Source organism: Melanerpes formicivorus, unplaced genomic scaffold, assembly GCF_026170545.1.
Source record: "Melanerpes formicivorus ecotype bairdi unplaced genomic scaffold, bMelFor1.0.p_v2 SCAF_14, whole genome shotgun sequence".
Taxonomy (NCBI): Eukaryota; Metazoa; Chordata; class Aves; order Piciformes; family Picidae; genus Melanerpes; species Melanerpes formicivorus.
In genome coordinates, this window is record NW_027142366.1 from 14,388,589 (window position 1) to 14,460,677 (window position 72,089).

Below are 72,089 nucleotides of genomic sequence, written 5' to 3' on the forward strand. Positions count from 1 at the left end.
AAAAAAGAGGGAATAAGTGTTTTATTCCCTACATTCCACCTCTAACAATATCACACAGCCTCAAATCCTTCAGCTGCCCATCCACCCCGTAGCTGTGGGCTCTGTGCACTCAGCCCCCCAGGCTGCAGAGGGTTTCAGAAGTTAGCAGGCAGTAGATGCACATCCTAACCCCCACCAAAGCTGAAAATGGTCTGTAGCAAAGCTCAGGTAAGTCCTTCCCAGGCATAATTTCCAGCCGAGACTTGTGCTCAGCCACAGTCTGGAGGATTTGTCGGTCTCAGTCCTCCTCCTGCTGGGGAAAGAAGTAGTGGTTCAGGGAAAAGAGGAAGGAGAGGGTGAATTGAGAATGGGATGAGTCTAGTGAATGAGCCACCCCTACCCTCCCGCACAGAAAGCCTCTCCAGATCGACAGCCAAAACAGTCATGGAGCCAAAGAGGAGCACTCCCCTACTGCAGTGATACCAGCATGTGAGCAGCACAGACGGGCATCACTTCCCTACCCAAAACCTGCTCCGTAGCAAAGGGGGGGGGAGAAAAATCAGGCCAAATAACTGCTTGTCTTCTTCCACCACCAGGTTTGACCAGCTCTGAACTCCATGATATACAGCCAGCATCAAGTATCAGCAAGCAGCATCCTTGCAAGGAAGGGCTGAGGAGTCAGAGGATGGAAGTAAAGGGTGTACTGGCTCCACAAAGGAGCAAGCCAACACCGGGGCAAAGCCAACACCCCAGGTGTTGCAAAGGAGCCCAGAACAGAGATATGGCTTCCATCTGCCTGTGTGTTTTCTCTCTATGTATTGTGCACCTCATAGCTGAGCTGAAATCAAGACCTAGGGCTAGGACTTGCACTGGCCACCCTTCCCCATAGGCTGATGTGACACCGTGGAGCTACACAGATCACAGAAATGAGGGGGGAAATTGGGAGTGAACAAGAGGTCAATACAATAGACAGGGATTAAGAGAGTTTCCTGTGCTGTTTCCCTTGGACAACATCGAGGGCTCAGCCCTGGTCTCAACATATCACTGCAACTTGTGGTAGGCTTTTAACAGAAAAAAAAAAAACCACAAGGATATTTTATCCAGTTTTCTTCCCTGCTTTTTCTCCTTCCCCACACTGTCTTGGGAACAAGCAGCTGAAAGAGATTCAGCAATTGCCAACTATTATATTAAAAGAATATAATTATGGGTAGTCCCAAAGCATTATTTGTATCCAAAACAAGCCCAGTTTGTAACCAAGGTTTTCGTGTCAGTAGATCACAGGCAAGAAGCTGAAAAATCAATAGTGTACTTAAGACATGCACCCCACCTAAACATCAAATGTTAATTTCAAGTGTTAAATGCCCACAGCCCACACACTGCATCCCCCAAACTCCCGAGGGAGGAACATCTGAGGTGGGCTGAATAACAGCCCAGACGTGCAACTCGCTTAGTGTCACAGTATCAGTCAGGGTTGGAAGGGACCACAAGGATCACCTAGTTCCAGCCCCCCTGCCATGGGCAGGGACACCCCACACTAGATCAGGCTGGCCAGAGCCTCATCCAGCCTGCTCTTAAACACCTCCAGGGACGGCACCCCAACCACCTCCCTGGACAACCCATTCCAGGGCTTCACCACTCTCATGGGGAAGAACTTCCTCTTCACAGCCTGAATCTCCCCACCTCCAGCTTCATTCCATTAAAGCTTCCTACTTCTGGTTCTACACATTGGCCACAACAACCCCATGAAGTGCTATAGGCTGGGGTCAGAGTGGCTGGAGAGCAGCCAGGCAGAAAGGGAACTGGGGATACTGGTTGACAGTCAGCTGAACATGAGCCAGCAGTGTGCCCAGGTGGCCAAGGCAGCAAATGGCATCTTGGCCAGTATCAGGAATAGTGTGGCCAGCAGGATAATGGAAGTCATTCTGCCCCTGTACTCAGCACTGCTTAGGCCACACCTAGAGTCCTGTGTCCAGTTCTGGGCCCCTCAGTTTAGGAAAGATGTTGAGTTGCTGGAACATGTCCAGAGAAGGGAAACAAAGCTGGGGAGGGGTTTGGAGAACAGCCCTGTGAGGAGATGCTGAGGGAGCTGGAGGTTGTTTATCCTAGAGCAGAGGAGGCTCAGAGGAGACCTTAATCCTGTCTACAACTACCTGAATAGACACAAGCTGCACCAAGGGAGGTTTAGGCTGGATGTTAGGAAGAAGCAGTCTGACACACCTCAGCACATTGCTCTTCTCTACCTAAAACAAATGGTGTGGGGCAAGGAAACCAGCAAACTTTTTTTCTACTTGAACTTTAACTCCACAGAAGTCCTTCTCCCCCTGACCTTTACATACTGCTCCTATGTATAAAGCGCAGGCTAAGACACTAACCCCAAAACAGCCCCCTGTAACTGCAGTGCAGCAGCAGCAGCAAAGCACACAGCAGCCCTTGTGACTCGTTGTACATTAACACACCATTACACAGCAATCAACAGGTCAGAAGATTTCACTGTTCACTGCTTTTGTGGAAACATTAACATAGGAACATATGGACTTCAGTCCCAAATAGCTGCAGCATGTGGCTCTGCTTTAGTGTGAGGTGGTGTCACCGGCTCCAGGAAACTCTGCAGCACCCCCCAAAGCCCTGCAGCAGTGCACACTCCATATATCAGTGCTGGAGCAGTGTTGAGTATTCAGCCTGAGAACCTCTGCTTAGGGATGGCTGCAACATGTTTTAGTCTGCTGTGAAAGCAGCAGAGATTTAAGTTAGACTGGAGATGGAGGATGGGGGAAAGCAGCATGAACCTTCATTCCCTTGCATGCCTTCTGTGCTGGTGGAAAAGCAGCACCATTCTCCTCTGAATGTAGAGGTTTAGGAGCCTTTCAGTGGTAACAGGTAATGACAAAACCAGGATAAGGCTCTTCAGCAGCCACCAATGAGCTGTGTGGGCTGTACTGCCATTAATCCCATGGGCTTGGCAGGGAGCCTGGGAGGGGAGCAGACAGCACATGGCTGTGTGCAGGTGGGTGACAGCACACAGGCCAGCACAGCACCACATGACAGCTCCAGCATGACCAAGCTGCAGCTCACCTGCCCAGCACCTGCACAACTGGTTTTACCATCTGAGACAGCTGAGGTGGCTGTGCAGCATGCTGTGACACAGACGTGCCCCAACAGTATCTGTGTCACTCCTGCTCCTGTTGCCAGCCTCTAGGATTCATCCTAGCATCAGCATGTCTGCCAAGCCAGGAAGGGTTTTTCCTCTTAATTCATCTGCCTAAAAAATAATGAAAAGCAGCAGAGTTTTCCCTTGGGATTGAGCTGCAGCCTCACACAAGCCCTGCAGAGCATGCAGCACCTGGCACTGCTGCCACACAGCATCACTGCAAATTTGATACAACCAGCAAAAGGGGCAAGATTCACTCAGGAAGGCTGGGGGACCATGATGTGCACTGCCCCTCCTCCCCCCACCACCCCCCCCCCACCCCATTGCCTTCCCCTGAGCAGCTGTTGTGTGCCAGCAGATCCCATACAGGGCTTTTAGTTTAGCCAGGGTGAAGCACAAGCCACTGAGCGTGAAGAGATTGGCATCCGCCCAGCGGGGCTGCTGCTTAATGGAGAGATGTTGGATACATGGATTTGGACAAGGAGCAATCAATACTGCACAGAACAGCACAGCACACACAATGTCTGCAGCCAATTATGCTGCACTCTCCACTACACAATATTCATTTTCATGTTACCCTGACAGGAGGAAGCTTGGCAGGTCAGCCAAGTAAAGTGACAGCCGCTGCTATACAAGCCTCGAGCCCTCATTTCTTTGGGCACCCATGTCAACAGAGGGCAAATCCTTACAAACCATAGTTCTAGGAAATCCATTAAACCTTCACTTGGTCCATCACCATTACTGTTTTCTCCCAACAGTGCCACGTGTGCCATTCAGGCTCTGCCCCTAGTCCCACTGCATGCACGCCCAGCACCACTCTTTTCACCAGAAAGAGCACATCCCAGCTCCCTGGAAAGAAGCAGGACAGAGCCCCAGGGACACACCTCCTCTTCCTCTTTCTGACCAAGCAGACATAACCTAGAACAACACAGATTTCCAAACCAAGGCTGGATACCTGGGGTCCTTACCCTGTGCCTGGGTATGTGGTATAGATTCACCCAGCACAGGGCAGTGCTGTATGGAAAGCTGGTGCCAAGGGTGTTGCTCTGAGCCAAAGTGCCTGTCCTCAACACAGCGCTGCAGTCTGCAGGGTCATAGCATCCTTCACCTCTTTGCACACAAAGTTATAATCTGTAAAATACTCCCATCACCCTTTTCTCCCAACCTTCATCTGCCTCTCTTCTAAGGCTGAAGCTTCCCCAGTTGCATTTTCAGCTCTTGTAAGTCAGTCTCATACTCTCTGGCATCTATTCTAAAAATCTCAGGATGGCAAAGGGAAAAACCAAACCACAAAAAAAAAATGCCAAACACACACACACACCCCCCAAAAGCTATTTTAATGACTCACTCTGGATGCAGAAAGACCCTCAATTGTTTGAAGCTCATGATTCAAAGGTATGGCTTTGGCAGACAGCTGGCCAACACAACACGCACTGCTGCAATGCTCTGTGTGGTACCTGGAGATGCTGCTCCATCCCAAATAATAGGAAATTAACATTTGCCAAAGGCTTTCAAGTGTTTCCATGTAGGAAGCAGTTCAGGAGGCAGCAGAACCAGTATTATTTATATAGATCTCATTATTACAAACTAGAACTCCACATGGCTGCTGTAATAAAACGTTACCCAGGAGACTACTGAAAAAAAACCCACCCTGATAGAAATCCTGTAATAAGCTGGGAAGAAATAAGAACACAAAAGAAGAGAGCTTTTCAGATCCTTTCCTGTTATCCCTCTAAACAGAGCTGCCTCAACATATGCTGTGCATCACAGGGGACTGGCAAGACAGCAGAGTGCTCTACAGCAGCTGCAGGACTCTAAAACCCACCTTTGCTGTCTCACCTGTGTTTCTTGCTTTAAGTCTTCCTTTTTTTATGTACAAATTCTGATGTGATTATACCTCTTCCACTGGGGAATTTGGCAGTAAGAAATACCAGGGGACAGCCCTGGCAGGCACTGCCCTGTTTGAAGGCAATCCTGAACAATCCTCACGCAGAAGTGTGCCTACCAGGGACAGGCTGAGTCAAATTCCTCCTGAAAGACCAGCACGCTGCTCTGCAGAGCCCCCCAGCTACACTCTGCTCTCTCTTTTTAAGCAACCAGTTCCTGAAATAGCAGCAGCAGGTGCTGGCAGAAATAAAGCCAAACATTGCCTGTGTTTGGAGTGTGCCCATGGGGCAAGTGGTTCCTACCTGTGCTTCAGTGCCGCTGCACAGCCAGGATGGGCGCTGCAGTGCCACCTGTGCATGCTGGCACTGCTGACCTGCCCAAGGGCACAGCCACAGCTTGGCTGGGAGGAACAGCAGGTTTGCCCTACAGCCAAGGTAGCTCTATTTTTAGTCATGGTTTGCTCAAGTGGAGTGCAGCAAGAGTCGGGGAGCTGCTCGCTCAGCTCCTGCTGAGGCTCACTGCACCACTGCAATCAAGAGTGGCATACCCCAGAGGGGACAAAACACCAAGATGATTTGTGGTCTTGCTGAGGGAGCTGCAGAGAGAAGCTTGTTAGTGTTGATAGAAAAACCCCAAATCAGGTCACCTCAATCCCTCCTATTTGTAGAAGTGATAATTCTCTGTAGGCACTGTAGTGACTGTAGAACAAACCACGTGCAAAATAGCTTCATTTCAGATGTAGATCCAGTTTGGAACAATCATGGGCAATCATCAGCTTGGTGGTTCACCAAGCTCATTAAAGACCCAAAGGAGCAGATAGGTATTCCCTGTGAAAGAAGCCAGAAGAGATTAAGCTGGGAGCCTGCAGGCACACACATGGCCCCAGCCCATCAAGCCCATGGCAGAGGCATCCCTTCCCAGGAAGGGAGGCTCAGAAGGGTCAGCCGGCACATTGCCAGCATGCTGCTCTTCCCCTAGTTAGACACGACGGAGAGGGATTGAGCTGAGGCAGGCACAAGCCAGCAGAGCCACAGAGCAGCCAAATGAAAGCCATCCAGAAGCACTCACAGAGTCAGGGCCAGTTAAAGCTGCTAGCTGTCACCAGCAAGACTGTTAGATTTTTAACTTGCAGAGTTTCACAGTACTGTTGGGACCCAGACCTCTGGCCAGAATCCCTTCACCTATGGAAATCTCTCCTTCACCAAACCTCTAAACAAACAGGTTTGTACTATTTCTTAGCCAACACATGAAGACAAGTTGCTGAAGAAGAGCCCTGAGCAGTTTGTGCCAACTGTTGCTATATATATTATTTTTTTTAGATATAGTAAGACCCACCTGTGGATAAGGAAGAAGTTTTTCCCCATGAGGGTGGTGAGACACTGGAACAGGTTGCTCAAATTGTTGGTAGAAGCCTCATCCCTGGAGGTTTTTAAGGCCAGGCTGAATGTGGCTGTGACCAACCTGATCTACTGTGAGGAGTCCTTGCTCACGGCAGGGGGGTTGGAACAAAATGATTCTTGAGGTCCCTTCCAACCCTAACTGCTCTATGATTCTATGATAAAGCTCAGTGTAAGGCCATATTTATAAAGGGGTAACAGGGAACTAAAGATCAGCTAATCTGCATAGCATCATCACTATGGAAAATAAAATGCCAAATCAAACAAGCAATTTGGTTGCCACAGTGCTTTGACAGAGACCCAAGCCTGAAGCAGACTTCCACAGGCAGCAGATTTTCAGCCTAGAAGTGCTTTGTGCAAAATGAAGGTACCCAAATGATTTGCAAACTAGTTCTCAAGCAGTTAACTAACATGGAAAACAGACCAACTACCAGAGAGTTTCTGTCCTTGATCCAGGCCTATTCAGTACATTATGCAAATAGAATAGAATAGAATAGGCCAGGCCAGGTTGGAAAAGACCTTCGAGATCATCAAGTCCCACCTATCATCCAACACCATCTAATCAACTAAACCATGGCACCAAGTGCCTCATCCAGTCTCTTCTTAAACACCTCCAGTGATGGTGACTTCACCACCTCCCTGGGCAGCCCATTCCAATGGCCAATCTCTCTTTCTGTGAGGAACTTCTTCCTAACATCCAGCCTAAACCTCCCCTGTGTTTTCTCTGGGAAGCACACAAAACCATGACTGGTACTGTTTGGGGGTGGCAGTATCTGGTGCCAGGACCAGCATTAATGATGGGAAGGGATCTGGAAAGCTGAGCACTACCAGTTTATTTCAGCAAAGTCCCCTGAATAGCTACAAATGGCATGTTGCATAAGCAGCAAGTACGTAGGTAAAGCTAATAACATGGACAACAGTATTTTGGCAGCTAAGAAAAGGAAAAGGGAAGGTTTGTACAGAACCAGCTGCACATGAACTCCTTATATGATGCTGTTACTAAGAGGGGAGAAGCTACATAAATAGGAGATTATCAAGCAAGTGTAGGGAAATGGTATTATTTCAGCATCCAGTATCCAAGATACCAGCACTAAATGCTGCAAGGAGCTATGGTGACCATATTTCAAGGACAGTCTTAAAAATACATGAAGGATTCAGACAAGACTCTGAAGTTATATTGACTCTGGAGAAGCTGCCCAACAGTAAGAGGCTTTTGTAGCTCAGGCTATGCAGTTTTCCCAAGAGCTGGTAGGAATGATTCAGTCACAGGTCCACAATTACCTCTGAGAGGACAAAGCCCCAGGAGCATGCAGCTCCTAGACCAGCTGAAGCAGTAAAGGAAGTAAATAGTTGAAAGCTGAGGGCAAGCAGTCACTGGAAGCACAGCCCTAGAGTGTGGATGCACTCTGCTCAGTGAGAAGCATAGATTATGTGCAGAGAAAATGCCAGGTTCTCAGGCTGAAGCTATGAGCCCAAAGCAGAGGGCATTTGATGTACCAAGTGGCACCCTCTGACCTGGACACCTGGGCAACATGCATGCCAAGGGTCCTACAGGCCAGAAACTCCTCCTCACCGTGCTTAAACACTGTCCCTCAGCTTCCCCATCTCTGACCCATGTGTGAGAGTGAAGTTCAGTGAGAAAACGTCCAAGTGCATGAGAGAAAAGGATGCTTCATGGTGAATACATGGTAAGACATGCTCAGACTGCCTCCTGAAACCATTTGCTGAGGACGTTTTTGGACCGTACCTTCCCACAGACTATTGCAGGATGCAGTGGATTAACAAAGTGACAGATCATATACAGGACACTGCCTTCAAATGCAAACCATCATGCAAAGGATTGAGCTCAAAGTACTGTGTCCAGTTCTGGAGCCCCTATTACAAGAAGTATATGGATATGCTGCAACGTGTGTAGAAAAGAGGCACAAGGATGATCAGAGGGCTGGAGCACCTCTCCTATAAGGACAGACTGAGGAATTGGACCTATTTAGTCTGGAGAAGGGAAGGCTCCAAGAAGACTTTTTAGGGTGTCAGGGAGTGATAGGACTAGGGGGAAAAGGGAAAAAATAAACAGAAATGGGTACATTCAGATTGGATGCTAGGAAGGAGTTCTTCCCCATGAGGGTGGTGAGACACTGGCACAGGTTGCCCAGGGAAGTGGTGGAAGCCTCATCCCTGGAGGTTTTTAAGGCCAGGCTGGATGTGGCTGTGAGCAATCTGATCTAGTGTGAGGTGTCCCTGCCTCATTTGGAACTGGATAATTCTTGAGGTCCCTTCCAGCCCTAACAATTCTATGATTCTATGACTCATCAAGCCTTTATGGCTAATTATGCATCAGCGAGGCCCCCTCTCCAGTCACATGTCTGTTGTACTTTCCAAACTACCAGGAGCACTCACATCAAAACCTCTGTGTTCATTATCTGGGGGCACTCTACACATGGTCTAATTAGTAGGACAGGGTGGGGGAAAAAAAAATGTTACAAGCCTCCAGAGCGATGAGGCAATGCTTCAGATATCAGAACAGCAGTTTTAATTCAGGTTTTGAATTTGATAGAAAGCTTTGAAAAGAAATAAAGGCTGGCACTGTGCAGCAAAATTATTAGTAACAGAGTTCTGCAGCATGAGATCTTTCCGGACTCACTAGTGGTGTCCCCCAGGGATCAGTGCTGGGCCCCATGCTCTTTAATATCTTGACCCATGATCCGGATGAGGGGATTGAGTCCCTTGTCAGTAAATTTGCAGATGACACCAAGCTGGGGGCAGGAGTTGATCTGTTAGAGGGTGGGAAAGCTCTGCAGAGGGACCTTGACAGGCTGGACAGATGGGCAGGGCCAAGGGCAGGAGATTGAACACATCCAAGTGCCAGGTTCTACACATTGGCCACAACAACCCCATGCAGAGCTACAGGCTGGGGTCAGAGTGGCTGGAGAGCAGCCAGGCAGAAAGGGAACTGGCAGTACTGGTTGATAGTAGGCTGAGCATGAGCCAGCAGTGTGCCCAGGTGACCAAGAAGGCAAAAGGCATCTTGGCCTGTATCAGGAGGAGTGTGGCCAGCAGGAGCAGGGAGGTCATTCTGCCCCTGTGCTCAGCATTGCTTAGGCTACACCTTGAGTCCTGTGTCCAGTTCTGGGCCCCTCAGTTTAGGAAAGAAGTTGACTTGCTGAAATGTGTCCAGAGAAGGGCAACAAAGCTGGGGAGGGGTTTGGAGCACAGCCCTGTGAGGAAAGGCTGAGGGAGCTGGGGTTGCTTAGCCTGAAGAAGAGGAGGCTCAGGGGAGACCTTCTTGCTCTCTACAACTACCTGAAGGGAGGTTGTAGCCAGGTGGGGGGAGCTGGTCTCTTCTCCCAGGCAACCAGCACCAGAACAAGTGGATACAGTCTCAAGCTGCACCAAGGGAAGTTTAGGCTGGAGGTGAGGAGAAACTTCTTCACAGAGAGAGTTGTTAGCCATTGGAATATGCTGCCCAGGGAGGTGATGGAATCACCATCACTGGAGGTGTTTAGGAAGAGCCTTGATGGGGTGCTTGGTGCCATGGTTTAGTTGATTAGATAGTGTTGAATGATAGGTTGGACTAGATGATCTCAAAGGTCTCTTCCAACTTGGTTAATTCTATTCTACCTGTCCCAAGACACGATCTAAGAAACTCAGTTTTCATATGACTGTGTGCATCCATAAAATAAGAGATGTAAATAGATTAGTTTTAAAGCAGCATCAGGAAATAACTAAACCACATTTTCAGACAAGTTTCCCCATATCCTGCCCTCTCAAATCACTCTGAAGAGCATCCACACTGTCTGAGGAATTCCATTATCCCCCCGATCTTGTCATAAATCCAGCAGAGTTTCTTTGATAGATTACATTCCCTTCTATCATTTTATTTTCACTAAACATTACAAACCACAGTTGTTCCTAAAGCCCACACCAGTAAATTGAATTTCTTTATGTACATATAATTGGAATCTATACATGCAAACAGTATAAATATAGGCTGTGCTGGTAGAGATGGGATCATGATGTGCCATTACTGAAACGGCACTACCATTTCAAGAGCTCTTGAAGAGCCTATTGTGATCTGTGATTCATGTGTTTGCAAGAGCTGTGCTTGTCACCCAGAGCTCTGTACCTCCTTCGTTTTTCTGGTTAAAATAGAGATTTATTTTTTTTGAAACAGTTTGTCTCTCAGTGAGTTATTCTGGAGCACTTATTCTTGTGTGGATGCCCAGTCTGAAATGAAAGCCTTTATCGTTTCATAGAATCAATAAGGTTAGAAAAGACCTCAAAGATCATCAGGTCCAATCTGTCACCCAACACCTCATGACTACTAAACCATGGCATCAAGTGCCACGTCCAATCCCCTCTTGAGCACCTCCAGGGATGGGGACTCCACAACCTCCCTGGGTAGCACATTCCAATGTCTAAAAACTCTTTCAGTGAAGAACTTTCTCCTCACCTCAAGCCTAAACTTCCCCTGGCACAGCTTGAGACTGTGTCCTCTTGATCTGGTGCTGGTTGCCTGGGAGAAGAGACCAACCCCCACCTCGCTACAACCTCCCTTAGGGTAGTTGTGGACAGCAATAAGGTCTCCCCTGAGCCTCCGCTTCTCCAGGCTAAACAACCCCAGCTTCCTCAGCCTCTCCTCGTAGGGCTGTGCTCGAGGCCTCTCCCCACCCTTTTTACCCTTCTCTGGACACCTTCAAGTGTCTCAATGTCCTTCTTAAATTGAGGGGCCCAAAACTGGACACAGGACTCAAGGGGTGGCTTAAGCAGTGCTGAGTACAGGGGCACAATGACTTCCCTGCTCCTGCTGGCCACACTATTCCTGATACTGGCCAGGATGCCATTGGCCTTCTTGTCCACCTGGACACACTGTTGGCTCATGCTTAGCTTACTATTGACCAGTACTCCCAGGTCCCTTTCTGTTTGGCAGCTCTCCAGCCACTCTGACCCCAGCCTGTAGCTCTGCATGGGGTTACTGTGGCCAAAGTGCAGCACCCAGCACTTGGATTTGTTGAATGCCATCATGTTGGACTCTGCCCATCTGTCCAGTTGGTCAAGGTCCCTCTGCAGAGCCTTTCTGCCCTCTAACAGATCAACATCTGCTCCCAATCTCCCACCCTCTCCACATCAACAAAATAAACACATATGGATCTTGTGGCATTACAATCTCCCCAAACTTCTGTCACCTTCCCAGCTGGGGAGCAATGAATTCAGGAGCCAGACTTTTGCTGCCTTGATTGAGCACATTAACCAGCAATTCTCCTGGGCCCATTGCAAAGACAGGAGACTGCAGTGTCACTTCGATTTCCTTCTGCACTTTTGAGATTGCCCACTGACCCAGCCTTATTCTCTGCATGCATCTTGTTTTACCCAGTAAGCCTTTCTTTTGCAAAACTAGTAAGAAACATATATTACACATATATATATATATATAAATATGCATGAAATATAGACAAGAACAAGAAATTAACCATAGAGAAAAAGAAGCTTTTAAACCAGCACATTTCAAGGAGCACTGTGCATCCTCAGCACATCCTTCGTGATGGGGACTGATGCAATCAGACATATGCCTCTGTTGAGACATTCAAGTAAAAAAATTGGCACTTTGGAGCTTTATGTAAGGGAAAAGACTCCCTCTCTCCCCACCTGCCAGCCCCACAAGCTCTGCTTGGCATTGCAGATATGGCTTCACAACACAGCTCTACCCCTCCAGCTTTGTTCTCGTCCCTCAGCACCACTTCTGAACTGAACTGCCCTCTAAGAAATCATCATTTTTGCATGTTTTTAAGTTAAATCAGTTTCACAGCATGGCAAATAGTGCTGATGCAGGAAGGCTGAAGGATGTTGCTTCTGGGAGCAAAACAGGTGGCAAAAGGGAGGGATGGACACGCTTTTGAGCTTCCCAATACTCAACAGCAGAGCACAGCCTAGCACAGGCCTCTCTCATCCCAGCCAGGGTTACATTCCCTGCCTGCAGCTCTAACCCCACACACTTGGCATCACTGGAAAAGCTCCTTAATAACAAAGTGCTCTCCCACATTGGCTGTACATAGCCAGCTTTCCAGAATGTGACTGGTCCAGCCAAGAGGAGAGAGGAGGAAGGAGAGAAGACAAGAACTGGGGTTGGACAAGACAACTTTGAGGGTCCCTTCCAACCCAATGGAGTCTCTGAATCTGTAAAAACCATCACAAGACACCAGCACCTTATCATTGTTCTTCATCATGTCTCTAAATCAGAAGCTGAACTTGCACCTATTTTACAGACAAAGAACTGAAGCAAATGTGGGAACACAGATAATTCCTGTATCTGAGGTATTTGGACTCTCCATTCACACAGCTTTCAGCAAAGCCCACAGTGATTTCAGTGACTTGCCTGGAGGCAGGAAAGAAACCTGTGGCAGTGCAGAGATTTACCCTGAGCAGCCCAGAGCCCATCTAAGAAACTGACCATTGCTATTCTCCTACCCTGTGCAGAAATGGCTTCTTCAGAAAACGTTTCACAGCGAGATTTATACCTTGTATGAATGTACTTAAAATGAGCTTGTGCTGTACAAGCATGTAGGAAACAAGCAAACATAGAACGACTAGCCACTCATTTGCACGGGGTTAGATTCATTTTTGCAGTAACCTGGGTGATGAGACCAAGAGCTCTCAGCCTGCAGAGCAGCCAGGCTGCAGCTCCTCTGGCTGAGCAAATCAGCAGGACAGGCACCAAGGGGTGGGCTGACATATAGACCCCCAGCACACCCTTGCCTACTGCATCCCCGTACCCACACCAGAGGCCAGGGCAAACCTCTTCACACCAAACAAGGCTGACCACAGCTGCCCTGGCCCCATGAGTTCATCTTCCCTTTATGAAGAGGAGTTTGGGCAAGCCACAGGCTGGGGCAGCAGCAGTGCAGGAAGCAAAGGAAAGCCCAGTGTCCCAAGGACAGGCTGGCACAAGTGACAGGTTTTACATGCGGTGACAAACATGCCCCAGCTCTGGAGCCTGCAGCTCCTATCCTCACCTGCTCCCCGGGGGAGGCACCTGGGTGAGTCACAGCTTAGGTAGGTCAGGCTGCAGGAACACACTGAGCAAGCCCCAAAAGCATCCCCACGGGAGACAAGCAGCCAATTCACTTCTCCCAGGCAGCAAAAAGAAAACCCAGCCAGGAGCTTTACAGCATCTTTAGTGGGGGAAAAGAAAATTAAATGGAAATAAACTTTAGAATGACGTTAACTACAACTTTCTAAAATAACACTTGCATTAAAAGGGAAGGCTGAAAGCAGATCTCTCCGGAGCTGCTGCAGCCTCCACAGTGATCACACTTGTCGCATCCTGAGCCCCCGAGGAGCTGCTGCCTCCCCTGCTCTAGCCTTGTGCTCCGTGCTCTAGTTCCTATGAAAGGGAAGGAGCATTGTCTGCACAGACAGCCCTGCCGGGAGACCAAGCGCCTAACAATCGAGTCACGCTGTCAGGTTAATTAGCACATAAATTAAGAAACGCTTTGCAAGCAGTAGTACAAGGCAAAGCCGTGGCCTTCCTTGACACGGCAGAGAAGAAAGGTTGTGGAGATAGAAATGAATAAAGCACCAGGAAAGAGCAGTGCTTTTCGCCCCATCTGCAGCCCATGGTGCACAGCCCCCAGAAACAAAGCAAATCAAAAGTGGTTTCCTCTTCCTACCCCAGCACCTATGTCTTCATTAATTTTTTAAGCTTTCTGCTTTCAAAGTCCAAGGATTTCCAAACTGGGCACCTAAATTGTGTTTCAAACATGCTATTTCTGGGGCTCAACCATACAGGAACCCACATGCAGTTTTACTATCAGGTCAACCCCTGAAGCCCAACAGCAAGTATCACCATGTCAGGAGAGCCTAGAACATCTGAAAAACCACCCTGACAGTGTTCCCCTCACATTAAGGCAGGATCTTTGGGGGACTGCAACACCATCCAAATATTTGATGAGTATTTCTATGACCAAGAAGTATGAATTAGATGCATAGAATCCTAGAATTGTCAGGGTTGGAAGGGACCTCAAGGATCATCCAGTTCCAACCCCCCTGCCATAGGCAGGGACACCCCACACTACATCAGGTTGCTCACAGCCACATCCAGCCTGGCCTTAAAAATATCCAGGGATGAGGCTTCCACCACCTCCCTGGGCAACCTTTTCCAGTGTGTCACCACCCTCATGGGGAAGAACTTCTTCCTAACATCCAATCTGAATCTACCCATTTCTAGTTTTGTTCCATTCCCCCTAGTCCTATCACTCCCTGACACCCTAAAAAGTCTCTCCCCAGCTTTCTTGTAGGCCCCCTTAAGATACTGGAAGGCCACAATAAGGTCTTCTTAGAGCCTTCTCTTCTCCAGACTGAATAGGTCCAATTCCTCAGTCTGTCCTCATAGGAGAGGTGCTCCAGCCCTCTGAACATCCTCGTAGCCCTTCTCTAGACACGTTCCAGCACCTCCACATCCTTCCTGTACTAGGGGCTCCAGAACTGGACACAGTACTCCAGGTGGGGTCTCACCAGAGTGGAGTAGAGAGGGAGAATTACTTCCCTTGACCTGCTGGCTATGATTCTCCTGATGCAGCCCAGGATGTGAGTGACTTCACTCAAGAGAAACATAGAAAGCAAGAGGTCAACAATAATAAACAGTTTCACTCACCTGCCTGCAGTTTTCTTGAGGTTCCTTCTTACCTGAAGATGCCACAACTGTAGAAAAGGCTTGAATAAACAACTTCTTGAAAAATTAGAAACATCTTACTAGAAACAGAGTCAGCTTGCCAGAAGAAAAGGTGTGGAGGTATGGGAGATAAAGAAAAACATGATTGATAATGCTTTAATATTTTAATTATTTCTACCTTCAGAATTTTTCTGGTAAATACCTCCAGATGTCTCAGCAGGAAAATCCCATGGGCATTACTCTGGCTGCTGGGCCCCAGCAGCTTCTTGGTGAGGCAGTTGGCAGTCAGGTTCTCCCTTGACTCAGCGTGGGTGTTGCTGGGACAGACAAACCTCAAAACCTATTTCTGCTGTAAAGGCAGCACAGGTTCAAAGTCTCCTCCAGCTCATAACATGGGGAACCCCATCTGAAGCTCAACCACCCCCTTACACACTGCCAGAATCCTGAAATTCCTCTTCTCTCTACGTCAGCAGCTCCTCTATGGAGCCTGAGGCTATTTCTGATGAGTGATCTTCAGGCCACCTCTTGCTCATGACTACCTGTGCTCCATGTCAGGACACAATAGGACAGCTCCTTAGATTAGTCACATCCTGTACAAGTAGGCCTGTGGTCCATCCAGTCACACCTGCCAGCCAGCATGACTAGTGACAACCCACCAGGACCATACCCATCACTCTTCCACCTTCATCCCTGTGCTGAGGCAAGTAGTCTGGGAGGAGCTGGGGTGCAGCAGCCAAAAGCAACAGATTATAAAACTGCCCAAAAAAAGGGTCAAGCAGCTCTGATAAAGAGTGGGTTCACATGAACCCACCAGGAGCTGTGCTCTTCACAGCATATATTAAATGTCAAGAGTATCAAGTGATGAAGATGAGGGTTTGAGCTGCAAGTCAAAGTGTTTCCTAAACTGAGACTCTTTGTAGAAGGCATCAGTGGACAAGGAATGGAAAGAGAGGGATGGAGAGAGAGAGACAACGAAGGTAGATAGGTAGGTTTGCTTTAGACACATCCTTGGTCAGTGGCCACCAGAAGTAGGAGGAGTTTTTACACCATTCTGTAATGTTCCTGAAATTTTCCCATTTGCATACTTGAGCATCTTCTACCTTGTCTTAGCAGTAGCAGACCTTCTGGGCAGGGAGTTGAAGGACAGGGCAAAAGCTTTGTAAAACCATTTCCCAGAGCTTCTTGTTAGCCCCAAACCGGCAACCACTGTTGGGTGAACACAGCAACAAACGAGGCACACTGGCTTTGCAAGCTAAACCACTGCAAATTAGCAAGAGTTAGCTGTGTACATGACACTGCTCTTGCTAGAGGCACAGAAGTTAAAGGAAAGGAGAACTTCAGGATATGCTTCCAGACACACAGGCAATTGTACCAGAGATGAGTAAGAGCAAAAGGAAGGGAAGCAGTGGGAGCTGGAGGAGGAGCTGGTGAGCCCTGCTCACCCTGGGCATCATGGGCACCCAGGGCAGAACAACAAGTGGTGAAAAAGGACATTGACCAACCCACTGCTGCTCTGATAGCTGCCTCCCAGCAAAGACATACTCACTGAGCACATCTAACCAATGTGTACTGGGGATTTGTACTGGCACAAGGCCATGGCCGAGTGCCCCAGCGTGGGGAAAGGTGGATCCCTGCAGCAGCTCAGCCTACTCTCCAAAAGCCATGTGAAAGTTAAATGAGTTAACAACGGTCAGAGAGGGCTCAATTAGAGCAAGCTCACAAGGAATACAGATAAATCTCCAGTAAATCTCTCCAGACACTGCTCCCAGCACTAGTGCCTTCAATTAAGGAGTCTCACTCCAAGCAGAGGCTACTGGCAGTTGCTCCAGATTTAGCAAATGTTGATTTCAATACTCAGCCACAGAGCCCCTTGCAGGCAAGGGCCACATGGATAGATAAAAACCTCCCTTCACCAACACATGCCAAGGAAAGGAGACCACCAGGAAGTTGCAACATTCATCATCTTTCATCCCACTGAGGCAAATAAATTCCACAGTTCACAGTAAGCTACACAGGGAATCACAGACAACTGTGGAATGTGCACCCTGCACATCCCTGGACAGCTGCTTGGCCAAAGGTGTAGATGCTTGTTTGGTTTTTTTCCCCCCCACCATGATCTCAGACCATCAGAAAGATGGCAGCAGTGGCATTTTAATGGAGTTTTAAAAAGCATATTGCTGTTCCCAGCTACTCCCTCACTCTTTGCACTTGCATCTCACTGTTCTCCTCCAGTCGTTTTAGCACATCCCCATATATGCCTTCCTCATGCTCCCCAAACTGTCTTTAGAGGATCATATTTATTTGGTGACCCCACACATTTCTCTTCCTGCCCAAGAACAGGCAGAAAAATAAACATACAGAAGGCAATAAACTTGCCTTTAAAGTAAGAAAATACCACCAGGAACAGTTCTGTTTTCTGCAGTATGTCAGTGTCTAAATCACAAACATCCTTGCTTATGTTTCTAGCAGCTTTGCTTACTTGCATGTCTTCCAAGGCCAGGCTGTACAACACCTAGAGACCCCAGGGGGGGCAGAAAGAACAGTCAAGCTTGAATGGGCCAAATAGCCAGCACCAGAAAGGCTCAGAAGTAGCACAATCTACAAGGACAAGAAACAGGTGGGTGAGCGGTGGAACTGCTTAAGCAGATGATCACAAGGTCTCACTTTGTTGCAGCTCCCCAAAACACACTGCATGCATTTAGAATAAGACTCATAGAATGCTAGGGGTTGGAAGAGGCCTCCAGAGACCAAGTTCAACGCACCTGCAGAGCAGGACCACTTGGGGCAGCTCACAGAGAAACATGTCCAGGCAGGTTTTGAAGAGCCCTAGAGAAGGAGGCTTCACAACCTCTCTGGGCAGCCTGTTGCAGTGTTGTCACCCTCACAGTAAAGAAGTTGAGATGAAATATCCCGTGACTGAGTTTGCCCCTCATCTCCTGAGCCCAAGATAGGTGCATTGTGCCCCCGTACTCAGCACTGGTTAGGTCACACCTTGAGTACTGTGTCCAGTTCTGGGCTACTCAATTTAAAAAGGATATTGAGAATCTTGAAGGTGTCCAGAGAAGGGCAATGAGGCTGGGGAGAGGCCTTGAGCACAAGCCGTATGAGGAGAGGCTGAGGGAGCTGGGATTGTTTAGCCTGGAGAAGAGGAGGCTCAGGGGAGACCTTATTGCTCTCTACAACTACCTGAAAGGTGGTTATAGCCAGGAGGGGGTTGGTCACTTCTCCCAGTCTCAAGCTGTGCCAGGGGAAGTTTAGGCTGGAGGTGAGGAGAAAGTTCTTCACAGAGAGAGTTGTTAGCCATTGGAATGTGCTGCCCAGGGAGGGGGTGGAATCACCATCCCTGCAGGTGTTTAAGAGGGAGCTGGACGTGGCACTTGGTGCCATGGTTTAGTAGTCATGAGATGTTGGGTGACAGGTTGGACTTGATGATCTTTGAGGTCTTTTCCAACCTTATTGATTCTATGATTCTTTTGAGTAAAACACACACAAAAAAACATTAAAAAATCAAGAGAGCAGGCAGGGGACCTGCATGGATGAGTAAAGGAGCACTGATAAAAGACTGCAATCTTCTTTCTTCCATATGAATGTGGAAAGAGGAACTAGAGGGAATTACAGGAACATAGTCAGGATACACAGGGAGTTTAGCCAGAAAGCATTAAGGGAGTGGCAATTGCTCCAAGAGAGAAGACTACTTTTTTTTTCCTAAGGCCCCAGAGGTCACAAATCCTGAAATGTTGTGAAAGACTAAATCTTGTCTCTCTTGATGCAGCTCAACAAAGATAAAATCACTTTTGCTGCTTGCCCAGACAATAGCTGATGCGTATTGGGCAGATGCCACTGGAAGATGCATAGAGAAAGGTTGCTCACCAGACTGCAGCTGCCCTGGAAATAATGAGCAGAGGTCACTGCTATTGATACACTGGAATATACATACCTAAAAAACTGTATAAAAGATCTGAGCAACTACTGGCTCAGGAGAAGGAAAACATGAGAGAAGGAAAAGACTGGGGCAATGCCACTCTGAAGGAGACCAAAGAAAATACCAGGAGAGAAAATGACAGAGACATCACCACGTAGCCTGGAAGAAGCAGAGCAAGAAGAACTCTCTCTTCGTGTCCTAAGTTCTGCCTGCTGCAACTCATGGAGCTGAAGAGGCTGCTCAGAGTAGGGCTTGGACTTGGCCTTTGGGATCTCTCTCTCCCCTCCTCTGCTGGAAGACAGCACAGCCAACAAGGATGACCTCTCCTCCACTCCAAAGCTGCAGCAGCCTTGCTCCAGAGACCCAAACTGTCTTAGGGGGTGAGGGGTGTGGTAGTATAATTCCTTTCCTCTTCTCTCTCCCTATTCCCTCTCTCACTCTCTATTTTCTCTCTCCCCTTCTGATCCTCACTCTCTATTTTCTCTCTCCCCTTCTGATCCACCCACTTTATTCTGTTAATAAATAGTCTATCTGTTGATATTTTGGCCTCACTTTTGCCTCTATTTCCTGACACAGGAATATTCAAAAGAACTGAGTCTCTTTCCCTCTCTGGACTGAGACAAGTGTTCCATCAGTGTCACTCCTTTTTCCACTCTCCCCTCCCTTTCCATTCCTGCCCATTCATGTAACCAGTGTTTGACAAAATTACAGCTCAAGACCGAGGCCCTGGGCTGTGATTGCTGACAGGTCGCTCTCCACGTTCGCTTGCAGCAGGCTTTTGCAGACTGCAGAGTGCCATCTAGATGAAGAAAGGAGAGCTTGCGGTGAGCCAGCCAGCTGGAGGTAATAAATCCTTCAGGGATGCATCCCAGAATGCCTACAAGACGCTTTGCAGAACAGCTCTTTGCAGACTGCAGATGTTTTGTGGCAATTTTATTAAAGTACTAAAATCCTCCTGTGGCTGAATGAGCAATGCTCTGAAATGGCTGGTGGGATGAGAAGAGAGCCCTTTTAGTTTAGCATTTCAGTATTTATGCATTCCCAGAAAAATATTTTAGGTGCTTTTTCCACCCCCAGTCCCCGTCCCGTCCCGTCCCCCCCCCCCCCAGGCTTTTTAAGGATCCACCTGGTTCAGACAGACTGAATCTGGGCAATTTTGAAGCTGGTTTCCAGGCAGGTCCTTATTAAAGAAGGACATTGAGACACTTGAACATGTCCAGAGAAGGGCAACGAGGCTGGGGAGAGGCCTCAAGCTCAAGCGCTATGAGGAGAGGTTGAGGGATCTGGGATTGTTTAGCCTGGAGAAAAGGAGGATCAGGGAGACCTTATTGCTGTCCACAACTACCTGAAGGGAGGTTGTAGCCAGGAATGGGTTGGTCTCTTCTCCCAGGCAACCAACACCAGAACAAGAGGACACAGTCTCAAGCTGTGCCAGGTGAAGTTTAGGCTGAAGGTGAGGAGAAAGTTCTTCACTGAGAGAGTTGTTAGCCGTTGGAATGTGCTGCCCAGGGAGGTGGTGGAGTGCCCATCCCTGGAGATGTTCAAGAGGGGATTGGACGTGGCACTTGGTGCCATGGTTTAGTCATGAGGTCTGTGGTGACAGGTTGGACTTCATGATCTTTGAGGTCTCTTCCAACCTTGGTGAGTCTGTGATTCTGTGCTGTGGACCTGAATGAGGGACTGCACATAAACAAATTAATTTTTTACCTGTGTGCAAATACTTGCCTATGAAGAGGTATTAGAAAGCATTGGCTCTACAAGATGTTTAAGGCAGGCTAAAAAAAACAAAACACCTTACCTACATCTTGAGTGGCAAAAACAATCACACAAAATATCTATAGAGATGGAGTGTGCAGCAAGGGCTGCATCAAAAGGGGACTGCTCCAACAGATGGTGCTTCCACAAACCTGCCAAGCAGCAATAAGAAACTGACCAACATGTATCTCTGTCTCCTGTTGTGTGCTGAGAAGGCAGGCATGTGCTTACAGACCAATGGCATTCATTCCTGTAAAAGGAAAAGTATAAGAAAGTCCTTCCTAAGTGGGTACATTTCCCTTACACCAACTCATGCATGAGGGCAGCCCACTCAAGATACTGATGACTCCCACAGGAAGATCAGCTGCTTCCTAGCCCTTCACAAACAACACTGATAATGTTACCTCCTAAACACACTTGTGCAAGGCAATATGCCTCCACTGCCCAGGAGGCTCCTTCTGGTTTGATGACCCTAAGGACAAGGTGATGCTGCAGAGGCCATCGAGGAGGATGAATTCCCCACTAAGCTGCTCAGGTCAGAAAGGAAACTCCTGCTGTCTTGTCACCTTTGTTAAAGTCACTGTGGAAATCAGCCCACTGCACCTCGTTGGCTCCCCTCACCCAAAGTCTCCTCCTTACCACATAATTCAGCTGAAGGCAGAGCTGGGGAGACAGCAAGCAGCATGGACCTGAATCAGCTCTCTCCTGGGCTCATATCAATATCCAACCTGACAAGTTCAGCATTTTAACTAAGCAACACTGGAACAGCCAAACAACATCTTGTGTCCAGAGCCCTTATTTAGGAGACAGGTTGCAGACGCACAGAGCAGCCCTCCAACAGCAGGAGCATTTCTTTGAAAGTTATAAAACAACACACAAGTGCAGCAGTGTAATAAATAATAGAACCTTGTGAACAATGAAAATAGAAGGGTTTGCCTTCCCATTTTTCATGTTTCTGAATACATTTCTTTCCTTTGCAGTCAGGCCCTTTCCGCTTTGCCTTTCAAACACCTTCACATGGAGCAGAGAAACTGCAAAAGGACTTGGGAGAGAAAACAAAGGGGCTGCTGCCACCCATGCTTCATCTCCCCTTCCCTCTGCCATGCTCTGACAGGACCAGGAAGCTGGGGGCTGGATTTAGATTCAGCAAGGATGCTCTCCTAGCCTGTAATTATGCCAACAGCTTCACGAGAGCTTTACTTTAGGTCTAATTAAGACTTATTACAGATGAAAACAAACAGAACTTGATTTTTTTTCCTGACACAACAGACCCTTTACATGTGTGCAAAGCAAAAAGATAGAACATGATGCAAATTAAGAGAGGTCTGTGCTCAGCATTTAGACTCAAGGCACAGAGCCCTTCAGCAGAATCACTGTCAGAGATAGAAGGAGGGTGGCTGGAGGGATAGAGCCTAACCCAGTGTTCATTACTCACTGGTTAGGGGTCATTTGCTAATTGCTCCCCAGCACACTGTTAATGCTGTGAAGCAAAACAGAAATTCAGCATTTCATAGTTTCTGATGGCTGAGGAATGGGGGTAGAGAAGAGGCAGCACTCACTGATTCCCTTAAGGGGTGAAGGGACTGAGCTTCCCTCGGACAATGAGAATCTGACTTAAGCTTGTGTATTGAATACCTAATATAGGAGGAAAAAAACAAAGGAGAGGGTTTTTTTTAAGACAAGAGCTGTGCCAGCCACCAGCAGCTTAACCTGCCTGTGTTAAACTGGAAGGGGCAGGTTCCTACCTGGTGCAAGTGCATGCACAGCAATCTAGCCCCATCCCCTTGGTTTCCCTCTCTCCAGAACAGCAGACAATAAAGGCAGTCCATTCGCTCCTTTCAGAGGCTCTCGTCTCTCATTAAGGGCGAGATGAGACGAACATGCGTTGAGCTGCAGTTAAGTCAGCCCTGCACAGCTCTGGAGTGCCAGTGCCCTCTCCTGTTCAGTGCTTCCCTGCTCGTTCCACAGCATCTTCACAGGTCTCCAGAGGCTGGTGGCAATCACTGCCAGACAGCCTGACATGCTGCCACCAACTAATAAAAATGCATTTCTGTGGTTAAGGGAACTGAAAACACTGCAGAACTTACCTGGATATGGCATCCTTTTCACTGCAGTCCAGAAAAGTTATCACTTGAATTCTGGAAGAAATAATCCTCAAACTACTTCAATTCCATTAAGTGCAGCAGGCTCAGATCCTCTGTCTTCAGTGACATTCAGTTTTACTCTCTGTGGCTATAACTTGAACTCCAGCCACCACCAAATGTATTCACAAAGTCACAGAGGACGAAACCAGAGCCAAATGGGTGTCATCAGTGGGTCTGGCACCAGGGAAGTTGTTACTCCCGTTACACCTGGACTGTTTCACATCATCTCTGAATGATGACAGCACAGACTCAGCCTCACTTTAGCACTGTATCAAAATCAGTGGTAATGTTAAGGTATTTTCCTAACATCTCATCTTACAATCTTTAGCATCGAAGACGCTTGGACCTGGAGCCACAAACCTCTCAAATAAAAGGGGAAAGAACCATACAAGCACCCTTCTGGAAGGACATCAGCAAGCAGGAAGCACTGGACTGTGCAAACTGCATACCAAGGGATATCAGTGTTCAGTTTAAAACAAAGTGTAGGCAGATGTGACTGTAAAATGCATCCTTTCATTGCTAGCAGGCCTGTGGTCACTGATGTGGGATCCAGCTGTGTTTGTGTACATCATGCACCCAGAAATCACCTCTGCATGTGCATGCAATGCAACATTAACATGGGGTTGAGACCCACAGGGCCTAAAACATGCCACCAGAACACAATTTGCAATATGTGACCATAGTGAGCAACTTGATCTTATTACAACTGCAATAAAAGGGGACTCACAGTGGACAGTACCCCCTGGCAAAGTCAGGCTCTGCTCCTGGGGATGCTTAACCTTCTGACACCTAAATTGCTCCAACTGGAGCAGTACCAGTTTGACCAGCTGAAACCAGGGATCAGCTGAGCCAGCAGATGTGGTTCACCCTGTAAAGAGGATCTCACAGTCTGGTGAGTCTCACCATCACCAGCAACAGACAACAAGCCTCTGTGCTTCCTGATGGGCACCCTGGCATGGCATGTTTTTCTTAGGTTTATGCTGTGCTGTTCTCTAAGTAAAATGAAGAGGGTCATGCTACCCAGTATGTTGGTAGCAGCATATTTATATAGTCTCCCTCACTTTTAAAGTTGTAGTAACCTGTATGTAGCCTAAATGAATTCTGCTTTGTATTTTGCCAGTTAGAAACAACAAACACAGCTGCTCTATTATCAGCTGCCAAATCTCCTGCCACTATCTTCCTATAAACCTATTTGTTGGCACCTCCTTCAGGGAGCAGAGACCTAGTGTGGGGTTCACAGGAGTCACAACAGAGACATTACTACAAAATGTGTAGCACACACAAAAGTGAGGCCACACCAGAGCAGTGGTCACAAAGGTGACACCGAGGAGCCCTGGTCCAGTCAGAGAGCAAAGGTCACAGCACAGTAGCAAAGATGCAAAGGCCTTGCATGGCAACACCCAAAAATCACCCACAGCTTTCACATGGAGATTTTGGCTTCTTTCCTGAAACTCCAATCTATGAAACAAAATTAATTTGTCCCAGTTTGGATGCTCAGGTAAAAACTCTCAATATACTATACAAATTTTGATAGAACACAACACAACACCACACCAGAGCACGTTGGAAGAGACCTTCAAGATCATCACATCCAACCCATCATCCAACACCAATTAGTTAGCACTAATTAGGACCAGCTCTGGAAACTACTGAAAGCCAGTTGGGATATAAGGACTCTTTGGGCAAGAAAACTTTTGGAGAGCTTCAAAAACAAGGGAGATGTTGCAGCAAAATAAAGATATTAAAGGTGTTTCTGTATCTTAAAGCTGGGTTGGTCGTTGCCTAAGGAGAGTCACTAACTCCAAATGCCCAGTCCTACAACAACAAATCCTGGAAAAGCTCATCCACAGCCTTCTGTATTCACCATCTATGGATGCCAGACAGATGTGCAAGCAGGAAATCATGCTCCATAGTCCTGAGAAAATCAGTCTCAAAATAGAATAAGAAAGGGAAAGCTGTACATCCAGGAGCCTATCTGTATTGAACTGCAGCTACTTTAGATCAGTCAGGTAAATCCACTCCTTTATTTCAAAACCACCAGCTTTTGGGGTCCTCTGGCCTTGAAAGAGCAGCAGCTGATCTGGCAGCTTCCTCAAGCTGGTTCATGTGCTGTTGAGTGTGGGCCCCCTCCTGGGTACCAGCCAGGGCATAACTCATGCAAGGATGGAGCTATTCATCCACAAGGTGATGTGGACCATGAAAACAGACATTGAAGGCTGGCACATTCCCCACAGTTGAGGTCTCTGCTGTAGGTCCATGTCAGTCAGCGCAAAGCAAATTCAGAGCACTGCTGCCAGGATCTGCTGTAAAACTACCCCATGAGTCTCCTCCTTTAAGCTCTGCATGGGTGCCAAGGGAGGCTGATGAAGGTTTCCTTCTCTGCAGGACACAAACATTAATTAGTCAATGACTTGAAAGCCATTTAATGGCACAAAAGGTATCTCATGACATTTCTAGTTACAGCTGATGCCTATACCTAAACAAGCTGCTTCTCCTCATGAAATCGCTGATGACACTCAGCAGCTTCCTGCAAGGAACACAGTTTCCAGCCACGTCTGAGATCCATGTGCTCAGGATGACTTTAGGCACTAAATACCCAAGCAAAACAGCATCCACACTTAACTCAGGAGAGGGACTTGCTGTGGTATGGCATCACTGCTGCAGGGAGACCTTTATGTTCCCCACTCATGGAGCCTCTGTTCAGCATTTGCTTTTTCACTTGTTTACAGCCAAAAAGCATCACTTCAAGATATAAAACAAAGATAGAATGTGTAATACTTAGTGATAACTAAAAATGCATTCATACCACAACTGCAGTCTCTGAAGTACCTTAAAATAGGAAGTGTCCAATTGCACTCTCAGTACCTGACAGATTTCAGTCCATCTGTAACACTTAAGCTTGATAGTTATCTCAGATAGCTACCTCCACATGAACAAATAAGGTCAAGTTCAAAGCACACTGAAATCAATGCACATTTACATGTACTCACCCGAGATGAATCTTCAAACCCCACTGGAAAATCCTAGGAACTGAATCACCTGCCTGCCAGCACCACAGAGCTCCAGAAAGTCTTCAGAAAATGGGGAGGAATGTTCAAGTGTAACCTCCTGTGTCCAAGTTTGTACACGTTGCCACTTGTCCTATCACCAGCCATGACTGAAAAGAGCCCAGCCCCTTCCCCCTGAACACCACCCTTTAGCTATTGATCAGCATTGATAAGATCCCCTCTCTTCTCTTTTCTAGGCTAAAGAACCTCAGGTCTCAGCATCTCCTCATAAGAGAGGTGCTCCAGTGCCCTAATCATCCTTGCAGCCTTCTGTTGGGCTTGCCAGTAGTTGCCTGTCCTTCTCAGACTGGGGAGCCCAGAACTGGACACAATACTCAAGGTGTGGCCTCACCAAGGTAGAGAAGAGGGGGAGGAAAACCTCTCTCTCATCCACCAGGTCCTTCTCTGCAGAGATGTTTTCCAGCAGGTCAGTCCCTCAACCATACTGGTGCAGGGGCTTATTCCTCTCCAGGTGCAGGACTCCACACTTGCCTTAGTTGAACTTCATGCGGTTAAGTCTGTAGCAAGTAGTCTGTAAAATGGAATTTCCATTATGCCAGAGCTGGAACTACAAGAAGTTATCATTTCTTTGAAGTCCTTGATGTGGGATGAGAGCCATTAGTGAAGATTTCAAGCTGGGGATTGATGTTGGTCCGAATTGAACATCTGTTCCCCAATGTGCCCCAGATCCCAGGCAGACACTGGCCTACAGCCAGACTTCAGCTCACACTTTTATCTAAGAGTGTGTAAAACCTTCTCGGATCTACAGAGAAGGACTGGTCCACAAAAAAAACAAAGAACCTGGTGAGCTGCCCCAAGCCCATCCCCAGAGCTGCCCCGCAGCTGCTCCAGGGTGACCCCTCAGTCTATGGCTGAAACAAGTCGCTGCCAGCCACCCCAGTCTCTCCCACAAGACCTGACAAGCTGCACAGGTACTTGAGAACAAACAAACAAGATCTGCATGCCCAGGCACCTGTACAAGGCCAGCTTGAGATGAGAGCTAACCTCAGTGGGGACAACATGCCTGCAGCCAGAGGTGGTGATGATGCTACCTACAGAACACAGCTCACAGCAGAACCAGAATGCAATTCCCCAAGCCCATGCTAATACCCAAGCCACAAAATAACACTCTTCTGCAAATCTTGACACAGCTTTTAAAATGGAATGACATCTTGTATTGACATCCTGGGTCCATGCCTGCTCTCCAAGTGCTGCTGTGCCCAGGCGCTGCAGGGAGCTCTGCTCCTGCTGTCCACACAGCCTCGGAGCAAACACTGCGAGAAGTATTTTGACGACGTGAATCCTGCGTGCAGTGAAGCCTTTGCAGACTCACACCCTAGATGGCAGCAGCATCCAAAGAATGGCCCTGGGACCCCACTGCATGTCAAAAGAAACAGGCTTTTCACTATCACCTACACCCTATTCCAAGTTCTTCATCCTAAAAAAAAAAACCCCAAAAGAAAAGGCTGGAAGCCTGACTAAACAGTGCCCAGCAGGAGCACCACAGGAGGGGCCTTGTAGCAGCATGGGGATGCTGCTCCCCTCATGCTAGTGTGGTAAGGAGCCAGCTGTGCCAGGGCAGCCTGCAAAGAGCGCAGGAGCAGCCATCACCCCGCTCTTACCGACTCCCATCCCTGGCACAACAAAGGCAATGGAGGTGCTGCTACCGCCTCGGTGTAACTGGGAGGGCTGAGCCACTGGGTAATGAGAACAACCTCACCGTGGGGCAGTGTTGTCCACTTCCTCGTGCAACCATTCCTAAGCCCTGCCCTGGTGTTTTGAAAAAGCCTGTCCTTGTTCCAGCCCTGCCACACCTCTCATCCAGCTCCCCTAATTTTTCTTGGTACCCTGAGTGTATGGAAGCTGCAGCCCAGGAGTGCACATGGGGAGATGGATGTGGGGGTACAAGCTGCAAAGACATCTCCCTGACATTTACTCAGCAGTGTAAATGCTGCAAGGGTTGTTCCAGGACCCACAGGGCAGAAGGTACTGGGTGCCATGCCCATGCTGGCACACAGGACAGGCACTGTGTGAGGTTTGTCAGGAGCTTCAAACAGCTCAAGGAAGCCAACACCTACCAGAGCCCTGTGCAAACTCCACTGTGGCATGTGAAGACAATGAAAAAAGGGGTTTCCATGGTATTTACCTGCCAAGGTGGGATTCCTGCCAGCTAGTGGCATCACCAAATGCTGTAAGCAAGGTGAGGTTCTCAAGACCAAACATGGGGCTGAACATCCTGCCCACCTGATTACAGGCAGGCAGAGATAAGGCTGGCAGGGACACTTCAGTGTCCCCATGTACGTGAAAGCTGATGTAGCAATGGAACTGCACTGTGCTATCTCCTCCACGCTCCCCATATGAGAAGGCTGTTCCAAGACAGAACAAGGACATCCCATAAAACCAGGCAGGTCACAGTCTGGGACACACTAGTCCTTCCTCCAAGCTCTGCTTGTCTCAGCTCTTTCCTCTATCAGGGAGCAAGATGATGCCTGCTAACTCATATCAGACACTTCACCTGCACACCCCGAGGGATCAGTCACAGCTGCAGTGAGGCCCTGGGAGCCAGTTTCCCCAGACCTTGGGCTACACAGATAAGCAAGCACTCTATTCCACCCCTCATTTGGATGAAGCATTACTGTTTTACCATCAATTAACATGAACTTTTTCCATCTTGCATTTCCAACTTTCCCTGTATGGAAACAAAGTTCAGGAGAGAAAGCAAATCCTGTCCTTTAACTCGCAATGCATTACCGGTTTTGTTATGTGAAATGCTAAGCCAGGATTTTACCACATGGATTAAGTGTCACTCTGGCAGATAATGGAAACAATCCATCTACAAATGTAAAACTGAGAATGAGACACAAGTTGCAGCAGCAGGAAAGCACACAGCATCACTCCATCTGCTGTCTCATGCATCCCTCTGCAGCAAACAAGGCAGCTCAGCCTCACCCAGCTGGGGTGGGCAGTGCCCCAGGTTGTACCAGATTCACCTGGTAAGGGCCATCTTGTCACTTGTTTTGTTGCTAGAGTGGTAATTTTGGGCTAGAGAGGCAAGAGTCATTCTTGCATAATGAATTGCTGATTATGGAGATGACAGCAGCTCTACTGATACAGTTGGAAGTTTAAATGTAGAAAACACCAAATTAACGAAAAGTGACAGTTTCAGCAGCAAAGACCCTGCAAAGTTGCCTTCAGCCACTGAGAAAGGAGGAAAGCAGCCTGCCAAGATAGATTTCCATCTTCACAAAGGACAGATGAGAGCACATGGCTCCTTTAAGGACACAAAAAACACAGCTAGTCAAGTCAAGAGATTTTCAGTTCCATAGCTCTGCTCATCTGATGATCTTAAGAGTTCATTAGCTACAGAAAAGCACTGATCCCTCACCAGCTGCACCAGCAGGCAAAGGCATTGTTAGGATGCAGCCCCAGCTCTGCCTTTAGCACATTTTGCTGGATGCCACATGCCAAAAGAAAAACCTGGGCTAACACAAACAGCAAAGCTCCTCTACACCTTGGGAGAGCCAGCTCTCTTTCCCCATGCTTTGGGCTGCCCACATCACCTCTTCTTTTCTGCCAGTTAACATGGGGGCTCCTGCTGATTTACTGTCTTGCTGGATCACTGTCGCATTATGGGTACACAGCAGGGTGAGGCACCCAAATCATCAGGGGCTGAGCCATCATAGGACATTTCCTAGCCCTACCATCAGATTTTCACCTCTTCTCCACTTGTACATTGTAAACAACAGTGCTGAGGTTCACCCATCACTGGGAAGTTCATCTGCTGCAAGGCTGCGGCACAGAAAGGAGCTCCTCGGATTCACACACCCAAGCAGTGGAAATGGGCACAGCTCCATAAAGCAGCTGAAGATCTGGCTCTGCTTGACAGTAGTTTTATCCAAGATCACGATGAGCTTGACTAGAGGTTGCCAGCTGGATTGCTCTGGGGGACTGTATTTATAGATAACACTTGAAAGGACAAGTTCAAGGTGATAGCCCCTGGTGGCCCTTTTCGTATTCCCGCAAGAGATCCATGTTCACACCCACCCAAGTGCTTGCCAGGCGGGTTGGAGAGACAGTGGAATTAAGGCACAAAGGTTTGGCTAAGGCTCCTCTCCACTTCTGTTCTGGTAGCCTGTTAATGAGGGCAAGCAGCTATAGCCACAGAAGCAAGACAAAAATTAGAGAGAACATTATCATAAAATGTGGGGTTTGTTTCTGACAAATTATATCCTCCTCTTCCTCCACAGCTTGATTTTGTTAGCCCATGACAGCCTCTGCAGAAGACAACTGCAGACTTCACCTGCCACTCAGGCAGCACTTGGGTACCAGAAACTGCTGCAGCTTTACACAGAACCATAGAACACACTGGATTGGAAGGGACCTCCTGAGGTCATCTATTCCAACCCCCCACAGTAAGGAGGGGCATCCTCAAGTCTCTATAAACATTAAAGCTAATAAAACATAACTGTAGACATCTGATCAAATCTACAGATTCTCCACTAGTACCAGATCAGCCTCTGATGCTCTGACAGGTACGAAAGCTACCCACCCTTCTCTGGTCTGCCCTAATTTTGGCACACTGCAGTGACACCCCTCTGATCTGCCCAGCTCACCTTCTGGAGATGGAGGAAACTCAGAAGTATTCCAGCATTGCCATAATGATATCATAACCCAGGAGCCCAAACACAGTAAGATAAACATCTACTGCAGCATGCACTTGCAAGAGGCTGTGGCCAACAGGCTGTACCTGGGTTCCTGCCAAGCCGGGATACTTGATGTACACTCTGTATTTTGCACATGTACCACCAGTTTGTTGGGAGTTTGACATACCCTTGAAAGGGAAGATGCTTAGCCAGGACCTGCTGCTTCAGTCTCAGCGGAATACATGAAGGATATTTCAGGAAATTAAGGAGAGAAAAAAAAATTAGGTGAAGAAATGCAGCTCCAGCTCAGAGCAAACAAACTTGGGCACTGGAACAACTTCAGAACCCTGCATTTCTGGAGAACCCCTAACCCATATTCTGCATTTCTCTACAAAAAACATTTTCAAGCCACCATTCATCCACATGGAGCTTTTCTGCATCTTCAGCTCTGTGTCCAGTATGTGGAAAGTTTTAGACCTTTTTAACTGATCATTCTACCATTTGTCTCCAGGAAGTCCCAAGAGAAAAATAACAGAAAGACAACTGGAGCTTGAACTGGTTGTACATCTGTTCTGTGTTGACAATTTCACCTTTCTACCCTCTTTCCCCTTTGTCAGCTCACATCAAAACTCACACCCACAGCAGCAGTCCCACTCCAGGGTTTGAAATACCACTTACCAGTCTGCCAGAACATTAATGAGCGCCTTTGGCCTTAATACAGAAGCTTTTAGCTGCTCCTAACTGGAATTTCACCTTTTAAAAAGGGCATTTTCAAGACTTGGCAAAGCCAAGCTCTGGCAGATGCTTTCCCATCCATTGGAGGCGGTTTCCATCAGCTGAGCAGATGTAGCAGTGCAAACATCCTTTAGCTTCAGAGTTCAGCCCAAAACTCTTGGTACTTCAAAGCCCATGAAACATGCAAGAGTGCTGAGAAACTACTTACATTTGGGACCAGTTTCTGCCTTGCAAGACATCCTTCAGAGGCTACACAGCTACAATTTTGATAGAACCTTCAAGCTTCCAGAGAAAGGAAAACCATTTTCATCAGTGGTCAGCTATTTGAGCAGCAGGTACCACTTAGCAGCTAGGACAGCAGTGTCTTCTACCACTCTCACAAATAAAACTATCAAAAAAGGGCACCATGTCCTTACAGAATCATAGAATTTTTAGGGTTGGAATGCACCTCAAGGATCATCCAGTTCCAACCCCCCTGCCATGGGCAGGAACACCTCACACTACATCAGGTTGCTCACAGCCACATCCAGCCTGGCCTTAAAAATATCCAGTGATGAGGCTCCACCTTCCTGGGCAACCTGTTCCAATGTCTCAGCACCCTCACAGGGAAGAGCTTCTTCCTAACATCCAATCTGAATCTACCCATTTCTAGTTTTGCTCCATCCCCCCAGTCCTATCCCTCCCTGACACCCTAAAACATCCCTCCCCAGCTTTCTTGTAGGCCCCTTCAGATACCAGAAGGCCACAATAAGGTCTCCTCCATACTGAATAGCTACAACTCTCTCAGTCTGTCCTCATAGGAGAGGTCCTCCAGCCTTCTGATCATCCTCGTGGCCCTTCTCTGGACACCTTCCAGCACATCCAGATGCAGTACTGCAGGTGGGGTCTCACCAGAGCTGAGCAGAGGGGAAGAATCATCTCCCTTGCCCTGCTGGCTACGTTTCTCTTGATGCAGCCCAGAACATCATTGGATTTCTGGCCTGCAAGTGCACACTGATGGCTCATCCTAGATTAATTCAGGTGGAAAGAGAGCCCAAGAGGTTACCTGGTGCAATCCCTGCTCACAGTAGGTCCAAGACCAGAATGCTCCGGGCTGTATCTATGTCCTGAGTATCCCCAGGCATGTAGGACCCACAACCTGTGGGCAACCCAAAGTGATGTTAATTTAAAAGCAGCACCACACCTACCATGTACAGGCACTTACCACAAACACCTTGATGTTCAGACATGTGGCAACTGGCACAGGGAGATGTTCTTTGCATGAAAGGGGTCAGAATAGGTCACAGCCACAAACAGGAGGAGTAAAACCAGACACAGACATGGTGTGGGGTATGCTTTAGGAAAGATTGAATCTACCTGAAAACTGACTCTGAAGGAATTCCTGGGTTTTCTGGTGGTGAAACTACTATTATTCAAGACTCCAGTTATTGGGATTTAAATATGTTGAACCCATTTCCCTGGAAAAAAAATCTAGATGGGAAGAGATGAACGTTCTGTACTTTGAGAAATGAGTTACAGCACTGCACTGTCATCTGGCAGCACACAAGCCTCTGCAGCCAGTGCTCAGAGCATCCTCAGCAGCTTTCTGCTCTGAAAAAAATACAACCATTTCAGTCATAAAGACTCCAAAATTCGTTTTAGCAGACAGAAATGCCCCTTCAGAGCTTCCTGTTAATGACAACAGTATCTCCAGGGAGAGAGGAAAAAAGCCATGAGATACCACAGATGCTCTTCCATAAGAAGTCATTTAAATGTAGTCAACAAAGAGTGGACTTAATGTAGTCATCAAAGAGTAGACCTCACTGTGTGAGCTTTCACAGCAGAGAGGCTGAGAGACAGAAACAAATACAAACTGTGGTTCCCTCAGTAAAATGGAGAGCTGGATTACTGGCAGAATATTCAGTGTACATCCTTAGCAGACAAGTCCACCTTTTGGAGAAGTCCACTCACCTCTAAGCACATTTCCCACTTTTATTGGTACTTTTAGAGACAACAGGAGAAAGATTTCAGAACATTTTAGTTGAGAACAGGTTTAGTTCTGTTCACTTGGGATTTGTGAGACAGGGCAGCAGCACTTTTGCCAGCTTGTGGCAAACACTCCCCCCAGAGCTTTAATATTTCAGGTTTTTTTAAGAGCACAGTAGGCATTTTTAGAAAATAACTACAAGCCTAGCCTAAAACAATTAAAAAATGCAAAGATTTTTGTGATCTATAGATCATTGATTTACAGAGAGACAATACTATAGATAGCTGGATTTACCTGTACAAAACCAAGTAGTTAAAACAGAATAAACTTGCTGTTTTCTCCCCATCTTGGTTTTGCATACTGCATTCCAGGTAAGACTCCAGGAACTCACTTCAAAATGAAAAAGCTAGGTCCAAACAGTTATCAATATAAACCAAAAAAACATGTATTCATAGAGCAGTAAATGCTACCCTTAGACCTTTTCAGCAGGGACCACATTCTGTGAGCAGAGCTACACGCAGCTGCGTGGGCAAGAGCTGGAAGCAACCCCATCAAAACTCGAGTAGAAACTTCAAGCAGTATTTTAATACACCCAGTTCAGATGCAGAACTTCTGAATCCTCTGCTTTGAGGCTTTTTAAAAAGGACATTAGCAGAACAAAACACCAGAATTCATCTGGTTTGAATTTCAGACCTGGAGAAGCATCATGACCTTCTGACAAAGATGCAAAACAGTGTTACACCATGAGAACAGAATCAAGGACCCCAGTACTTCCTTCCATGCATAGCTTGCTCTCCTGTTATGTGGCATCCAGATCCCACTTTACCTTTACACTTAAAAAAGTTCATATAGAATTAATTAAGTTTTTGAAATACTTAATTATAAGTGACCTTAGATGCTGAAGTTGAATTCCAATATAAGAAAACACTGATCAAGATTTTCCACAAAACACAGTATATAGTCAATGGGTTCACTGCAGATTCCAACTAGGTTATATTCTTGTGCACTGACCCCCCACATCCCATCTTAGCCAGTAAAACGTCCCAGTGTTCAGAAAAAGCCCAGACAGCTGCTAGGACACCAGTCAGAAGAGCAGCACTACTCCAGTCAGACCCAGAACATGCTGGAATCTTTATTACCCACTGAGAAACATCTACTTTAAGTTTCTCTTTATGGAAGCATTACCTAGCTCTGTTGTAACAGAGAGAATGTGGTTGGTTTACTCACTGCTACCTTTGTGAGCTTCAGACATTTAGTTTTCCTTTGGAGACTGTCTGAAATGGGCCCAGGGAGTGAATGGCAGCAGAAAGCATCAGCATTGACTAGAGCCGTTTCATAAGCTCTCAGGGAACATTTCCCAGCCTCACACTACCCAGAGAAGTTACACACACCAACAAAAGCTGTAGAGACAGGCACAGTCACCTGCAGGGGCCTGTGCCTTCCTCACTACCTCAAATGACCAGAGGCTCTGGAAGGAAGGAACCACAGGGCCATCTGGCTGCCCCAACCACTTCAGCTTCACCCAGTGGGGTGAACTCAGTGGAACATCTCAGGTCCTCAAGTCTGCCAGCATCCTACTATTGGCTCCATCTTTCAGATGTTAGCCTAGAGCCTATCTCAAGTCATTTTACACTTCCCAAATGCCCACTGGAACTTTTCCTTCACAAGCAGTGAAATAAAGTTAAAAATAGACACTAACTTAAAAGCTCCAGTGAAACAAAGCTTTCCTTTATGACAAAAATCCAAACACCTGCTTGACAAGTAGAAAAGTTTGCTGCTTTAGGGACACTCAGAAAAAGCAGGAGAACCTACTGATTAGTTGGTTGCATGGTTTAGTTGATTAGGTGGTGTTGGATGATAGGTTGGATACGATGATCTTGAAAGTCTCTTCCAACCTGGTCTATTCTATTCTAAAGCATCTAAGTTCACTGGTCTGGAGAGTTTTCCAAGAGACTGGAAAGCTCTACTGTTCAATACCTCTTAACTTTCTAAAGAGGTTTTAAATGGCATAGCTTAAGATGTTTTTCTTAAGCATAAGTGATGTTAAACTCTGCAGAGCATCGTGTGCAAATGCCACAGCACAGACCAATTCTGAGCAGCTTCCTCAGTCCACAAGGCAGAAAGGCAAAAGCCTCTACCAGCACAGCCAGACCAAACAGCTACCATCAGATTGCAACGGGCAACTGACACTAACCATATCCTGGTTTGGTTTTACTGATGGGACTGTATGAAACTTAAAAAGAACTACAAAGCAGCCTGATTCATTGCATTTTTTTTTTTATTATTAGGTTTATTATGACTTAAAGAGTTTCTATTACTCCAGCTGGGTAAACCACATTTGAAAGTTAAGTTGAACTGCAGGACTTCAGTTTCAGCCAGGAAACAAACCCCCCCCCAAAAAAAAACCACCCCAAAAAAATTAAAAATAAAATTTAAAAAAAAATCATTTTTGCATTTCTTTATTGTAATATAGATTTCAATTTAACATTTAAAACTTACTTCATTAATAAGCAAGCCAAGCTCAGTAGCTTCAGTGCAGGATGTACTTTATGTAACTTTGCCGCACATTCATGTTAGGATTGGATGTACATGGAGGAGAAGAGACCGGTTCAACTGGACGATTCAGAGGAGAAAGCAAAACTAAGCACCATTTTTTTAACCAAGCTAAACAATTCTCAGTTCAGTGTTTCTTACAGGGTGTGGGGTGGGAAGCAAACAAAAAAAAACAACCCAAACCCCAAAAATAATCAACTCAGTTTTGGCTTCGGGAGCTACAGTTTGGATAACAGCCGAAAGCTGTTTCCAGCAATGTCAATTCTCTACACTGGCACAAGAAAGAATCTTCAAAGCAACAGGTACTGGAGGTTTTTCCTTTTTTTGTTGTTTTTATTGTTTTTTCCAACAACCTGTTCTCCCTTGTGTTTTCCCAGGTGAATACATGCATTACCTTTTTTGATCATTCTGGCAGAGGTTAACAAAGAGCAAAGGACGGTTGGGGCTAAACGAAAAAACAATCAGAAGATTGCCAAGGAGTTAAGGTATAAGCCAAAAAAACAAAACAAAGCCACACAACACATTAAAGCAACCAGTTTAATATCTAAGCCTGCTTTCTTTCAAAGAAAAACAATGGCACAAATCAAAAAGCCAGACAAATTTCATTTCAGATGGTACTAGACTGAATTAATGCTTCAAAGCATAAAGAGGATTTATTTCACTGTAAGGAAGGAAAGCAATCTGAACAGTCTCTGTATATTTGGGCTACACCAGAAGCACTGTTACAGTTCAGCCCAGATATGCAGAACTGATACCAGTATGCTGTTACCCTTTACCACCTGGAATAGTGAAGTGTTAGAAGTTGCAGGGCATAAGCATCCTAGTTGTACAAGCCAGTTAACGTACAAACAGAAGAGCTGAAGAATGATTCTCAGCTCATCCTTCCTGTTCAGGACTCCAGATTTTTCTTTTGGACCAGAAAAAAAAGTTTCCCCTCTGCCAACAGCTTAATAAATACTAACAGATATTTAGACACCATCTTCAAAATCTTTGTTGAAAATGCAGTCTCCAAATGAAAACTAGCTTTATGCAAGTACTAGTATTTTACATAAAATAAGTCTCATGAATCGTAGTTAATAGTAACTGAAATTAATGTATGCTGAGTCTTCAGGTGATGTGCAAGTTCAGCTATGTAACAAAGGTGGGGGCTTTGAACAGCTCTTACCATCCTGCTTTGGACAGTTCTTACACTTGTCCCATAAACTACAGACCCTCTAGCTACAGTATTGTGCAATTGTTGACATCTTCAAGAGCTCTTCAAGGTAAAGAAATCTGATGGAAGCACCACAAAGCAAGAAAATAATGCTCTCAGTAAAGAGCCTTGAATTTAAGACATCATTGCTGTCTTGCCTTGACTACAGAACACCAGTGAGAGGACATCAGGTTAAAAGAGCAAATCTACAGTGAAGTCTGCTTCAAACAGGGAAGATAATACAAAAAAGATCCAACTCTACAAGCAGCATGTAAGCAAAAGTCTTGAAGAGCTGTGTATTAACATAGAGCTCAAAGTGCCTTAACTTAGCTAGAACAGCACAATTTTTAGTATTGTGAATCTAGCATAGCTGCATTTCATTCGAGAATCAGCCTATGCTTCCAGTTAAAGCATGCATACCATCGCTATAAAATACCCTTTCCCAGCTTGCAGGTTTGGAGCCCTTCATTTCCTTATTCCTCCTGTATTATCACTTTCTTAGGCAGAGATTTAGAGGCCCTAAACCCAGGGCTCTCCACCAAAGACACGCTGCATCTACACGTAAAAGTAGTTAGGACACCGAGATTGACACATATCCTTCCCCATTCAGAAACTCATTTGCAGATCAGCCTCGATCTCTAGTTCAGTTTTAAGTTACGCTTAAGTTACGGCAGCCAGAGTTCAGTCCCATGAATGTAAGCTCAACACAAAGAGAAAGCCATTTATCCTATTTAATACATCCTTACGGCATGTTTATCCAGAGCTTCAGAATCAACTTCCAGTTTTAAATTATTTTCTTAGCACTTCACAGCACCTGCGTGTCCCTCCCTCCTGAAGGAGACGGCATCACACAGAACCTCATTTACGTTTGTCCAAAGCTTCCATGTGTGACCAGAAGTCTTACTTGTTAGAACACACCCCTTCTCCAACTATTCCCCCTCGTTCCCTCTCCTCCCACCCCTCCCCAGCCATGGGCAATTACTGCACAAGAAATGTCAAATGGGATATGGGCGTACACAAAACCTACCGTTCACTAATACTGAACAGAAAAGCCTATTTCCCAATAACAGGACATCTTTCTCTAAATTTAGGTCAGCACTGGTGCAGTCTGCACTGTATAAGATTACCACGAGGATAATACCAAAAAGTACATAGAATTTCTCCAACTGATTTAAAAGCCTAGGAAGTTAATTGGGGAAAAGTTTAATATTGCTACTTCGGAGCACTAAAACACACAAAGTGAACCCAATAAAGATCCTTGTACTGAGTCAATATTAAGTATTAATTGCATGACCATCATAGCACCTCTTTACATTATCACACAATCACCAGAATTATCAACTGCTTTTAAAACTAAAAAGGGTACAGTCCAATATTTATAACTTGCACACTGTTACTATATAGAAACTAGGTGCATGGTACAGTGCTGCAAAAATGGAAGCCTGCAGTTTTGACAAAGATGCCAAGTCATGTCGTAGACAATTTCAGTCAAACTGGCAATACTGTTTAAGCAAATACTCAACACAGTAGGAAATAAAGGACAAAAACAAAAGCATTCTATAACCAAATAAACATCTGAAATTTCCTTTCCCTTTAATACAAGTAAGGTCACTTTTAGCCTTGGAACGGATACATGTTTGCCTATGATGATCTTGCTAACTACTACACAATATCTGATGTCCTCTGCTAAGAATATAGTTTAAGAAAGCCGCAGTTACAAGAGGCATCTAATGTAATATCTAAAATTTCCTTTATGGCAATTATTGAATTCATTTGTCTTAAACAGTGAATATGTAAAGATGGCCTCATGTTTCCTTTTTCAATAGTACTCTGAGGATCAAGTGGCTTTCAAGCAGCATGGTGGGTTTGAAATTTTTGCAGTTTAGATCATTCTGTTGCGTTTATGAGTTGGTGAGTCTGTAATGACATCGCCACACTGGGCTGAGGTACGCTTTCTAGTTCCACCATTGTCCAAGTGGAGTGCCATTTCTTCTGATATGAAAGTGTTCAAATCAACATCATGGAGTCCATTTCTCCTTCGACTAGCATTGGAGCCACTGCTCACGTGAGTGGGCGAGCCTGGGGTACTTGAGCGAACACTTATACTAGCCATTGCACCACTAAGACCTAGGGGAAAAAAAGAGAGAGTATTTAGGTCAAACAGTACAGAAAGTTGGATTTCCCATGTGTGGCAGAAGGGATGACATCCGGCTTCTAGCAATGTTTAAGGCACTTTTTTCCCCTGTTATTTGTACCACGTTTATTTGTAGTCCAGACCACACCTTCCCAGCTTCTAGTCCATATAATGATGTAACCATTGCTAGAACTGGCTTTGTGACATCAAAAGTGAGCCGGTGAATGCTAGCTCCATAAGCATGGCAGCTAAGCTCTTTAAAATACATGCACGTACTCAAGAGCAGACTATTTCTAGCCTTTAGGCTTCACACTACAGCAGTAGTTACACAGAAGGAAAATCCCCTACCAGGGACTTCCCAGGCTGACCTGACTTAGTCTTGTTTCAACCACCATCACCCTGCTCCCTTTCACTCCCTCAAGTCATTGTAGCCCTGAAGAAACTGCAGTACGACAGCAGATCTCAGAGAGCTGTATACCACAGCTAGTTTTCAAACAAAACCTTTATTTCATGGCTGCTGCTAACAGCCAATACATTAACAGAATTCAAACCAGCACTTAATCACAAACCCAGCAAGACCACAGGACAATCCTCCAAAATTGTGGGACAGATCCCATCCAAAATAATGTCACAAATACCCTGCAACTACTTTGGTTTGTGTTCAGGTTATTAATGAAGACTGCTTAAAACAGTATTTCTTATAGAAGCAAAGCCATAAACCAGAACACAATGAGCTACAGATCAATTCAAACTTTGTCACTATTACTTTGGAAAAGCAGGACACTCCACAAATTTAGTAAAGGCTAGTAGTATATGAAAGCCTAACAGTTCTTCTCCACTTGGAACTCTGGGTATATCTGTAGATAAACAGCAACTTAGAGATGAGACAAACACCTTTTCTAATTGCTTCAAATCTCAGTGTTAGTAGAAAGCACCCAAAAAACCAAAGCAAAATCCATGCAGGCACACAAGGAACAGCAGAACAAAACCTGCATCCATCTATTTTCTAGCATCAAGAACAAGTAAACTCTACACTATCCAGGAGCATTTGTCTCATGACCTTCAAATTGTTGAGCTCTCAGAGGTTCTCTCAAATATTCTATACTTTTGTCCAGTCATCATACATCTTCTGTGTACAAAGCCAATTAATACACATCTTCCTTCATATATAACGAAATAGGCCAAATCACTTCAGAGCCTCTATGAAGCCTGCTAAAACTAGCAGACCAGTTGCCAAAAAGCAGAAATAGAAGACAAATTCTAAAGCCATCTGCAGCCATGTCTGGTTGATACCCAAGTCAGGATAGAACAGGCCAACCAATTCCACTCTACTGTACTGCTGAACATGTAAAGTTTAGATCTTTTAACAGCCCAGAATATATCCTTACAGACTGGGCACTGTGTACAACCACTGGAGTCACTAGCCACAGATGCTTTCTTAGATCCTTTTCCTTACAGCTCTAAGTGGTGCTTCAACATGACTCAGAAGCATGGTATGAAGTCTGATAGGGACCCTGTAGGTTGCGAATGAAAGGTAACTTCAATACAGCAGCAGAAATTATATAAACAGGAGAAGCTGCTTTACTTAGAAGGCAATTCAGAAACAAGGTTTCAGTACCCCCAGGATTACACCCAAGCTTAAATTTAAAACCATTATGAAAAGGGGTTCCTATACATCTATCAAAGAAAGTAAAGCAGCTAATTCATGACAGATGTACAAGAAAATGAACTGAGAAACTAACTTAGTTAAATCACTAATATGCAAAACTTGGACAGGTAACAAATCACTTCACAATTTAAAGACAGGAGCAAGTTTAATATCAACTGGCATGATATACAGTAAAAGAACATTGCTTCATTCTGTACATTTAAATTGGAAAATATTTGACAGTGCACAAGAGGTGACATTGTTTTGAATCCAAACTGACTGCAGAAATTCACCCCCCATCACTACTCCAAGCAAAATTGCTCTGAACATACAAGTTCAGTGTTGTTACTTCCACTAAGTCAACCATTTACATCACTTGTCATTTAATCTTACATTTTACAACCAAATGACCAATATAATGAAAGATGCCCTGATGAAACTGAATTAATGTGTGTTGTGCCCAAGTAAGGAAAGAAATTGTTCTAAATAAACTCCAACACTGACTCATGATATGAGAATACTTTTTCAGCATCAGTCAAAAACTGTTCAAGTAGAAACATTTTAAATATGTAGACACAAAAGCCAGATTAAATATATGCATGTGTAATATGCTGCAGTGTATTCTAAACCAGTCTGCCAAGGTTTGCAAGCAATGCCTCAAGCAGGCATTGACTTACCAATATTTAAGTCACACTGAATCACTGTACATTTAAATATACAAACAACCTTCAGGAGACAATTAAGAAGTTAAAAATCTTCAAACACCTGGTTTGCAAAGGCAGAAGAGTAATACTGAATTAATTTCTACAAAGATAGGAGTACAAGGTTATTGCATCACAACACAACTTCTAGTTGCATTTCAATCTTGCATCTCATACAGGTATTTAATGCTGAACTGGTAACAGTCATTACCTGATATGCCAATGGACTGAATGACAATTTGGTCTCAGCTACTGGCAGCTGACCATGTTGCATAGCACCACACATCAATCCAGGAGAGCAGAACACTTAGCTCAGTTTAGATCTGGGTAATCAAGCTAATATGGAAGAGTCAGAAAGAAAAATGCAGGGCAAACTTGAAATACCAAGTTGCCATTTCAGCAATACAATGGAAAAGACTTTTGCAAACAGAAAACATGTTTCAGGAGCTGTGATCCAGTTTGTTTCTTCTCAGAAAGTTGTTGCAATGAAAAGAGGAAAATCTCAAAAGCATTTACTGTTAATTATTTTGACTTTTTAATTTGTCAGTGAACTCAGACCCCTTCTGAAAGCATTAAAGCAAGCAGTAGTAGGTACTAGGAAGAAGTAAGATGACATGACTGTTAGCAGCACCATTTCACAACCTCAAGTTCTGTACTGTGATTTACATGACCTACTCACAGGCACATCAGTTTTGTCTATACAAACAGGAGAGATTCAAACAATGTCTGTAGTTCATTCAGGATCTCATGACCACTTGTTCCTACAAGAGACATCTTTTTTAAAAGAGGCCTTTAAGGAAGAACAGATGTCTCCTCCTTTTTTAAACTTGAAAGGACTGAAGTGGAGGGCATATCTGGAATACTCTGCACTACTTACTAAGATTCTCTTTCCTGCCATAGCTTGCACTCATCAGCAACATAGTGTTCACAGCAGGTAATTTCACACACAAAAAATACTGAAGCCATATTCCAACACCGACTACAGCATTATGAGAAAAAACTGCAGTGAAGACAAAACTGTGACCAATAGTAGCTAATTTATAACTAAGCACTCTTCAGAACTATAGATTAGAATGCCTGGCTACTAGAATAGCTCATGAATACAACACACTTAGAACTATCAACTCAAAAATAACAAGTTTATTAATACTGGCCCAACAAACTGTAAATTTTCTCTGCACTGTAACTACATCCACAAGGAGTTATTCAGGGCACTACCACAGCATAATATGCTGGAAAACTACTGTTCAGTAGAGTAACACTATTAAACTATTGTTTTCCAGAAGTTTTAAATCAGGAAGTATCAGAAAGAACATTCATGCTTAGACAAGTGTGACTAAAGCAGGAATTAGTTAATAACCCCAGATAAATACAACGTGGCATGCAGATTGATCCTTGTCACTCCTCTATGTCATGCTCACCCTTTCACAGTACTGCTCTGAGCAAGTTTTAGCAGTACATACCAAAACACAACTCTGATAGCTATATATACACACAACCTTTAAATTAAACTTCCAAACTAACTGATCTCTGCTCTCCCAATCCTCCTATGAACTGCTTCTCTGTTCTAACCAGTGCTAATGATTTACTCCAATTGAGTACTTTGAGAAAAGAATAAGCAGGCCTAATGGAAATGAGGCTCTTTATAGGGGTCAAACCACAGACTGCTAGGGCAGGTTCTCCCCAACAGCTCCAAAAAGACTGAATTACATCAATGATAGACACCACCACTTTGGCTCCTTGGCTTTAGAACACTCCCTCACTGTGTTGTTGCTGTTGCCCATTCACAATGTTTAGTTAGGAGCTTTCAAGTCTAATGCTTTTCAGCCATTGCTTTCAAAGGGTTGCTTACCACTCCTCCTCAAACCACAGCATTTCCTCCCACTATGCTGGGAGAAGTTTGGAAAGCATTGAGCACATCCCACATTAGCAGACCAAAGCATCATTTCAAACATGGACATGCACAGCCACCTGCACTACAAGGTTAATATGTTAAACAGCCAGTCAGAAGACAGCCCAGCACGTGTCAGCTTTTGGGAACCGTATGCTATTAGCTCAGTTGATGTGATTCTGTCATTTGAAACTCCTCTCTTGCAGAGCTGGATATAGCAACACACCCAGCAAGTAGGGGAAGATACATCCATACCTAAGCAAATTGCAGAGATATTCGAGGGACTGGTGGAAGTTTAAAACTTGACTGCATGTGAAATGTTGAACAATAAAAGGTATTTGTCTTCCGCCATCACATCTTCAAACACCAAACATCAGATGCAGAGTTCATAAAGTTTAGGAAATATCCACTTGAACTTGAGTTAAAAGGCTTAGATTACCTGGAACTAACTACTCAGCTTCTCCTGAAGGCTTTAATTTCAGGTATTCACAGTTCAAGTTTCCAGCCATGTTTTATTTCAAAGGTTACCCATCAGCACACTAATAATGGAAAGCTGATATTAAGGGCAGAGATTTTTAGTTGTCATTTCAGTCTCTCAAGAGGCTTCTAGTTCCAAATATCCATTCTTAAGTACCCTTAAGTTACAGTAAAGATTTCAGTAACAGCTGCACAGCACAGTGCCATAGTTAAAAGGCAGAGCTCACAAACATCAGTATTATTTTGTCATGATCATTTTGCTTTTAACTACTGTAACAAATTTTGAAGGAACAGCAGAGAACAAGTTCCTTATAACATGAAGACTATAGATAACTAATATAGCAAGATTAAATCTAGGGTTCAAAATCCCTAGCTTTTGTCAGAAACACTCTCAGCTACCTTGCAGTACTGTAAGATAGGTCAGATGTAACAGGGTTTGAGACAGAAGGCTAAAAGCACAATTTTAATGGATGTCTGATGCAGCACAGTTTGAAGATGATACTGGTATCAAAGATACTCTTCACTAATGTTTTAGTCTGGGACATATATCTAGACCTGTTTGATATTCCAGGAAATATTTTATTAGCTACTTCATTACCACAGCTTCTATCAAAGTTTTCTGATGTGATTAAGAAGCATTTAGGTTATATGATCAACGCAGCTATTTCCTCCATCACAGAGCAAAATCAGCCAAGTTGGGACCGTGGGCTTCAAACCTATTTCCAAGAAGTCAATAAACCAAGTCTGCTTCCAAAGAGCTTTGTGTTGCAGATGCATACCTATCCCTGCTTCACTAAAAGCAGTCCTGCTCAGTGCAGCAAAGTTTTAGCATTATCACTCAAATCTAACTAAGCTCACCCATGTCACCCACAGTGAAATGCTCTTTCCACAGGAAGCCTACCAGCACAAGGCAACACCTAACTTTCACATGCTAGCCAAAAGCTCCCCTTAAAGCCTCAATCCTGAGCACTTGATGAGAAACCCTGGTGATAGTGAGTGGAAGTCTTATGTTTCCTCACAACACCTAGAAGCAACAAATCACTTGGAAGCTGCCTGCTAAAAATGAAGATAAACAAAGTCCTACAGAAGATATTAATTCCCACACACCTGAAGATCCTATGCAGGTTTCAAAATCAACACAGTTCTGGAAAGTCCACTGATATAGGAAAACAGTCTGGAGACAATTTAATCACAACTTCCTTAATATTGAAGGAAGAGGGAGAGAAACTGAAGGAATGCAGACATTGTGGACAGTAACCTAAAAACAGTTGCCAGGCCAAATAGGAGCCCAGTCACTAAAAGATTAGCACAAAAGCATTTGTGTCAAAGACCAGATTGAAAGCCGTATGAGGAGAACCTAATCCAGGTGGTGATTGACATGTAATCTTGTCAACCAGCTGATGAAGGGGGAAGAGTGCACTTCTAGTCCCTGCAGTGCCAGTATAGGAAATAGGAAAACTTTGAAGCTCATGGTTCTCACACTCTCACACTACGGAGAAGTGACAACCATAAACCACGCTGATATAAAGTAGATGTTAAGAAACAATACCAGGATATGAAAAAAAAGAGCCATATTGCCAAAAAAAGCCTCTTGAGTTTGCTCAAGAGCTCCCTGTGCAACAGTGAGCCTACCTAGCTTACTCACCTGAAAGTAAGCCTTTGTAGTTAAAGCCAAACCAGATGCAACTAGTCTCAGAAAACAAAACATTTTTGAAGGGTGACTTATCAGCTCTATCAGGTGAGAGCCAGCTTATGCAGTTCCTCCTCATGAAATCAGCTTTACCTAATGAAAATTGTCAATACTGATACATAGAATTCTTTAGCCAACTTCCACTACAAGAACAACTACCAAAACTACATGACTGGGTGGAAGAATGCTTGATTTAAATGGCCACAGAGCAGCAAACAATGCCAGAATTAGGCTGACACCTAGACAGTAACAGCAGCTGGCTTACCTGTCTTGAAAAAAATCACAGCACAGAAGCCAAGACTGCATTGTCAGGAATTCGCTCATCTAACTGATTAATCCCACCCCTCATTGAGAACACCAAATCAGTAAAAGTATCATTTGAGTTTTATAGATTGCACTTACAGATAGGTTGGTTTTGCTTTTAGAATGGTCTACTGTTTATACCTCAAGATATCTGCTACCCTTTAGAATTTTAGGAGACAAAACCCATGAGTGAACTGCTCCATTTCATCCCAGGAGCAATTTAAAGCACATTTTTCTTTTATAACTTCCTAGGTAATAGTCCAACACAAGCTATTGAATATTCATACCTGAAGGAAAAAAGATACACCACCACCATTATTGGTATTGGCAAGAAAGGAAATTCACTATAGCACTGGCAGCCAAGTTTGGAAGTGAACTAAGCAGTTCTGAAGAGGACTCAATTATTGCAATGATGTGCAAGTGAAGTACCCTTCCTGGGTACTTTAAGTAGAACATTAAACCTTATTATCCAGTGCATAACAAGAGTACTACAGTGAGGTACAGTATCCTAGGAGACAGAAGCTTCAGACACAAAAATCACCTACCTAATCCAACAAAAATTTGCTACTAGCCAAATCTTAATGTTTAACTAGTCACCAGCATAGTATTATTTCCTAAGAACTTAGTTTGCTTTTAGCATTGGTATGAAAGCCAAGGCTCTTCATGCTTCAAAAACACTATGAAGTGTTCACAGCTGTAGTATATTACAGATCCAAACTCCACTTTTATACAACACCTTTCCTTAACTCGAAGTATTTGTCTGTGCAACTTTATTAGCTAACATGCTTTATGCATGCAAAAACACTCCCTTAGAGAATGAAGGAGATACCTTCAGCTGGATTATCAGGTACATAACATATTATAACCATAGACAATGGCCAAGAGCAAGGCATGCTTTAAGAACCCCCACCCAATTTTAACCAAGTAGTATTGAAAAAGTTACTGTTACCATGCAGAGCTATGGCTTCACGGAAGGGTTGCAAATCAGTCTCTACAGACGAGCTAGTTTCTGTTGAAGTAGCTCGGTTAGGGGATACTACAGTCAATCTTGGGGGAGCTCTAGAATTTCTTGGAGGAGGAACTTTTCCACATAGGAAGCTGATCAAGTCTTCTCTACGAATAGTTCTTCTGCGTTTTTTAACCCAAGCTAACACATCCTTATTCCGACGTTGATAGCCAATCTGAATTCCTACATCAAAGCTTCGCTGATGGGCATCCACACTTTCTGCAAGAGGACAGAGAAGAACTTTTAGTGTTACAGATAGAGCAATGCATAGTACAGCACATCACCAAGAACCTGCTGTCAACCATGGAAAAGAAGTCTGTCTTCTACAGGTTACTGCAACAGTACCAAGCTAGCCATAACAAATTAGCTAGAACTGAAGATAAGTCCTATTAAATGTAAGGAAAGTATCAGCTAAAATGTTCTACCTCTTTTACAAGTCAGAAAGGCAACGGCAACTCAAGCACCACCTGAACAGCAGTTGCTATACATCAGGTCAACAATAAGCACTGTTTTAAAAACTCATAATGTATTAATACTAAAAAACCCACACTTGAAGCATGTCAGTCTGAGGAAGGTGCTTAAATCAGACAATGCACTCTAAGAGACCCTCCTGAAATGCATCAGTACAACCAGGACAACCCAGCAAAAAGTGTAATGGCTTCTCTTGATTCTAATAAGCAAAGATTTTTCAGAAAAACTCAGATTTCTTTAGAGGCCTTCTAGTTTCATCTGAATTTCAGTTGCAGAGGCAATTCACAGAAGGTCATAGTTCTGAAACTAGACAGAACCCAAGTATCCCCAATGCCTTTCAATTAGGAAATACACTCCAAAGTCTGAGAAAGTTTCCTTCCCCATTTATGATCTACAAAAGCTTTAAACATTTGTCATTAATCCTACTACAAAATGCAGTCTCATTCTCCATTGATTTAACTGGTGACCTGTGCACATCAGGTATAACTGCATCTCTAAGAAACTTTCAGATACCTTTCTACATTGCTTTCAAACTCAGGCAAGTACATTTCTGGTTACTAGTTTGAGTAAGTTTCAGTCAACAGTAACAGACAGCTTACATTCTATTCTTCACACAATTGCACTCAGCTTGTTTGTCATAGGTTTCAGAGCTTTGCCAACAGCTATTTCAGTTTGATGAAAATTACTGCTGCACTGGTCTTGCACCATTAAAATACATCAACATACCCACACCAATTTCATCTGCTCTATTTCCATAGATTTTTATTCATTCTGGCAAAGCTGATTAAAAGAGTTTTCTAGATTCTTGCTTTACTAATGAAGTCCAACGTTAAGAGCCATTTTCCCAGGACAATATCAAGAGATTTAATAACAGCTGTCCAAGATAGTGGTGTAAAGGTAAACAGGGACATACACATCTATGCTGGTTTTCTCACACTCAAAAACCCAAAAGTAATCACTAGTGAAAGCTATCTTTGTACTCTAAGGCAGCACCACAGAAGATAGTGCAGATTTTAGTTCTATCTATGAGCAGCACATCAAACATGAACTATCAGCAGAAAAACCCACCAATCTCAAACACCGACCATAGTTAAATCCTACAGCTTTTGGAATATAAGGTATACACAGAGCACACTTAACATCTTACTTTTATGCACTCTTAAAGTGTTTTCCTATGCTGCTTTGCAATGTAAGGCCAGAAGATTTGAAATGCTAATTCCTGCAGAAGCAATGGCAACATGACAGATTATTCCTCCAGCCATTTCATACTCCACAGTGGCTTAGATTCCAATGCACTCACAGTAAAAGCTACCCAAACACTTCAGAGCCAATTTGAAAACTAACAATATTCCTTTAATTACTTCCTGAAATGCCATGAGAAAGCCCTGAGAGGTGAGGAGCTCAGCTTTGTCGATAACCTGCTTTCCTTGGGCACCAGAATGCTTTACAATGAACTAGGAACTAATAATGAGGTCGAACAACTACTGTTGCAGCCTGGACAAATTTTAAGCATCATTACCCTGGAAAAGATTAGATTTTTGTGGTGAAAAGCTTTAACTTTGTCTAAAGAGTTACACTGCCTAAAAATAAGCATTCAAGCTGCAATTACTAAGTCAAAACTAATAGCAGCAAACATGGTTTTTTAATAAATTACACTGTAGGCTCCTAAGTCTTAGTCTAATATATGCCTAAGCCTTTCTACAGGGGCCTTAAGTTCTAAATACTGTTACTAGCCATGCCTTCATTTCTTTAATGTAATGCAGAAGATCAAATGTCTTCAAATGCAGCCTCTATCACCAGCTTCAATCAGAAAACTGTGATCCAAGACCTTCAGCATGGCATGCTATTAAACTTCTATTTTCAGGAGGGAGGAAAAAAAAAAGCTGACACTCAAGATATTATGCTGTTCTTTTTAACACAAGAGCATAAGGAGAATTTTGATGCTTCCAAAATCCAGTTATCAGATCAAAAATGAGCTGACAGGGCAACAGGCAGGTCGTGGTGTTCAGTTTACCAAGTACTTATCCAACGTTTTGACAGAGTCCTTCAAAATACAAACATTACTGAGCATGTGAGGAACAGGAGGATTTTGAAGGGCCATGTTCATCAATAGGGAAGGCAATCTTCCACTAAGAGATTCCAACTTGCCTGAGATTCCAGCCTCTAGCTGTTTCTACCTGTGCTCTCCACAGATTTGGAAGTTGAAATTGAAAAATGGTAGTCCTGAGTAACTGAGGTACTTCAGCACTCAAAGATCTATTTGAAAGAAAGCTTTTTCAGGAGCAGCTTTTTGAACTATTACATCTAACTAAGCAGAGCTTCCCACTTAAAATCTCCTTTCCCTGATCGCCACATACATATTCTTCTGCAATCACACTGTAGCAGAAAAGTAGAGCTCATCTCCCCAACAGCACAAGTAAACAAGTGATTTAACTGAAAATAAACAGCCCATGTCTTTGCAATAAAGCTGCTGCAAGGAGACAATGCCAGTTGTAAAGAACCTGCAATTATTCCAGACAGTTTATTAACATTACCTGCTGCTATTCTAGCACCATGTTCAAGTGACTGGTGTCCCAGACCACGTTCCAGTGACCCACTACATCAGGCCAACACCTACGCTGTTATGTGATCTGCTGCCCCTTTATGAGCCTTGACACACACAACATTCAAAGGCACTTTCTGCAAGAGAAGGCTCTGGCAGTGAGGGTCACATGTACATTTCCTCCTTGCTTTGTCCACATGTCAGAAATGTGATCAGCCATCACAAGCACACTACTAATAGTAGTTCAACCGCTTAAAGCAAACCCAAAACGGGAAAACTAAACAAATGAAAGAACACGCAGGTAATAGCTATAGATAATGCTGCACACCCCACGAGTGGGTGGGGAGAGAGGAAATCAAACTACAAGCCAGAAAAACAACAACTTGCAACTTTAAAGCTTCTTCCTTCTTTGGAATGGAAAACAGTAACAATAGGAATCACACTGTGCCAGTTTAAGCCCCCACCAACATAGGTGTCATTTTTGTAATACGGTCTCAGGAACCCAGAAACCACTGAATGATTCCTCTGCAGACAAGAATTCCTGTAACAGCCCAAGGAACAGCTGAATTCAGAACAAATCCTGACCAACACATTAGAACAGCACAAAGGCACAGCCACATGCAGAGTGCGCTCCTACCAAAGTTCTTGCTAACACTGCTTTCTTAGAGCCACTCTGAGCACAGTCTAACAACATTCTAGTGCTTAAAATAAACTGGGAGGGTTACTTAAGAACCCCCACTGTCAGAAGACGATAAAACTTTGTCATATAACATCTGTGCAGGACCTTACAAACACTACACCTCATCTACATTTCACTGTACACGTTATACTGATGTCCCAACATCATGAAATATACAATACCCAGGACGTCTAAGAAGTCTTTTGTAAACTACCATGTTCTCCCCTTCAATTCAGCCTTTTTCAAGGGTCTCAAAGTAAAGCAGCTTTGACGTTATTAGTCACTGACATGAGGCAACAGAAAAGATTCAGCTATCGTCAGCTAAAGTGGCCCTGGGAAAACTCACAAGATTCAGGAAGCAGTCTCGGGTTAGATTTTATCAGGGTGAATAAGAGACATTAACAGGTACTGCTTATGAGTAAGCCGGGGCAGGAGGTAGTGTGGGGCCCGGCTCGGCAGGGAGGGCTGCCGGGGCAGCGGGGACAGGGGGTAGGGGCAGCCCCCTTACCTTTGTAGAGGTTGGTGACCGCAGTGGCGGCGTTCTGGAAGGGGACCCAGAGAGAGAGCCCCGGCTGCTGGCACACCCGGTCTGCAGGGAGGGAAGGACACACGCTGTTTATTTTGGAGTCACCAACTCCGAACGGCCATGTTAGGTTTCGCCATTTTGTTCCACCTTCTGAAGTCGGGATCAGGGCCGAGCAGGGCCGGCCGGCGACGGCCCTGTCCCGGGCAGCGGGCACGGCGGCGGCGCCCCCGGTCCGTCGGGGAAGCGCCCGGCCCGGCCCCCGCCCGCAGCCCCCGCTGCACAATGGGGCCGGCCCCTCACTTCGCCATTTTGTCGGAGCTTCTTCCCTGGGCTGGGCGTCAGGAGCCGCCGCCGGCAGGGCCGGGCTTCCCGGTCTGCCCCCACCCTCCCCGCCCCCGGAGCCCACCGCTCCACGAGCATTCGCAGGCCTCGCCCCCGCCGCCCGGCACCCTACCAGCGCGGCCCCCCGCCGAGGCCACTCTCGACAAGAGCGCCCTGCCTACCGGGTAGCGGCTAGGCCCCGCCAGTCGTGCTCTCGGGCCGACCCTTCCGCCAGCCGCCCATCTGGGGCGGGGGACAGCAAGGCCGGGCCGACACGAGAGCCAACCCAGAGGCCTCACTGGCCCAGGCCGCTCCGCTGCGGGCCACGAAGGGTGATGTCGGGGCAGCGGCCACAGTTCCCCCTCACGCCATTTTGTTTTCCCGTCTGCCTCTATGGACGGGCGCGGAGCCCCCAGGCCGGAAGCCCGCTCCTCCCCCTGCCCAGGCCGCTCTCGCCGCCACATCCCCTTTGTGACGCCGCGGCCCCGCTCCCACCCCAACGCCGATGGCTCCGCGACCCCCTCCCCAACCCGCAGCCGGATCTCTGGGCCCTGCTTCAGCCCCAAAGCCACGACGCTCGGGCTCCACCGCCCACCAAGCCTCGTCCCACCGCAGCCGCCTACCAAGCGCCTCCCCAGGCCCCTCCGCCCGCGGCCCTCCTGCGGCGCTCACCCTTGTAGAGCTGCGCCACAGCGGTGGCCGAGTTTTGGAAGAGGTGCCAGAGCTTCTGTTGCTTGTGCTCGGGCTGCGCCGCCGCCTCGTCCTGCAGATCCGGGGCCAGCGCCTCCTCCTGCTCGGCCTCAGCTAGGCACTGCCGTTCCCACTTGCTGAACCAGTGCTCAGGCCCGTGCTCCTGGATCTCCGCCTCGCCCTCCTCCTTCTTGTCCTCCATCGCTCCGGCAGGCTCCGCGTCCTTCCTCGCCGCCGCCGCGGAGGCCCGGCCTCGCCGGACAGCCGCGATCGCCTCCCCGCCGCAGCTGGGCCGGCCCTACCTCACCCCCATACTCCCGGGCCCGGCCCGTCCGTCGGCTCCAAACACACTGAGCGCCGGCGCCGCCCCGATCACAGTAAAAGCCCGTCGGAGACGCCTGGGAACGTGCTGCCACCCAGCGCCCGCCCTCTGCGTCCGACTGGCCGCTGCCGCCCCGGCACCGCGGGTTTGAACGGCACCTCGGGCCCTCACTGGTCCTCCCGCACGCCCCTCAGCGGCACGGCAGCGGGGGGCGGGCCCGGCCGCAAGATTGGTTATGCTGTCACACACCCGTGCGCAGACAGCCCCGGCCGCGGGGAGCAGGCGCAGTGGCTTCTCAGTGCTTCCCGGCTCCTCCTCCTGGCGTGATGCGCCGGGCCCTGAGGCGGCTCCGCTTGCCGCCGCCCCTCGGCCCCCGCCCCTCGTACCCTGCCGGGCTGGGGTTGGAGCTGGCGTGGGGTGGGCGGCCGCCCAGGTGTCTGAAGGCGCGCCGTGTCCGAGGTGCCCACCGGGGCAGCGCAGGGCGGTTCTGCCGTCTTGGGGCTTTCCCCAGGCGGAACAAGGCGTTGCCCCGCCTCGGGCTTCCCCCGGCCGCTGCTGGCAAGGCCAAAGCCGGTGAGGTGACTTCCACCCACCGCGCTACTCGCCTGCGGCGCAGATCCCTGCCCGAGAGGTGGCTCTGCGGCCAAGGCCCCGGCCAGGACCGGGCCAGGCTCTGGGGAAGATGGCTGCCGCGCAGGGCCGCGGGCCGGTCCCGGGGCCTGTCGTAGGGCCGAGCCCGGCTGCGTGCCTGGGAGGGCACGGTGTCGACCGGCAGGCTTGCACTGGCCGTTCACACCCTTGCCATCCTTTTTCTACCGCTTTTACACTTTGTTTACCATTTCTTGTCGTATGTTTGCACTGTCTCGGGCAAAAATCCAACACGCCGTAAGGAAGTGCAGCTTCTTTGCACTGGTTTAAAGCACTTCATTACTTCATGATCGCTTCAAAACGCTGCTGTGAAAATCATCTTCCAAACCGCTCTAGCCACACAAGTCAAAGAAAATTCCAGCTTGTGAGCCAAGCCATGAATTGCACAAATACTGATGCAACAGGCAAGCACCTCGAGTTTCCCTCTTCTGTAAAACACTGATTTCTTGCTTTCTGTCTAGTCCAAAGGTTGGACATACCTGCAGCTGGTTTTGCACTCCCTGTCCTGAGTGCAATGCCACTGCTGCATGTGCACAGCTGGGTTTCAGATCACCTCTTCCATCTTATTAAATTAGTATTGCACATTAACTGCTGCCCCTATCCCACTCAAACTCACTGGATGTTAGAAACAGAAGCTTTGCAGTATTTCCTCCTCTGACACTCCATGCTTCTTCCTGTTTTAATCTTGGATCTTCACACGGCTTCCTAAAAGATGCAGGATTCCAAGCCTAAATTGTATGAGAAAAGGCATGGTATGAGGAGAAAATTAGAATTTTCAAGGTGGTTTGTTTTATTTCTAAGGACAGCTGAAAACAAGCTGCAGGCTACTGTTTTCTAGCCCACTGAGATGAACTACTAGGGACCTCCTGCTTGTGGACTAAGCTGTGGGACTCCATGTGAGTAGAAAGGACGAAAGTTTCTGCGCCCCTTTGCATGTGTTCTAGAACTGAAGTTGTTATGCTGGCTTTTAAAGATCTATTTCATAATGCTAATGCACATGATCCTCCCCCTCTACTCAGCCCTGGTGAGACCCCACCTGGAGTACTGTGTCCAGTTCTGGAGCCCCTATTACAAGAGGGATGTGGAGGTGCTGGAACGTGTCCAGAGAAGGGCCACAAGGATGATCAGAGGGCTGGAGCACCTCTCCTATGAGGACAGACTGAAGGAGTTGGGGCTGTTCAGTCTGCAGAAGAGAAGGCTCCGAGGTGACCTCATTGTGGCCTTCCAGTATCTGAAGGGGGCCTACAGGAAGGCTGGGGAAGGACTTCTCAGGATCTCAGGTAGTGATAGGACTAGGGGGAATGGAATGAAGCTGGAGGTGGGGAGATTCAGGCTAGATGTGAGGAGGAGGTTCTTCACCACGAGAGTGGTGAAACCCTGGAATGGGTTGTCCAGGGAGGTGGTCGAGGCCCCGTCCCTGGGGGTGTTTAAGAGCAGGCTGGATGAGGCTCTGTCCAGCCTGATCTAGTGTGGGGTGTCCCTGCCCATGGCAGGGGGGTTGGAACTAGATGATCCTTGTGGTCCCTTCCAACCCTAAATGAAACTATGAAACTATGAAACATACAGGGAGGCCTGGATACTCCCTTCTTTCCTCAGTAAAGCTCTGTCCAGCCCCTGTTTAAACCTTCAGCAGGTTTAGGAGTAGTCCTAGGGATAAGCTATTGGGCTTTTATGAATCTACAGAAAGGCATAGAAAGGAAAGGAACTTTTTTTTTTTTTTCTTTAAAATGTGAAATGTTGACAACAACTGAAAATTGGGTTTGTAAATCATATATTGATCAGTAGGGCACTAAGTGTATATTGTAGTGGAGCATTGATTTTTCTGCTGTGGAGCTGTTTTAAGGAAAAAAATAAAGGACAGAAGAGGAAACTTATGTACTGAGCAGGATTTCTTATAAACTACCTACAATGTGGAAATGTTTGTTCCTTACACTTTTCAGCTGTTTATATACTGAAAAGGATCAAATGGGAATGTGGAATGGGATAGAGTTCAAGTACATGGGAATGTGTGACGGGATAGCGTTCAAGTTCTTCCCTAATAAATAGGGCATTAAATCATCTCCCTCATCAAAAGGTGAGCAGAAATGCTCCTGTCAGCTTCAGTGGGCTTTGCAGATGCTCTCAGTAAGGTCTGAGCTCAGAAGTTCCTGCATGGAGCCTGATGTAGGGGAGGGGATGTGGCTATCCTGGATTTTATGTGCCCCACATCTGTTTTTATGAATATTTCTAAAGAGTTGCATAATGTTGGCAGCTGTGAAATAAACAGCTAGTTACTGCAATACAATGTTGTGTTAGTCATGATTTATCAAGCATTCAGTCCTGAAATCTGGCAGTGACTGATGCCCATTCTGTGTCCATGAGGCAGGGAGCTGTAATGCATCACCAGGTAATCCTGGGTAACAGCTCAGCATCCAAATTTCCTGCTGCACGCAGTTCCTATCCTACAGCTGACAGAAACTGCTGAGATTTTAAGAGGGCTCTTTTTCTTTCCACACCCATTACTCCAAGTGGGGTTGGTAACTTTGGAGTTGTATCAATTGTTTGTACAGTTTTCTGAAGTGGCTAGGGGCAATTTCTGGAATAACAGTGTGCAGAGGCTTAGCACAGTTGAGAACTGGGATACTGAATGGGTTGAAGAACTTTGGTCTATGGACTCCATTATGCCAGCTGAAAATAAAGAGGGTGTTAGGGACCTGGGAAAGGAACCACACGTTTTCTGGGACTAGAACAGTGGTGCATCAAAGGAGTCCTGCATGTAGGGAAATAGCCATACATGAATAATTAAGACAATATTGATTGTCTTTTCTTGGTTAAATGGTGGAGGAGGCAGCAAAGGAGAGAAGAACAAAAGCACCGTGCACAAGAGCCCCTTAACACACCCAAACACTCTTCTCCCTGATGCCTCCTAAGAAGCTTAGTGCCTGTATCATCTGAGCAGTACTGATTCACTGAAGAATTTTCCCTCTCTGTAAATAAAGTACAAGTTTCATGCTAATCCATGTTGACCTGCCATCAGTGGCCTGGAACAAACACAGCTGTGCTGATTTTGGTTGGTGGCAAGCGATGTGTTGGCTAGAGTCAAACACAAAAAGCCTGGGAGCTCAATGGTGTACGCATGGTGAATGTGGCATCTGAGTAATCTTGGTGTTTTGCCTCTTAATTTCCCCCATGGGAACGCTGTAGTGATGAGAGCAGTGTGGCATCCCAACTGAACTCTCAGGGGAAGTAATTACTAGAGCATGATGAGGGTATGCTAATTGGAGAAAGCTCTGAAGACTTGTTTTATTCTCTTATGCAAACTCTAACTGAGAGCTGAATTTGATGATAAATACAGGGAAACATCTTTGAAATGTGAAAATATGAAATTGGGGGAAGAGGAGGGTTTACTGATACCCAATCTACTCAAACTGAGCACCAGTATTATTAAATAGCTGGATGTATAGATGGCTGACTATAGACATGGGAATGTTCTTGCAGTGCTGCAACCAAGTGGGTTGATACTTGTACAAGAGAACTTTCAAGATAGTTTAAGATATCAGAGAAACTGAAAGGAGCATGTATTTGCTTCACCAAGGGGAAAAAAGCAGGTCTGAGTGACATCATCTTCATTTCTCTTCACAGTTTTGTCTGTAGGTATGCTGTCCTCCAAAAAAATGGTCACCAGTGCCCCTCAGTTCAAGAAGAACAGGGAACTGCTTGAAAGAGTCCAGCACAGAGCTGCAAAGATGCTGAAGGGAGCAGAACATCTCCCTTATGAGGAAAGGCTGAGGGAGCTGGGTCTCTTTAGTTTGGAGAAGAGAAGACTGAGGGCTGACCTCATTCATGTTTATAAAGATGTGAAGGGAGAGTGACGGGAGGGTGGATCCAGGCTCTTCTCAGTGATGTCCAACGATAGGACAAGGGACAGCAGGTGCAATCTGGAGGAGGTACCATGTGAACATAAGGAAAACTTTATCACTGTGATGGTAACAGAGCCTTGGAGCAGGCTGCCCAGAAAGGTTGTGGAGTCTGCTTCATTGGAGACATTCAAAACCTGCTTGGATGCATTCCTGTTTGACCTGCTCTAGGTGATCCTGCTCTGGCAGGGGGATTGGACTGGATGATCTTTCAAGGTCCCTTCTAACCCCTAACTTTCTGTGATTCTGTGAAAGAAATTACTCATGTGGCAACTGTGATGTTTCTCAGGCAAAAGTTTTCAGGCCTGATAGGTCTGAAGTAGCATAGCAGAACAAGCAAGCAGCAGAGAACTCCGGTTTGCAGAGAACCACAGCAGCCTATCACATATCCCATAATCAAGACAGTTTAATGTTAGTGATGCAATCAGTTGGGCTTTTAGGTGTAGGCTTGTCAGTGCTATTCCCCACTGAAAAACCTGGATAGAGCACCCTGAGTGGAAACCCTTGAACAGTCTGAAACAGAAACTGACTGACAGAGGTCAATGGCATCAACGTAGGAAGGTTTGTTACAGTAGCAAAAGCCTCATATTGGAGTCTTTGGAAGTAGAAAATAAAGGAAATAGGATAAAAGGTTTTCTTTTGTAATATGTGCTCCTAAGTAATGGTGTGTTCCAGAACCCAAACCTAGATAAGCACTGCAAAAAGGCTAGCTGACTGGTGCTTTGAATTTTAAAAAGCTGATAACCTTAAATACAAAAATGAATATTGCAACAGTGTCTACATCCTTCCTGCAGTTTCCTGGGAGCACTTTAGTACCAGCCCTTTTAAGCCTGTGATCAAAATGCTGTCACATGAAAGTGACTTGAAACTATATGGTTAAAGTTTGGACAATTTATTTTCACCCAAAATAGAGATCCAGAGACTTTTTGGCTCAAAAGCCATGCTCAGTATGAAAAGAAAAGCAAATCTGATTCTGGGAACAAGGTTCTTAAGACCTCATGTCAAGGCTCTGATATCAAAACCATTAAACAATCCAGATATGGAGCAAGACTCCCCTTTTGCAAGAAGGACTGCATGACCATACCGAGATACAGACAATTCACATAGGAATTCTAATTCTGCCAGAAAAAGAGCAGCAGGGAGTTGTCAGTTTTACTGGGTAGTACCTTGCTGTGTGCTTGGTTCCCCTGAAATCACTGGTATTTCTTCCACAACAGGATAAAGCATATGATGAATGTGCAGTTGTGCTCCTGCTCAGTAGCTCAGAGCAGCCTAATCTTTCTTCCTATGTGAAGAATTCCTCTGAAAGGAGAACTCTGCTTGTCTGTAATACTTGTCTAAATAGCTTTTTTCTTTCTTCTACTTTTTGTTCTCTAGATTCAAATCTCTAATGCATCATCAGAAAATAAAGAGTTTCTACACAGGACATTAACTAATATTCATGAACGAGATCTGATCTCTGTGGGCCGTATGCAAGTGAACGAGATGGGGTTTGCTGTAGAGGACTAACAATCAAAACACAAAGGAAGAAAAAAAGGATGTATTGTATTTTCATGATGCACAATGGATGAGCAGATGACTATTCCTTCTAATAATGCAACCTTGAGGTCCTGGAGTGTGTCCAGAGAAGAGCAGTGAGGCTGGTGAGGGGTTTGGAGAGCATGTCATACAAGGAGCCACTGAGGGAGTTGGTATTGTTCAGTCTGGAGAAGAGAAGGGAAGTCTTCATGGTTTCTACAGCTACATGACAGGAGGTTGGAGTGAGGCTGGTGTTGATCTCCTCTCCCAGGGAACCAGTGAAAGGATGAGAGGTTTAAGTTGTGCCAGGGAAGGTTCTTTTATCTAGTAGCATACTAGTCCTGCAGTTGAGTCTACCTTATCCTCACTGACAGTACTCACAACTGGACTAGATGCACATGAACAGGAGTGCAGGAGTGCCTGACTCAGTTGTCGCTACAGAGCTCTGCAGGAAATGTTTTTAGTAGGATTAGATGGCTGAATAAGCCATGGAAAGCAAGCTCCTTCATCAGACCTCTCAGGCGCAGCAGAACCCCCACTGAAGCTACTGACTATTTTACTCGCATAAGGACAACTGAATTTGACCTTTCTCTTTAAAAGAGCAAGTGGGCATATTGCAACCAGCTGTGCTTAGAGGTAAGCAGTAATATGAATAGAGGACAGACATCAGATCTCAGATTCCAGCTTCAGGACCAATGTCCTTTCAGTTCCTGACCAAATTAATTTCCAAAAGTACATATCTCCCCACGCTCTTCTGATCAGTTAAGTAGAAAAAGAAAAGAAAACAAACCACCTCCTCCCATGTTGTAAGGACTGACTGTTCGAGTTTAAAGCATTTCAAGTGCTAAATATATTTGCAGTTCTGCAGCTCAGCTATTGGAGGATTCAAGAGCTGTTTGAATACCAGTAATCTCTTGGGAGCCTGGCCAGGGAAGACTTCATTTAGTGTGTGAGTGGGAGTAGGATGCACAGCACTCCCCAAAATGAGTTCTTTGGCTTCTCTGCTTACTTCTCCACCTGTACCTTCTGTTCCAGAAGAATGAAATTAATACCTGCCCTTCAGGGATCCCCATAGTAGCACTTCTTTACAATCTTAACAATTTGTCTTGAGCAAACAGGACATGTGGGAAACTGGGGATGGTAACAGAGTCATTTGGTCTCAGTGAATAACATATGCAGCTTCTCTTCTGAAATGCCTGGATGCCTTCACAGTATCACAGTATCACCAAGGTTGGAAGAGACCTTAAAGATCATCGAGTTCAACCTGTCACCACAGACCTCATGACTAAACCATGGCACCAAGTGCCACATCTAGTCCCCTCTTGAACACCTCCGGAGACGGTGACTCCACCACCTCCCTGGGCAGCACATTCCAATGGCTAACAACTCTCTCTATGAAGAACTTCAGGCCTCTTCTTCAGGCTAAACAATCTCAGCTCCCTCAGCCTCTCCTCATAGGGCTTGTGCTCAAGGCCTCTCGCCAGCCTTGTTGCCGTTCTGTGGACACATTCAAGTCTCTCAATGTCCTTCTTAAACTGAGGGGCCCAGAACTGGACGCAGTACTCAAGGTGTGGCCTAACAAGTGCAGAGTACAGGGGTACAATGACTTCCCTGCTCCTGCTGGCCACACTATTCTTGATACAGGCCAGGATACCATTGGCCTTCTTGGCCACCTGGGCACACTGCTGGCTCATGTTTAGGCAGCTGTTGTTCAAGGAACATAAGAGTGATCTCCTACTGACTCTGTAAGAGCTTAATGAAATACCTTCTTTCACCAGGAAGATTGCATAAGAGCATGTCATGAAGCATTAATAAGATATTTAAAATGAAACATGATGAAAATACTAAAGAATATGAGGTTTAATAGGCAACTTAGGGGTTAGTAGCTCTTTATCACCTCTAGCTACCTGCCATGTGCCAGAAGCCACACCTAAGGCAGCAGGGGTAGCAGGGCTGTGTGTGAACCCCAGCATCATCTCCACAGTGCAGCCCAGTGGCTTGGTCTCAAATCATCTTTATCAGGGCTCAGGCTGTGAAATGAGCTCCTGTCTTCAAGGTGTGGGCTAGTTGTACAGTCGAGAAGGGTGATGTTGTGAAGAACACAGCCAGAACTTCATCTTGGCTCACTAAATCTCTCCAATACATGCCAAACAGACCAAGTGCTGGGCCCCAGAAGGTTGGTGTGTATTGAAGGAATTGAAAAGACTCTGTCCCACGTTTGACCCCATTTTTCAATAACTCTCTGCAGCATAAGAGAGATGCTACTGAGATACTCCCCATTGCTGCTGTTCAGTGGAGTACAGGAGACTTTAAGTGGCACTGAGGCTGGGATTTGGGCTTCAAGTGCTACTTCAAGAGCTGAATATATCAATTTCCTTTGAGAAGCAAGGACAGGGAAAGATTGGCATTGCAGAGAGTGGAAACGTACATGGGGCAGTTTTCTAGGTTGCTATGGTGAGAGCGTGTCCTGCTGTGCTCTGTTGTAACAGCCCTACAAATACAATGGCTAGAGTCTCTTCCAGTGCAGATTTATGAGGATGATGGAGCACTTACTCCAAAGCATATTTTTCTCCCCCCCATTGCTATAGTCAGTTGTTGTCAACAACTCTTCCTGTATTTTACTCCTGGGAGCAGAACAGAACCAGACCCTTAAATCCAATAAACATGGAAATGGGATACGCTTCCCTTCTTTACAAAACTCTTTTGTTTCTGTTCCTCTGTATTTTCTTTGCCTTTTATCTGAAGTTGTGGTTCTGGCCTTGCAGCCTGAGGCAGTTTGGGTCATCTCTGCCTAATGCTGCCTCTCCAGTTCAACATCATTTCATTTGTTGGGAGATGAGGGCAGTGTCAACTGAAGCAATGTTTAGGCAAATTATGGGCACTCACCAAAAGTTCCTCCTCAGCCAGACTTTTCCCTCCATTTCTTCCATGTCAGCATTCACAATTGTGTACCACATACCAAACCAGAGCAGACTGAAAGCATTTGGGTTTTGTCTTATTGTGTGTTGAAAAAAATGCTAGTTTTCAGTCAGATCAGTTCCCTGTGCTGGCTCATTGGCCTCATGTGATGTGGAGATGGTGAGATACATTCTGGTAATAGAATCAATATAAAGTTATCAAGCAACAACAGCTAAATATTGTGGGTTAAGTTGTTCTTCTTTTCTGTAGGTGACATATTAAATTGTCTTTTGGGGAGGAAACAGGAGGGAAGAAGATAAGGGAAGGAAGTATTTTTAGGCATTGGCCTTCCCTAAGGAGAAAATAGCTGCACAGATAATTCCAGTACAGCCTGTAAAACAAGTAAGGCATGCTAAAAACTCAGTTAAAATGTTGTTTTGAACTCCCTGTGCCCTGCTAGGTGCACTGCTTTAGTAGGCTGTGCCAGCATGTGTTCTGCCAGCCCTGTGGAATATTGCCTTTGCCATCCAGGCAGTTACTTATCTTTATTAAAATACTCTTCTGCTCAAATTAAAATACTCTTGTGCACAAGAGAAAGTGAGGGTGCTGCACTGTGGGTAGATGCTGGGCCCCTGAGAGCCCACCAGAACTTAAGGGGCTGCTTATCCTGGGAATTTCTGGCTTTGTCATAGCTTGGAGGATTGGGCTGGGTTTTATTGTTGCCTTAGCTCCATCAGAGGTTTGAAGAGAATGTGCTTGATCACTGCTAGCAAGACAAGTTTGGTAGTTTAGTGTTCACAATGAGCAAAAGCTCCCCAGAAGGTGCCCATGACGTGTTTTTAGGGGCACCAGGTTGGTCTTGTTAGATATTTCGTAAGCTACTTTTAAATGTGGGGGTTTCCTTTACCCTACATCCCATAACTGTTCTAAAGAGACAGCAATGTGATCAGCTGTTTGATCATTTCCCTGCTTCTCTTGAGTTCTTGCTGTCCTTGTTCTGAAGTCAGGCTTTGCTGCTGTCATCTTACATTTTTTTCCAAATTCAATTGTTCCACTCCACAGTGCACATCATTCTTTCTCCATCATATTTTCTTCATTTTGGGGAGGTTTATCATCATGGATCTCTTGAAAAAAGGGGGGGAAAAAGATGCATTTGTATTTATTTGTATTTATTTCTGTCATCTAAAGATCACTGTACCAGGTCCTTACCTATGAATCAGTGGCTGTAAAAATACATAGGGGCTAAGAAGTGTCTGCATTTTCTTGTCTGGAACAGGCTTATTGTCTTGGCTCCTGATATGCCACCGCTGACAGCTCTAAGCATGGTGAGAATGAGGATGGTGGAGGAGAAGATATGTTTCAGTATACAGATACTGAAACACTTGGGGGAAAAGATAGTGAATCTGTTCTAAATAGCAATATGTTTCTGTGAATAGCCTAGAAGCATCACATCCAGTTAGAGTTGGGAAGGAAGGGAAGAGATGTACTGCTGGTCTTCCTTCTGAAGGCTTCATACAGCACATATGATTATTGATAGCTGTTGTAGCTGAATTCCTGACAGTTTCATTATCCCTTGGCTTTCTATTGTGTCTGTTTAGTTAAACTGCAGAAGGCCAGCCAATCAGTACTTCTTTTTCCAACAACCATAGAGCCCTAGAATGGCTCAAGTTGGAAGGGACCTCAGAGAACATCTATTCCAACTCCCTGCCATGGGCAGGGATGCCTCTCAACTAGACTTAGAATCATAGAATTGTTAGGGTTGGAAGGGACCTCAAGGAACATCTAGTTCCAACCCCCCTGCCATGGACAGGGACACCTCACACTAGATCAGGTTGCTCACAGCCACATCCAGCCTGGCCTTAAAAACCTCCAGAGATGAGGCTTCCAACCACCTCCCTGTGCAACCTGTTCTAGTGTCTCACCACCCTCATGGCAAAGAATTTCTTCCTAACATCCAATCTGAATGTACTCATTTCTACTTGTTTTCCATTCTCCCCAGTTCTATCACTACCTGACACCCTTAAAAGTTCCTCACCAGCTTTCTTGACTGCTCAAGGCCTCATCCAACCTGGCCTAGAACACCCCCAGGGAGGAGACATCTACAACCACTTCAGGCAACCTACTCCAGAGTGTCAAACCCTCAAACTGAAGAACTTCTTCCTAAGATTCAGTCTATACTTACTCTCCCTCAGATTCAAAACATTCTTTGTTGTCCTCTTGCTAGACACCCTTATGAAAAGTCCCTCTCCAGCCTTCCTGTAGGATTCCTTCAGATACTGGAAAGTCCTACCTGTGTCTTGTCTTCTCTAGGCTGAACAACCCCAGCTCCCTCAGCCTATCTTCATAGCAGAGGTGTTCCAACCCTTGGATCATCTTTGTGGCCCTCTGTTAATAACAGAATTAGCACTTAATTCCTGGAGTTCTCTTCTCCACACAGAAATGAAAATGAAATGAAAGTGCTATTCAGTACTTCCATCAGTAAGAAACTCCATTTGTGATTAACAGGATCTGAACATCCAGACATTTAGAACTTGTTTTCCTGAGTCTCTACCCCCAGTGGCATTCACAGGAGGACACCAAACTAAGAACTAGAACAGAGACTCCATCTTTGTACAAGCCATGTGTGTGGAACAGGAGGCTGGAGTAGTGATGCTTCCTCTTATGGCTGAGCTCCTGGAGCATAAAGCATGGTGAGCAGTTATCTTCATCAGACCTTCAGATGGCAGGCACGGCTGTAGAAGTAGCAGGTGAAAGGGGAGAGGGCACTGTCTGTAAGTGGTTCCTCTCCACCCTTAAAGCTTCTCTATGAAAGAGGTTGCTCATCAGAAAGGTCAGAAAGATAATATATCAAAAATACTGAGAAAGACCAGTGAAATGAAAGAAGGAAATGGATGACAGAGTGCCAGTTAGTCTTCCCTTCCAGTGCCTCGGACAGAGGGCTCAAGTCTAGATATCATGATGGTTGCCCCTACTGATGACCTCTGTTCTTTAAGATTCAGTGTCTTTGTTTTACACAGTGTAAGTCAGATGGCTTACAGTATACCACTCCTTGATGTGTAGCCAGTGAGGATTTGTGCTACACTACATTTGAACCAGCTGTAACCTCATAATATATTTCTTCACTAGATTTAGAGGCAAGCCACACAGCCACAAAGAGCAGCTAGCTCACTTTAGGTATGCCCTCCAGAAAATGCTGAGGCAGCCTCAGATGTTGTCTCTCACCCTACCCAGTCCCCCCCATTCTCTGAGTGTTCATATCACAGAATCACAGAATGGTGGGGGTTGGAAGGGACCTCTGAAGATCCTCTGGTCAAATCTTTCTGCTAAAGCAGATTCACTAGAGTAAATCATCCAGGAACACATCCAGGCTTCACCAGTATACACCACAAAAAGGCAGTGTTGAATCTATGTGACATCCACCAGGGGCAGAGGTTGAACCTGGTGCTGGAGCAGACCAGAGGTATCTCCTTGGTCCATTCCTGCAACACTGCTGTGGGGCTACTGTCCCCTGGCTGGAGCCTGCTGTGGCTCTCTGGGCAGTGAATGACTGCATGTGGGGAAAAGTGCACCTGAGCATTCAAAGGAGATGGAAACAGTGAAGAATCTCACTGTGAATGCAAGAGAACCAAAATGAAAAGATTAACAAAACAAATGGGTCTGTTACCAGCATTACAGTACTCTGGATGCTTCTGGCATAGGAATTCCCTAACTACAAAGCCTGGATGAGTGGGGCAAAGGAGGTGACAACCATCCCATGCAGTTCTTCCCTGGTGCACAGCCACAAAGCAGTGCCTTGCAAACTTTCTGAGCTCAAGGTTTCATCCATTTGCAATAATAACTGTCTGCTAATTAACACTGCTGCTCCATTTAGAAATAAAGCCAAAGATGTTGGGAAATGATATACGAGGAGATTGCTTTCAGCAAGCTAGACTGCAAGTAGCTTTTTTTTCCCTTCTGTCTGGCCCAGGGCTGAGCGACACTTTGGTGATCCAGAAGGGTACTGTTGTGGCAAGGTGTAAGCACAAGAGCTCGGCCCATTGGAACACTTGATGCTCCCTGCTATAAAATTTTGTGGCTGAAATTCTCTGCTCTGTGAGAAGCAGAAAATCAAGCAGATTTTCATAATAGTATTTAGAATAGAATAGAGTAGAGTAGAATAGAATGGAATGGAATGGAATGGAATGGAATGGAATGGAATGGAATGGAATGGAATGGACTGGACCAGGTTGGAAGAGACCTTCAAGATCATCGTGTCCAAGCTATCATCCAACCAACTAACCCATGCAACCAAGCACCCTGTCAAGTCTCCTCCTGAACACCTCCAGCGATGGCAACTCCACCACCTCCCCGTGCAGCACATTCCAATGGGCAATCACTCTCTCTGTGTAAAACTTCCTCCTGACCTCCAGCCTGAACCTCCCCTGGCGCAGCCTGAGACTGTGTCCTCTTGTTCCGGTGCTGGCTGCCTGGGAGAAAAGACCAACCTCTGCCTGTCTACAACCCCCCTTCAGGTAGTTGTAGACAGCAATAAGGTCACCCCTGAGTCTCCTCTTCTCCAGGCTAAGCAACCCCATCTCCCTCAGCTTCTCCTCATAGGGCTTGTATTCCAAGCCCCTCACCAACTTCGTTGCCCTTCTCTGGACATGCTCCAGCAAGTCAACATCCTTCCTAAACTGAGGGGCCCAGAACTCGACACAGCACTCGAGGTGTGGCCTAACCAGTGCAGTGTACAGGGGCCGAATGACCTCCCTGCTCCTGCTGGCCACACTGTTCCTGACGCAGGACAGGATGCCATTGGCCCTCCTGGCCGCCTGGGCACTCTGCAGGCTCATGTTCATTTCAGGTAAGAGGGGAAAAAATAAATTTGAATTCTAGGTCAAGCCTTTTGTTGAAGCACTACCGTCTTTCTGGGTCTAAATCCCTTCTCATTCCCAGCTCCAGCCTTGGATATGGTTCCTCACTTTCTATGCTGTGTGTATTGCTGTGTGCTATTAAGGGAATGTTATGTTCCACTTGAGAGGTGGTAAAGTGAAAATGATATAAATACTCAGGGAAGAGCTCTTGAGGATGCTTCAGGACTTAAAGGGCTATGAATTTGCAAGCTCTACTAGCAGGGTCTCCTTTTATGGCATACATTTGTATCAAAGTGCGGTATTTTCTCACTCAGATTTGACACATGGATTCCTTCCAAGAGGAACGGAAAGATGGCATCAGTCATCTGTATTTCAAATCTGAACAGAGGAAGCTGCATACAGGAACTGGCAGTAGGTGATGAGAGAGAAGATGCCAGCGATTCCTACTGATCCTCAATGCATGACCCTGAGTGAGTCCCTGAACATTTCTCTGCCCCAGCCTGTGATGCTGAGACATGATCTGCGTTGTGTGCTTTATCAACAAGGATGTGGTGCAAGTTATTTAATGAGTACCTACAAAATGACTTGTGGCACTCGGAGGCAGGAGGCTGTGTAATTGCCACGCACCGCCGTGGTGTATAATTGCACATGCTGCAGGAAGCCTGTGGCAGGCCAGTCGCTTGCTCCTGATGAACAGCCCATGGGTAAATGATTTCTTAGTGCTGGGAGGAAAATCCTGTTACACCGCAGCACAAGTGTGGATCCTCTGTGTCTCTGGGCGGTTTCTGCTTCCTCACGTTAAACTCGGCAGTAGAAGCTGGCTCCTGTGTGCTAAGCAGATTTTCAGAGTGGTGTTTTCTGACTTGAGATTGTTATTTAAGCAGAGAAAAATCTGTCAGTCAGTAACTTCCAGCTCAAGAGCAGGGAGAAAATACCACACTTCAAGTGTGTTTCCATCAAAACTGAGACCTTGTCACTGGAGGTATCTTTGTCCCAGAGGAGTGTAATCCTTGTATGTGTGTTGTTGGTTGGTGCGGCCAAGAAGGCCAATGGCCAGCAGGAGCAGGGAGGTCATTCTGCCCCTGCACTCAGCACTGCTTAGGCCACACCTTGAGTCCTGTGTCCAGTTCTGGGCCCCTCAGTTTAGGAAAGATGTTGAGTTGATGGAACATGTCCAGAGAAGGGCAACAAAGTTGGTGAGGGGTTTGGAGCACAAGCCCTATGAGGAGAGGCTGAGGGAGCTGGGGTTGCTTAGCCTGGAGAAGAGGAGGCTCAGGGGAAACCTCATTGCTGTCTACAACTACCTGAAGGGAAGTTGTAGACAGGCAAGGGTTGGTCTCTTCTCCCAGGCAACCAGCACCAGAACAAGAGGACACAGTCTCAAGCTGTGCCAGGGGAGGTTCTTCATAGAGAGAGTGATTGCCCATTGAAATGGGCTGCCCAGGGAGGTGGTGGAGTCTCCACCATTGGAGGTGTTTAGGAGGAGACTTGATAGGGTGCTTGGTGCCATGGTTTAGTTGATTAGATGGTGTTGGATGATGGGTTAGACACAATGATCTTGAAGGTCTCTTCCAACCTGGTCTGGTCTATTCTATTCTATTCTATTCTATTCTATTCTATTCTATTCTATTCTATTCTATTCTATTCTATATTCTGTTCTCTATACTCACCTGCCCAGCTGGAAGGTCAGATCCACTGACATCTCTTCTCTATCACACAGTACTGAGCCCTTCCAAACTAGCATGAGCGACAGTGTATGACAAAGTCCCTCAAAAGCAGCATCCCCTATCACTTGTCTTTCCTCCTGCCACCTCTGACTTCAGGCCTGATATCTTCTCTGACTTCCTGACCCCTGAAGTACACCAGATGCAGCTCTAGTCAGGGCCTTGTTCTCCTGCCTATGTAAATAAAACAATGGTTGTTTTTGCTTGTTAGTTAGTTTGTTTTCACTAGAATTCACAGCCTGCAGCAGTGCGGAGAGGAAATGCTCTGCTGTCACTTTTGCCACCAGTTTTTCTCCTTCACTAATGCCTTTAAGTAGAGTGCTTCTGTTACCAAATGTTACTGTGTGCATCAAGGAACTACCAACACAAAAGTATTTACTACTACAGAAAGGCTGCAGGACCTTCTCCAAGGACCAGCCCATGCTGAGATGAATTCTTACTGATTTGGCATTTCCTCCCTTTAGCACACCAGTTTTATCAAAACTTTCTGAGAAGTCCTCCATGGGGTCTCTATGTAGCTGCTTTCCTCTTGAAATGGCCACTGGATTCATGTGTGGGTGGTGTCTGTTTCTGTTGGATCACAGCAGTGGCCACTTAACACCTGTGTTCATTGGACTCGAAGGTGGGCCTGAGCCTGGCAAGGACAGCATGGAGCTGGAGTCCCTGCAGAACAGACCTGGCTGCTCCTGCTTGTGGCATCCTGCAGTGGTGTTTCTGGCTGTGTGCTGAATGGCTGTGGGGAGAGGGCAAGCATTTCAAACCCCTGCAGCATGATTTGCAGTTTCAATGGCTGTACAAATTAATCTGCTCTACAAAGTGTTTTGCACTCTCTTTTGGTCACTAGCACAAACAGAAGAAGTTTGAGTTTCTCTGGCTAGCTACACTTCGCTTTGCTTCCTGCTCATGAGCTTAATTTGAATAAGCAGCCTTCAATAGCAAGCCCAGCTGTGCTTAGGATTGTAACTGATCTGTTTCTGTAATGGATGCTGAATTATTCTATTTAATTGGGGAAAAAAACTCCTGAAAGAGATCTTTAAACAAATAAGCAGGTTCATAGGCAGATGCCAGTTCAGGTCATCATCCATAAGTAATTATTCTTTGTACCACTGCAGTTTAAAACAACCATGGCTCCAGCATGACAGTTTGAGCAGTGTTTTAGACAACATCTTGTAAAAAATAGTCTTTGACTTTTTCTGTGAGTAAATGTGTGCCTCGGGCAGTTTGCAACCCACCTGATAGGCTCAGCAACATCGCCCAGGAAAGGGTCAACTTCCCACCACTTGTTCTGACACCTGGGCAGATTTCACAAGCTTTGCAGCTGATGGAGCTGAGCCCTGGAGGAGAACTTGACAAACATGAAAAGACTCCCAACTACACAAGGCCTTGGGCTGCCCCAAGCCCTGGCTTTCCAGACACAAGAGCACTGGTTCCCAGCATATGGTAGGTTCAAACATGTGTCCTGAAGTGACCCAGATGCAAACTGCTTTTTGTGCCACAAGGCATTTTCAGGTGTGGATGGGCTCTGCAGAACAAGAGGTCCTGTGTGGTTTGTGTATGTGCATTTGTGACCAAGGAGCCCCAGAGTGAGATGTGACAGCCCCAGGGATGGGATGCACTGAGCATCCCCAGTCACATGGGCTCCATGTTGCATGACATGTATGTTAAAAGCCAGAGAGCCAGATAACTGGGGAGAATCATGCACTTAATCAGGCAAAACTCCTCATATGTTCCAAGAGGAGATACATTGGGGAAAACATTCAGGATTTCTTCATTCTGAATGGAGATCTAATTTTTTAGGCCAGCTGAACAAAATGGCTGTCTGGAGAGCTCCAGAAAGAGGAACAAAAGTAAACTATAAATATTCAGCTCCTGATTTCAGGTTTTAATAAATGATGAGCTCTGGGAGAAGTGGTTTTTTTTTTCCCCCCCTCTCAAATATCAAATGACTTGATTCATTTTATATTTTAGTTATGTAGTGCTTGTCACCTTCTCTCTGATACAATACAGCAGTCTGGCAATGATTTAAGATGACACATCCCAAAGGAAATTGGGTCCAAGGGTCTAATGAGGAACAATCACTCCCCATGAAAGCTGAAGTCTGCGTATCTGCATCTGTATCTGTGCCTATAGCTATAAATAAATTCTCTTGCACAGGGAGCTCTGATGTGAGACACGATGTTCAAAGATTACCTGACCTATATAAAAATCAGTGTGTGCTCTGGTGACAGCCCTGGGGCAGGGTGATGTGTAGAGGCTCACTCCACTGCCGCTCACCTGCAGCCCTGTATTGATCAGGACTCTGCTGCTCAGCTCTCTGCAGGCCAGCCCCGTGCAGACAAACCTGCCATCCATGTTTGAGAAGCACACCTGGCCCACTTGGATGCTCGTGGGAAGCCAGGCTCCTTGAAGATGTGTCCTATGGCCCACCTGGTGTCACTGGCTTTGATTGAAGATCCTAAGCTACAGACACCTTCTGCTCTAAGGGAGGTTATTGTGAAGCCAAGGCAGACTGAGGCCCATGTAAATTGCTGATGTTACACTCACTGATGTTTACTAAGAAGAGAGGTGGCTACACGGTGTGGTGTATTGGCACCACCTGAGCATGCCTGATTCTATTAGTGGCAGGAGAGCTGTGATGTGTTGCTGGCTGAGGCCATGCTCCTGAGCATACTGGGGGAATACACAATAAAGAATTATTCCACTAGCTTAAAAATTGCTGATCGCATTTCTATCTTCAGAGGCAGTTTTCTGGATGGATAAAAACGTGGGAGAGCTAAGCAGTCTCTGGGCCCGCAGCACTTGAGCTACTTAGAAGAAACTGAAGGAGGGAAACGATGCAAATTCCAACTGTTGTACACACAAGCGATGGGAAGAAAGTTCTGCTGGTCCTGTATGGTTTGTGCTGTGAAGCTGAATTGCAGGGGACTGGGAGCACACAATGCACTGTAAATTCCCTCAGCTCTTACAGCAGCAGCTTCTGTCCCCTGTCCCCACCTGCCTGTAACAGCTGAGCCAGGAGTGTTCAGAGGGTATTTTATTTACCCTTTGTGAATTTAGGTAATTATGGTTCCTCGACTCGTTTCCGTTTATGTCACTTGCAATTTTGTAGGGAAATTCCCATCTGAGACTCTCTCCATCCATCCCAGGGAAGTGCAGTCCCTGAAGACACCTCGGTGTCCTTACCCACGGACCCAGCCCCAGCCCGTTGATTTTTAAAACGTCCCCTGTACTCTCCCAGCTGTCGCGGAAATCGTCTCCAACGGTTTCCAAACCATCTCTGGTTCCTCCCTGCCCGGGAGAAACTACCCGAGGCTCCCTCAGGGCTGCCACCTGGGGGCGGGCAAGGGGTGACGTACCGGGGAAAGCCTCCGAGATCTGGACTTGGGCTGGAGCATGCTGGCCCCTGCTGGCCCCTGCTGCTCCCTGCTGGCCCCTGCTGCCTGCTCCTGCCCGCTGCTGCCCTCCTCCGTCCTCTGCTGTCCCTTGCTGCCTGCTGCTACCCGCTGCTACCCGCTGCTGCCCTCCTCTGTCCCTTGCTGCAGTCCTGTGCTTCCCGCTGCTGCCTGCTCCCGCTCGCTGCTGTCCCCCGCTGCCCTCTGATGCCCTCTCATGTCCCCTGCTGCCTGCTGCTGCCCTCTCCTGTCCCTTACTGCTGCCTGCTGCTGCTCGCTGCTGCCCTCCCCTGTCCCCTGCTGCATTCCCCCGCTGTCCTTCCCTGTCCCCTGCTGCTCTCCCCTGTCCCCCGCTGCTCACTGCTGCCCTCCCCTGTCCCCTGCTGCCTTCCCCCGCTGTCCTCCCCTGTCCCCTGCTGCTCTCCCCTGTCCCCCGCTGCTCACTGCTGCCCTCCTCTGTCCCCTGCTGCCTTCTGCTGTCCCTTGCTGTCATCTCCAGCTACCTGCTGCTGCCCGCCGCTGCGGCCAGCTCAGCGTCCAACCCAGGCCCCCAGGATGGGGATCTCAGGCTTCCCCAGATGACAAGGAACATCAGCAGCGCGTATCCCTGGCGTCAGACGCTGCATCTGAGAAGCGTTTCTCTGCTGATGTTGAAGTGAGTTCTTGTACCTTCAGCCTGCGACAGATTTTGTCACTCCTTTAGCTTGACAGCCCTTCAGGGGAGCA

At 46.1% G+C, this 72,089-nt stretch overlaps 1 protein-coding gene across 1 annotated transcript; it reads right to left on the minus strand.

Moving 5' to 3' along the window:
* Positions 1 to 36,364: 36,364 nt before the first annotated feature.
* On the minus strand, positions 36,365 to 52,646 carry HAPSTR1 (HUWE1 associated protein modifying stress responses). Its single transcript, XM_068147149.1, has 4 exons — positions 52,095 to 52,646; positions 51,084 to 51,164; positions 46,827 to 47,102; positions 36,365 to 39,160 (listed from the first exon to the last, which is right to left on the minus strand). Exons 1-4 carry the CDS (start codon positions 52,312 to 52,314, stop codon positions 38,916 to 38,918), a joined length of 822 nt encoding a protein of 273 aa, XP_068003250.1. The 5' UTR covers positions 52,315 to 52,646; the 3' UTR covers positions 36,365 to 38,915.
* Between the last annotated feature and the right edge of the window lie 19,443 nt (positions 52,647 to 72,089).

Coding starts and splice junctions, on each gene's coding strand:
- HAPSTR1 (XM_068147149.1), bottom strand. CDS start 52,314: ATGGAGGACAAGAAGGAGGAGGGCGAGGCGGAGATCCAGGAGCACGGG. Junction 47,103..51,083: donor GGTCACCAACCTCTACAAAG/GTAAGGGGGCTG, acceptor GTCCTCTTGCAG/AAAGTGTGGATGCCCATCAG. Junction 39,161..46,826: donor TGAAGCCATAGCTCTGCATG/GTAACAGTAACT, acceptor TTTTTCCCCTAG/GTCTTAGTGGTGCAATGGCT.